The sequence below is a fragment of the Jaculus jaculus genome, chromosome 19 (genome assembly GCF_020740685.1).
Source record: "Jaculus jaculus isolate mJacJac1 chromosome 19, mJacJac1.mat.Y.cur, whole genome shotgun sequence".
Lineage (NCBI taxonomy): Eukaryota > Metazoa > Chordata > Mammalia > Rodentia > Dipodidae > Jaculus > Jaculus jaculus.
The window spans coordinates 43,326,740-43,397,788 of NC_059120.1; the positions used below are offsets into that span (position 1 = coordinate 43,326,740).

General features: G+C 48.4%; 1 protein-coding gene and 1 long non-coding RNA gene across 3 annotated transcripts; one reads left to right on the top strand and one right to left on the bottom strand.

Annotated features, from left to right (window-relative positions):
- Positions 1–28,467: 28,467 nt before the first annotated feature.
- On the bottom strand, positions 28,468–48,177 carry Csf1 (colony stimulating factor 1). 2 transcript variants are annotated; one of them, XM_045138127.1, is made up of 9 exons: positions 48,112–48,177; positions 44,988–45,110; positions 43,866–43,928; positions 42,214–42,384; positions 37,208–37,355; positions 35,044–35,174; positions 34,551–34,603; positions 34,159–34,217; positions 28,468–30,569 (listed from the first exon to the last, which is right to left on the bottom strand). In XM_045138127.1, exons 1-8 carry the CDS (start codon positions 48,148–48,150, stop codon positions 34,172–34,174), a joined length of 774 nt encoding a protein of 257 aa, XP_044994062.1. In that variant the 5' UTR covers positions 48,151–48,177; the 3' UTR covers positions 28,468–30,569; positions 34,159–34,171. The 2 variants fall into 2 exon arrangements, with proteins under 2 accessions (XP_044994062.1, XP_044994061.1); XM_045138126.1 differs by having other exon boundaries at positions 35,044–36,068.
- A 9,502-nt stretch (positions 48,178–57,679) lies between these two features.
- LOC123456003 lies at positions 57,680–70,705 on the top strand. The gene is made up of 3 exons (XR_006634267.1): positions 57,680–57,892; positions 64,135–64,279; positions 70,315–70,705. It is a non-coding gene; the product is annotated as an uncharacterized LOC123456003 (long non-coding RNA).
- Positions 70,706–71,049: the final 344 nt, after the last annotated feature.

The window sequence follows — 71,049 nt, forward strand, 5'->3', positions numbered from 1 at the left end:
ACAGCTATCCTGTTTTACAAACTGACCTTCCCATGCATGTACAAATACACACACACACACACACACACACACACACACACACACACACAATAGATAAAAAAATAAGATAGCAGGAAAGAAGTTAATACCTTAGAGTCATACATCATATAGTTTTTAATATACGTTTTTAATATACTTCATAAGAGCTCAGACACACTCAGGGTGTTTAGTCAAAGATTAATAATACACTTCAGATGGATCACAGAAAACCTATGCAACTATTTTTTAAAATAGAAAAAAACATAATATGAAAATCACGTATTTCAAGGGTTCATAAATGCCTGAATTTGTGTGTGTGTGTGTGTGTGTGTGTGTGTGTGTGTGTGTGTGTGTGTAGGGGTGTGGTATGGTGTGTGTTGTTATGCACAAGTATGTGCCCATGTGGTACCCTGTGTGCTCACTGCTGTGGGGCACACTCTCCTGTGTTGGCTGGAGGGGAGCATCAGGCATCATTCCCCACCACTCTTCTGCCAGTTTTCACTTCAGCTGGAGTCTCTTACTGATCTGGAGCTTGCCAGTTTTTTGTGAGCCCCGGCAACTTGCTGGTCTCTGCTCCTCAAAGGACTGGGGTTATAGATGTGTGTGGCTACACGGTACTGTTTATGAGGAACCTGGGGATCAGTCTTGAGACAGTCTCTCAGGTCGCCTCAGGCCCTCATGCTTACACAGGAAGTGCTCTTAACTGCCAAGCCATCTCTCCAGCCCTATGTCTGAATATTTTAAACATAAACATTATTTTTTTTAATTTTTATTTATTTATTTGAGAGAGAGAGAGAAAGAACTAGATAGATAGGAAGAGAGAGAGAGAGAGAAAGGGTGCTCCAGGGCTGCCAGCCAATGTAAATGAACTCCAGATGCATGCACCACTTTGTGCATCTGGCTTATGTGGGTTCTAAGGAATCGAATCTGGGTCCTTTGGTTTTGCAGGCACATGCCTTAACCACTAAGCCATTCCTCCAGCCCCCACAATGAACAATATTATTAAAGACCAAATAGAGAATATGGATATACATATAATGAAAAACATAGTATAAGTTTCTATATTAAACACAAAGCTATAGAAATATAAATATATGAAATATATAACTACTAAAAGTTTATCTAAAATAGGAAGGATCTGATACTAGTTGCCACAGGAAGTAAAAGATAACCCTAAATAAAAGGAAGAACAGTCAGACGTGGTGGCGCACGCCTCTAATCCCAGCACTTGGGAGGCAGAGGTAGGAGGATCACCGTGAGTTCAAGAACACCCTGAGACTCCATAGTGAATTCCAGGTCAGCCTGGGCTAGAGTGACACCCTACCTCAAAAAAGGAAGGAAGGAAGGAAGGAAGGAAGGAAGGAAGGAAGGAAGGAAGGAAGGAAGGAAGGAAGGAAGAAAGAAAGAAAAGGAAGAACAGTAATTACATAGAAAAGTAAGGCAGCCAGGTGTGATGGTGTACACCTTTAGTACCAACACTTTAGAGGCTGGAGTAGGAGGATTGCTGTGAATTTGATGCTAGCCTGGAGCTACAGAGTGAGTTTCAGGTCAGCCTGAGCTAGAGTGAAACCAAGCAACACACACACACACACACACACACACACACACACACACACGCATCCACACATGATTCTAGCTTAAATGTAAGCAAGAGAAGGCACTTGCCTGCAAAGCCTAAGGACCTGGGTTCAACTCCTCAGTACCCACGTAAAGCTACATGCACATGTTGGCACATGCATCTGGAGTTTGTTTGCAGTGGCTAGAGGACCTGGCATGCCCATTCTCTCTCTCTCAAACAAATAAATAAAAATATTTTTTTAAAGTTAAAAAGAGAAGCATAGCTGGGCATGGTGGCTCACACCTTTAATCCCAGCACTCGGGAGGCAGAGGTAGGAGGATCATCATGAGTTCGAGTCCATCCTGCAACTACATAGTGAATTCCAGGGCAGCCTGAGCTAGAGTGAGACCCTACCTTGAAACCCCCCCACCTGCAAAAAAAAAAAAAAAAGAAAAGAAAAGAAAAGAGAGAGAGAGAGAGAGAGGCATATTAAGACACATTTAAGGGTTGGAGAGATGGCTTAGCCATTAAGGCACTTGCCTGCAAAGCCTAAGAACTCATGTTCAACTCTCCAGGTCCACATATGCCAGATGCACAATGTGATGCAAGTGTGCAAAGGTCACACATGCACTCAAGGTGGCACACATGTCTGGAGTTTGCTTATAGTGGCTGGAGGCCCCGGTGTGCCAATTCTCTCTCTTTCGGTCGCTCACTCTGATTAAAAAAATAAAATAAAAAAGACAGCTTTAAAAAGTATTATGCTAGCACTATGCAACTAGTAAAAAGCAAATAACAATAAAACACTTGTTAACAGAAATGTGGGGAAATGGACTTGTAAGTCACTGGTGACAGCATGAATTTGTGCAATGTCTTAAACAAACAAAGAAATGATATATATCAGAATTGTAAGGATAGAATGCTCTTATCTTCTGGACTATTTATTCCTTGTAAGAAACTTACCTACAAGGAAGTAAATAAACCAGTCATCAATCTGTTTTATACTGTGTAGAAAGTGGAAAATTGGAAATGACCCAAGTGCCAAATAGTAGAGGAAGTTTTAAGTAAAATCCCTTTTAATAACATGTTGGGCTATTAAAAATGACAATGTGGGGACTTTTTTAACCTGAGGGAATGTGACTGTCAGCACAGCAGAGCCACTGAGAAAGCCACACCATCTGAGATGTTGAGCTTGAAATGTGATCTTCCTGTAACAAAGCCAGGAGAGGTCATCCTTGGGATAAGACTTCTAATCTTTGGGACATTACACTGTCCAGAACTTATTACACAAGATCAAAAAGCACCTTACATGGGGTCATACCATTATGAAATATCTAAGAAAATCCCTAGTGAGGTTTGAAGCTTTGAAATTAGGGTTTAATTTAGGCTCAAGAATGTGATTAACCTTGCCTCACGGGTTCCTTTGTTCTGGAGGAATGAAAAGGAAGGCAGATGTCTGGGTAGGCAGGACACAAAGGCCAGAGAATGAACATCCTGATCAGAGCCTGGACATCCACTGAGGAGGAGGTAATAAACTATCGCAGAGGCCCCAGGATCCTGGCTACTAGAGAACCAGGGCGCACTGAGCCAGGCAAGTGCTCTGAGAGGCCACAGAAGTGGCAGGCATTGGAAGTGGATGCATGCTAGTGTAAGGGCACCGTGCTGGGACATATGCCTGCAGACCCTGGTTAGAACACACCATGAGGTGGACAGCAGCCATGATTTGTGTATTCCACTTAATGCCCCGCGCCCCCCCCCCCCCCCGTAATGGGAAGATGAGATGTCTTGCCTATGCATGTGCCGTCTGCCTGGATTTGTTCTGAAAATACGGATTATTGGCTGTGTGACCTTAGGCAAGTCAACTAGCCTTGCTATGACTTAGGCCCCCCCTGGGGACAATGTGGGACAGCACTTCTTCAAAGTGTTGCTGGAAGTGTCAGAAGCAACAAAGCAGGGAAGGCGCCTACGTTGGGTCGCACCAACTGTGAGCTCTCGGCATTCTTACACACTCATGAAGCGCCCAGGAGCACAGCTTGCAAATTCAGAAAGGGCAGAGTGTCAGGAATTTGTAGCTAAGAGTTTCTGAGCTGGTGAGATTTTATAAGTTTAATTTGGGAGCAGATAAAAGGAAGGCCTTCAAGTCATTCACACTGGTGATGCTGGCCTGGATGGGAAAGTTAGATGGCTTAGGCCTTCAAGTCTCAGATAGGCTGCCAGGCAGGTGCCTCTTCTTGCCAGCAACCTTGGGACCCTGGCTGGCAGTGGGTCCCAAGTTTCTCCTGAATTGCTTCTTAATGAGGCAGGGCTGGTCTCAGGTGGAGTCATGCCACTAGACCACAGGTGCCTCACAGACCCCACTGTGTGGGAGGCAGGTCTAGGAATACCCAAGAATTTAGGAAGTGGCTGGTGCTTTTTATTTTTCCTTCCTAGTGATAGTCTGACCATTGGCTGGGGGTGGATGATGTCAAAATTAAATCCTGATGTGCTTGTATTTTCCCTGGGAATAATTATAAGCTAGGCTGTCTGGGTGGTGGATGGGCAGGCAAACAGAGCGACCAGAGGCCTGGACGAGAGTGAGAAGTGTCTCCAGGGCATTTTTAAGAAGCTCTGCTATATAATGGTCTGTGTAACTTCCTCTTCTGTGTTCCCAAGAGAATTTCATTAAAGACTGGCATTTACTTTTAAGACCTTTTTTGGAAGTCAGATTTAGATTTCTTTGGAATGTTATACTTCATGGAATGTTGATCCTTAAGGCAGAAGCCATAGGAGTCCACAGATAAAGAATTGTTTATCCCTATGACAAACGCCTCCTGAAATGTGAGGAGGAGTCGTGCTGGGAGATGGGCATGTTGAGGCCCTCACCTCACGTTGCTGCCAGCGCACTGGCCAGACTGGCAAACGTACACATGAAGGGGAATTCCAGGTGCAGACATCGCTGTGGCAGACCAACTGCTGCCAAAGATACCTATGTCCTAATCCATGGAGCCCGTGAATCCTAACTGGGATTGCAGGAGGGAGGCAGAGGGAGGCTTGACCAGAGAAGAGAAGGGGATGTGACCACAGAAGCAGTGACAGGAGTGGTGCACTTTCAAGAAGGAGGAAGGGGCCGCATAACGAGAGTTGCGGGAGGCCTCTGGAAGTGGGAAAAATGCATTATCCCCACAGTGTCTCTAGAGTGAGCAGCTCTGTGTGTGTATGCTTTTACTTTAGCCTAGTGAACCTGAGTAAGACTTCTGGCCCTCAGAACTATGAGAGAATAAGTCTATGTTTTTTTATTTTTATGTTTATTTTTATTTATTTATTTATTTGAGAGCAACAGACACAGAGAGAAAGACAGATAGAGGGAGAGAGAGAATGGGCGCACCAGGGCTTCTAGCCTCTGCAAACGAACTCCAGACGCGTGCGCCCCCTTGTGCATCTGGCTAACGTGGGACCTGGGGAACTGAGCCTCGAACCGGGGTCCTTAGGCTTCACAGGCAAGCGCTTAACCGCTACGCCATCTCTCCAGCCCTAGTCTATGTTGTTTTAAGCCACTGAATTTGTGGTATTTTGTGACAGCAGCAGTAGAAAACTAATAAGGGAGTGTTTAGTGAAATACAGAGCATAGAATGGAATGGATGCCCTGACAACTGCCTGACACAAAGTAGCAAGACATGTGTCGGAATGGAATTCAGACCGGTCATGCCATTGACTCTTTCAATGAAGGAAGTTGGGAAGGACCACTGAGGCTTTCTTACCTAGTTCTTTGGTGAGAGAGATGAAGGCATTGAGCAGGAATGGCACACTGAGCAGACATGTGACCATCTGTCATAAACCAAGCCCTGCACTGGCATTACTGTGTGTGGCAGTTTGAATGGATGTCCCCCAATAGATCCAGTAGTTTTATTCAAGCTGTAACTTGGATATTCAGCTGCCTGGCTGGAGGAGGGGTCACTGTGGGTAGATCCTAGGGTCCAGCCCTAAGGTGTGTTTAACTGCGGATCTGAATTCTAGCCAAAGATATGCAGAGTGCTGGAGCTCTGCCTGGGGTTCCCGCTGTGTGCTCGCCTATGGTGCTGCTGGTGGTATTTCTCTCTGCGTGGACCTGTGAAAGGGGGCCAGCTTCTTCTGCCACTATGGAACTTCTCCTGGATCTGTAAGCTTCAATAGATGCATTCCACCCATAACTTGTGCCTAGATTATAACTTCATTCCAGCCACATGAAGCTGACTGAGACACTGTGATAAGCAGACAGTGAAGGCATTATTCTTGTTCCCAAGAAAGCCGGGAGTCCAGAGGGGAGACTTGTCATAACAGCACCGGCTTTTTGTCATATTGGACAAGTTATTTAAACGCTTTGGTTTTAGGCTCTGCTATGTCAATTATGAAAAGAGCTAGTTCACCAGATGTGAGGATTGAGTGATAAGATAAATGCAAAATTGCTTCTAAAACTCTCTTTTGTGTGTCGGTGCATGCATGCTATGGTGTGCAAGCAGAGGTCAGAGGACAACTTCAAATGCTGGTCCTTGCCTTCTACTTTGAGGCATTCTCTCTCTCTGTACCTTTGTCCCCCTCCCCGCCTTCCTTCTCTTTACTCTTTCTCTCTCTCTCTTTTGGTTTTTGGTTTACTACTGCATATGCCAAGCAAGGCAACCCACTAGTTTTTTTGGTCTCTGCCTCCCATCTTTCTGTAGGAGGGCTGGGATTACTGATACTTGTTACTGAATCCAGCTTTTTTTTAAAAAAAACTTTTTATTGACAACTTCCATAAATATAGACAATATACTATGATCATAATCCCCCCCCCCACAACTCTCCACTGTGAGGTCATGAATACCTTGGCTACTTTGTATCTGGAAGACAGTATTGCAAGCACTCTTCCCCTTTTTTCTGGCTCTTACATTCTTTCTATTACCTCTTCTGCAATGGTTGCTAAGCCTTGGAGGGTGAGAGAGAGATGTCTCAGTGCTGAACATTACAGTGTCACTTCTCAGCACTTCAGTGAGTTTTGAGTCACCCCAGTGGTCACCACATCTGAAAGGAGAAGCTTCTCCGACCAAAACTGAGAGTCGCATTAATACATGAGCATAAACATCAGTATTTAGAAGGCAGTTTGGTGGGCATAATAGATTCATTTAGCCAGACAACAGTAATAGTTTCTCCCCTAGGGCTTATGATCTCCCCAGGTATAGGTTTTGGTTAGATTTTCAGTACCAGGCATGAATTCCCTCCTGTGAAGAGGGCCTCAAGTTCAGAGGGCAGTTAGCCTCCCCTATTAACAGACAAGCCACCATTGCACCAGTTGGTACATTTGGCCTGGTTGGCCCATCTTAAGGCTTTCAGGGTCCACTGCTGGTTAAGATTATTGATGACTTTTGTCCCCACAACAGGCTGCATAGCTCTTTTAGTATCCTGACAGCTAGTCAACAGGGAGGAGGCTTCCAGCTTTTTTTTTTTCTTTCTTTTTTTAATGTGGGTTCTTGGAGTCTTAACCTTGGTTGTCATGTTTGTACAACAACTGTTTTTATTCACTGAGCCATCTCCACAGCCTGCAATGTTACTTTATAACTTATAAAGCATTATAGAAGTGATAGGTATTATGGAGGCTGGAGAGAGGGCTTAACAGTTAAGGTACTTACCTGCAAAGCCTAAGGACCCAGGTTTGACTCTGCAAGACTCAAGCCAGAGGCACATGGTAGCACATGCATCTGGAGTTTGTCTGTAGCAGCTACAGGCCCTAGCAACCCAATCTCTCTCTCGGTCTCAGAAAATAAATAAATAATTAAAAAATAAGTAAAAATTTATTTGCAAAATGTATTATGGTATAAAACTATAACATGTATCAAGACAGTTTCAGGGCACATGAGAAAGAGAAAAAAGGAGACTTCCAGTTAAGATGGTTGTGTAGGTACCACGCCAAAGCAGCCTGGGGGGGGAGGGGGCGGAGAAGACCAAAAACACTCAGCAAAATTCACACTTTTACTAAAAAACGAGGTCTATAGGAAATTGAAATGGCAGCAGAGAAGTAGGAGAGATCCAGAGCATCCAGAGCCTGCACAGGCTGGCAAAAGTGGCCCCGGCAGGTCCGCTGACTGCAGCGGTGGCTTGGCTTCAGCCTCAGGAAAAGCCAGGTGAGGGGAGCTTCCACTCACTCTGGAGCTCTCTGCAAAATCTAGGAACGTGAAGGGAGAGCAGCAGTGAACAACGGAGGAGCAGATCACAAGCTAGAACAACACGTGGAACAGCGAGAGAACTAGAGCAGCATCGGCTCCCTCCCCTCCCCCACTGCCTGTGCCCAGCTCCAGTGAACAGAGCAGCGGTCCTGGGACCCGGCCATGCCAACTTGAGCCAACAGCGGGACTCAAGCAGGGCAGGGTCAGGCAGCAACATCAGCAGCTCTGGCACCAGCAACAGTGGCCCCAATAGCGTCAGGTTCAGTGGCAGCAGCGGCGGTTCCAACAGCGGCAGCTTCAGAGGCAGCAGTGGCAGATCCAGCAGTGGCAGCTACAGCAGCAGCGGTGACGGATCCAGCAGCGGCAGCTTCAGCAGCAGCAGTAGCGTTTCCAACAGCGGGGATGCTGATCTGCAGGACCACAGTTACCAGGCTTGGTTTGCCCCACAGGAAAAGCCAGTGCCCAGCTCCAAAAATCAGAACAGTGGTCCAGCGACCCAGCCAGCAACTTGACTGAGACCAAAATCATTCAAAAAGTAACTGGGATTGCACCAGGGAAGGGCCCACTTTGTCACAAGCTGACTTGGATCCTTCAACAGACCAGAAATCTTAACCTCATTGTTGATAGAGGATCTGGTTGTTATAATACCCACTTTTACATACATACTCAGTGCTGTTTTTGATTGAATGTGTATAGTGTTTAGTTAAACTTTAGAATCTACCTGTATTTTGTTCCACTCAGCCTACTTAAATACTCCCATAGCAGGCAAACCCAACCCCTAGGAACACCTTTGTAGATACTCTGAGAGTCTTAAGAGCCACACCTAACAGCTTAAGCTCCTACCCTGAAGATATATAACATCAGATCAATTGATACAGCTAAGAATACCCAGCTAGCTAGAAAATCCAAGCATTAACTTAATCCAAGAAGCAAAAATATATACATTATAACACAAGAAACAGCAAAAAGCAAGACGATATAAATCCACCTAAAGGTGTTAATGCATCAGAAATGACCTCCAGTGAGAATGAGTTAGAGGAAATGCCTGAGAAAGATTTCAAAAGAATGATTGTAAATATGTTCAAAGAAGTCAAAGAACAAATCAAAGGAGTCAATGAGGACATCAAAGGAATCAAAGAAGATGCAGGACACCAATTTAATGAAATAAAGAAGGCAATACAAGACATAAATAAGGAAATAGAAATAATAAAGAAAAACCAGTCAGAATTACTAGCAATAAAGAACACAGTTAATGCCCTGGCCCGCCCATTCTCTCTCTCTATCTCTGCCTCTTTCTCTCTGTCTGTCACTCTAAAATAAATAAAATAACAACAACAACAACAACAAAAGAAATTAGAAAGGTCATAAGAGTAAATGACCTAATGCTTCACCTTAAAGCCTTGGAAAAAGAAGAATAAGGAAAACTGAAAATCAGTAGATGGGAAGAAATGATAAAGATTAGGGCAGAAATTAATGAAATAGAAACAACAACAACAAAAAAAATCCAAAAATTAATGAAACAAAGAATTGGTTCTTTGAAAGGATAAACAAGATTGATAAACCATTAGCAAATCTGACGAAAAGAAAGAAAGAAGAGACACAAATTAATAAAATTAGAGATGAAAATGGTAACATCACAACAGATTTCAGAGAAATTCAAAAAATCATAGGGACATACTATAAAAGCATACATTCCACAAAGTATGAAAATCTGAAAGAAATGGATGATTTCCTTGATTTATATGACCTATCTAAATTAAATCAAGATGAGATTAATCACTTAAATAGACCTATAACAAGCATGGAGATCCGAAGTGCTATCAATGATCTCCCAACTAAAAAGAGCCCAGGCCCAGATGGATTCACTGCTGAATTTTACCAGACCTTCAAGGAAGAGCTAACACCATTGCTTTTAAGCTTTTCCAGGAAATAGAAAAAGAAGGAATTCTACCAAACTCCTTATGTGAAGCCAGCATCACCCTAATACCAAAACCAGGCAAAGATAGAACAAAAAAAGAAAATTACAGACCAATCTCCCTCATGAACATAGATGCAAAAATTCTCAACAAAATATTGGCAAACAGAATACAAGAATATATCAGAAAGATCATTCGCCCTGACCAAGTAGGCTTTATCCCAGAGATGCAGGGATGGTTCAATATATGCAAATCTATAAATGTATACATTATATAAATGGGTTGAAGGACAAAAATCACATGATCATCTCATTAGACGCAGAGGAAGTGTTTGACAAAATCCAACATCCCTTCATGATAAAAGTCCTACAGAGACTGGGAATAGAAGGAACATACCTCAATATAATAAAGCTATTTATGACAAGCCTACAGCCAACACATTATGAAATGGGGAAAAACTGGAAGCTTTTCCAATAAAATCAGGAACAAGACAAGGGTGTCTACTGTCCCAACTTTTATTTAATATAGTTCTGGAAGTCTTAGCCATAGCAATAAGGCAAGAGACACACATAAAAGGGATACAAATTGGAAAGGAAGAGATCAAGTTATCATTATTTGCAGATGACATGATTCTATACATAAAGGACCCTAAAGACTCTACTAGCAAACTGTTAGAGCTGATCAAAACCTACAGCCATGTAGCAGGATACAAAATAAATACACAGAATCAGTAGCCTTCATATATGCTAACAACAAACACACATGGAGGATGAAATCAGAGAATCAATCCCATTCACAATTGCATCAAAAAAAATAAAGTACCTTGGAATAAACCTAACCAAGGAAGTAAAGAATCTCTACAATGAGAACTTTAAAACTCTCAAGTGAGAATTACAGAAGACACTAGAAAGTGGAGAAACATCCCTTTTTCCTGGATTGGAAGAATCAATATTGTGAAAATTGAAATCTTACCAAAAGCAATCTACACATTTAATACAATCCCTATCAAAATTCCAAAAACATTCTTCATGGAAATAGAAAAAACAATCCAAAAATTCATCTGGAATCACAAAAAACCTCGAATATCTAAAATAATACTGAGCAACAAAAATAAGGCTGGTGGTATCACCATACCTGATTTTAACCTATACTACAGAGCCATAGTAACAAAAACAGCATGGTACTGGCACAAAAACAGACATGTAGATCAGTGGAACAGAATAGAGGACCCAGAGGTAAGTCCAGGTATATATAGCCACCGGATATTCAATAAAAATGCCAAAAACACTCATTGGCGAAAAGACAGCCTCTTCAGCAAATGGTGTTGGAAAAACTGGATATATATTTGTAGAAGGATGAAAATAGATTTTTCTCTCTCTCCATGCACAAGAATTAAGTCCAAATGGATTAAAGACCTTAACATCAGACCTGAAACTCTGAAACTGCTAGAGGAAAAAGTAGGGGAAACCCTTCAACATATTGGTCTTGGCAAAGACTTTCTGAATACAACTCCAGTTGCTCAGGCAATTAAACCACAGATTAATCACTGGGACCTCATGAAATTACAAAGATTTTGCACTGCAAAGGACACAGTGAATAAAACAAAGAGGCAACCTACAGAGTGGCAAAAAATCTTCGCCAGCTATATATCTGATAGAAGATTAATATCTAGGATATACAAAGAACTCAAAAAGTTAAATAATAAGGAATAAAACAAGCCAATCAAAAAATGGGCTATGGAGCTAAATAGAGCATTCTCAAAGGAAGAAATACGAATGACATATAAGCATCTAAAAAAATGTTCTATGTCACTAGTCATCAGGGAAATGTAGATTAAAACTACTTTGAGATTCCATCGCACTCCTGTCAGATTGGCCACCATCATGAAAACAAATGATCATAAATGTTGGCAGGGATGTGGAAAAACAGGAACCCTTTTACACTGTTGGTGGGAATGCAATCTGGTCCAGCCATTGTGGAAATCAGTGTGGAGGTTCCTAAAACAGCTAAAGATTGATCTACCATATGACCCAGATATAGAACTCCTAGGCATATATCCTAAGGACTCATCTCATTTCCTTAGAAGTATGTGCTCAACCATGTTTATTGCTGCTCAATTTATAATAGCTGGGAAATGGAACCAGCCTAGATGTTCCTCAACTGATGAGTGGATAATGAAGATGTGGAGTTCTACTCAGTAGCAAAGAAAAATGAAGTTATGAAATTTGCAGAAAAATGGATGGATCTGGAAAGGATTATACTAAGGGAGGTAACCCAGGCCCAGAAAGCCAGGTGCCACATGTTCTCCCTCATATGTGGATCCTAGCTACAGATGACTGGGCCTCTGTGTGAGAAGGAAATTACTTAGTAGCAGAGGCCAGTAAGTTAAAAAGGAGATATAAAGGGAAGAGAAAGGAAGGGAGGAGGGTACTTATAGGTTGGTATTGTATATATGTAAGTAGAATGATTGAGATGGGGAGGTAATATGATGGAGAATAGAATTTCAAAGGGGAAAGTATGAGGGGGAGGGTATTACCATGGGATTTTTTTATAATCATGGAAAATGTTAGTAAAAATTGTGAAAAGATAAAAAATAAAATAAAATATTAAAAAAAGAAAACAAAAAGTAGGCTTTATTGGGCTGGAGAGATGGCTTAGTGATTAAGGCACTTGCCTGCAAGGTCAAAGGACCTATGTTCTATTCCCCAGGACTCACGTAAGCCAGATGCACAAGGTGGGCCATTGGTCTGGAGTTTGTTTGCTGTGGCTAGAGGCCCTGGAACACCCATTCTCTCACCCTCCATCTGCCTCTTTCTCTCCCTCCCCCTTCAAATAAATAAACGATTCTTTAAAATTAAAACAACAACAACAAAAAAAAGCAAACAAAGGCTTATGAGATTCATAGGAGTAACAGAAGTGACAGGTGGGATCAACTTTCTGCCAGGGGTATCCAAAAAGCTTCCTAGAGAAACAATTTATTAGGCTGTGGGCAGTGCTAAACTGACATGTCAAGTGGAAAGAGCCTGAGGAAGGGCAAGGAGGAGGAGCATCCCAAGATGTGGACACCAGTGTCTGGAAATGAGGTCTGATGGGAGGATGGACCCAAATGTGAAAGGCTCACCTGCAGCCTTTTTAGGTATCCTTGAGCCATTAGGAGGTGAGGCATCCTCATAGGGCTGAACATGGCCTTTCTATAGATCTTCTTCATCCTCAGATTTTTCCTTAGTTTCCTCACTTTCTACCCTTTCCATTCCAAGAATGGCTCCCCAGTTCCTTATTGCAGTACCCAAGGGTAACCTGGACCTTGAAACTCTAATCAGTGGTTTGCTTCCACACCAGACTGGAGTTGGGAGCTGGACTTAGTCTCTTCCCCTCTTATTCTTCTCTTTAAAACATGCTGTTTAAGTTAAGACAGTAGTTTTTGTTTTATTTCTAATGAGAAAATTGTTCATTACCAAACCATGTAAAGGATGAGGAGAAGTCTCTGGGAGAGTTGGGCCATCATTTTGAGTCAAAAAGTCAAGTGCTGTTTAAACTGTGTTCTATTTGACCTTGCTAATATTGCCATATCATGTTACAGTGTGCTGAAAAGCTGAGGGGGAATGTTTGTACTGGAACAAAAAGCTCTGTTCAGAGTTTGGTTCTTGGTTTAAAAACATAAGGAGGAGAATAATTGGTCTGAAAATTGTATTCTTCTTCTCCCTCGGGTCCAGGGAGGTCACTCAACACCTTTGGTGGGCCTTTGGTTGCTGTTGCAGGGCAGGCCTTGGGCACAGAGTGCAGTCTGGAGGGGGTGGGGAGGTGTCAGGTGAAGGTCTTCCAGCTCAGTATTTGAACTTGGAAATCAAAGTGTGTGTGTGTGTGTGTGTGTGTGTGTGTGTGTGTGTGTGTGTGTGTCTGTGTGTGTCTGTGTGTGTCTGTTGTACATACCTGTGTATATCCATGTTCGCTTGTGTGTGGCACACATGCATGTAGAGGCCAGGGGTGATGTCAGTTGCCTTCCTTGATTGCTTTCCACTTTGCATATTGAGACAGGATCTCTCAATGGGCCCAGAGCTCCTTGCTCTAGTGGGTCTTGCTAGTCAGCTTGTAGGGGATTCCTTGTCTTTGCCTCCTGAGAACTCAGATTACAGGCAGACTTGCCATACATGCTGGGCACTGAAGTGGGTACTGGGGATCTGAACCTAGGTCTTCACACTTTCATAACAATCTCTTTACCATTTGAGCCATCTCTCCATCCCTAGGAATAATGATTTGTAAGGGAGATTTTAAAGCTCATTTGAAATATCTCCTTGGTGCATTTTCCCCAATCATTAGTTAGAAGATTCTCTTTCTGTGTTTCTTTCCCTTCCTCCTGCCCTCCCCTAGTTAGGGGTGATCTTTTATTCTATATCTCTGAGGACAATTCAAATTTCAAATATTTGCAATGTAATAGAAATGTAAGTATTTTGATGTACAAGTAATAGCTTCTGAAATACTTCTGTATTCTCCAGATAGTAAAATTAGCAACCACTTGCATAGTGTCATCCATCCCCATTTAGATGTGAATAAATTGAAGTGTGTTTGGCTCAAAAAATGTTTTCTCCAGAATCATCCATCATCTCTCTCCTACTCAGCCATACATGGCTTATCTCCTGCCTGGCCATGTCTGTCTTTCACACTCTGTGCATAGTCATTTGCCATTGAACGCTTTGTTGTGCCCTTCTCATATATAGTGAAGGCCAGTATATATGATTGTGATTGGTTCATTAGCTTTTAAAGCTAAAGAATAAAAATGTAAGAAACTGTAATGATATGGGAAAGTGCTCATAATTATAACAAGTAAAAATTCAACATAAAACTACATATATTATGAGATCAACTATGTAAAATATAAACTCACTATTAAAACACTTCAAGGAAATACAATAGTTCACAGTTGTTGCAGTCAGGTTCACATTGCTGGCAGAAATCACCCAACTAAGAGCAGCTTGTGGGAAAAGGGGGCTTATTTCAGCTTACAGAGTTGAGAGGGAAGCTCCATAATGGCAAGGGAAAATGATGGCATGAGCAGAGGGTAGACATCACCTCCTGGCCAATATAAGGTAGATAACAAAAATACCAATAATCCAAGATCTTTTAACTGAGCCATAATACCAAAAAATCCCCCCCCAAACCCATAATGGCACAGAATATACCTTCATACTGCAAAAGCTGGCATTGGGCATAGCAAAGAAATATTCAACCAATACAAGATTTAAAACAACCAGGGAAACATTAAACTGTAAGTCCAAGTCCAACAATTCTAGTCAATAACAAATCTCCAAGTCTGATCATTCTAACCAGCAAAAGTCTCTGAAGTTACAAATTCCTCCCTTCCATCTAGGCTACCAACAGTTCTGGAAAGCTTCACCCAGGACTGGTAGCTCTCCTCAGCAGCCCTCTCGTGGTCCTGGCATCTCCACTGGGTCTCCATTGCAACCTATGGTCCATCCTCATGGCTCCATTGGGGTCTCCATGCAGGCATCCAGAAAACCTGCTTCACACTGCCCATGGCCATTTCCAAAACAAAAGATCATGCTGCAAATTCAATGACCCTCTCTTTTCTTCCTTTCTTATAATTCATAATACTAGATGTGGTGCCAATTTGTTAATCCAGGGGGGAATAAAGCAGACTTTGAAGAATAGAACACTTCAGCACTCAGGCCCCTCCAAAGGACTGCATTCTTTCTGTTGTCCTGATGCAGGTCAGCTGGCCTAATCTCAATGGTTGTAATCTCTCAATTGCAGCTGAACAGGAAGCAGTTTTGGATCAAAAATTCCATTTTTTTCTGTACCATATCCCTCTGCTCACATCAGTCTGCTTCTATGCAAATCAACCCTGCACAAGTTATCAGGACATGGACATAACAGCAAGCCTCTCACACAAACTGCTTCTAGCCCAGTCCAGGCACAGCTCTTTCTCACCCTCACAAGCCAAACCTCACAGTTCTTACTGCATTCAGGTCTTTCATCTATGACCAGAATAGTCCATCAAGGTATACTTATAGCACTGCAAGGTATTTCTTAGGCCAATGTTTCAAATCCTTCCACATTCCTCTTGACAATCAGCTCCAAAACCAAAGCCACACAGTCACGTGTATAGCAGCAATCCCACTCCTCTGGCACCGACTTTACTGTTGCAGTCAGGCTCGCATTGCTGGCAGAAATCACCCAACTAAGAGCAGCTTGTGGGAAAAAAAAGGGGTTTATTTTGGCTTACAGGCTCAAGGGAAAGCTCCATGATGGCCGGGGAAAATGATGGCATGAGCAGAGGGTGGACATCACCTCCTGGCCAACATAAAGTGGACAATAGCAACAGGAGAGTGTGGTGCCAAACACTGGCAAGGAAAAACTGACTATAAGCCAGCCCCCAACAATACACTGCCTCCAGGAGGTGTTAATTTCCAAATCTCCATCAGCTGGGAACCTGGCATTCAGAACACCTAAGTTTATGAGGGACACCTGAATCAAGCCACCACAGCAGTGGTTATCTCTGAATGGTGAAGTTAAGAGTTTAGGTCCTGGGCTGGGGAAATATCTTAGCTTGACTAGCATATGTAAGGCTCCAGGCTCTATTTCCAACAAAAATACATCTTAAAAAGACTTTAGTTGTCTTATTGGTATCTTTTTATAGTTTCTGATGTATCTATAATCAGCTTGTGGTAATATAGACAGAAAAATAAGTTTTAAAAATAAATCATCCACTTGTAGGAATATCCAAAGCAGAGACTGGTTGCCTGCTTAAGAATTAATACTAGTCATTTGAATTCCCCCAGAGGTGAGCTGCTTGAGGGGAGCTTGTGTGACATTATTGATGGATGGTATGCATAAGTGGGGCCATAAATTTAAAGGATTATTTATGAGTAAGGAACAAAAGTCTCTTCCCTGAATACAGTATCAGTAACCTTTGGACTTTGCAGGACAATGCTCTGCGGAAAGATTAGGGTATCACCCTAAAATCAAATATTTTCCTACAGATCAATACCTAATAGCTACTGTGCTCAAGCATTGATTTAGGTTATCAGGAGGGAGAAAAATGTTGATATGTGAAATGGAAAGTTTCCTTCCTTCTTTGTCCAGGTTAGGAACCTCTAGGGTGTTGCTTCACTCCCCACCTCTCTGTCCTGGCAAGAGCGACCCTGAACATATTCTGCTTCACTGGGCCAGCCCTGCTGGCAGAAGTCCTAAAAGTGCCCTAGTGTCCTTGTTGCTGGGGAGATGACCTGGGGTGTGTGTGTGTGTGTGTGTGTGTGTGTGTGTGTGTCCCATGGAGTTATTCGGAGGAGACCTAAGATAGCAAGACTGAGCTTTCTGAGGACTCAAGTCCTGAGGCCAGACCCTTGAGCCAATATATCTTCTCTCTTGGCCTTTCTGGTGAATTCTCTCCTCTCTTGGTAGGCCTCTGTGATCAGTAGGCTTTTTTTTTTTGTGACCAAAATGACCAGTTAGAGGCATCAAACAGCCAGTGACCAACCAACATCTGACTACCAATTTGTTCTATGGTCACACTGCTTATGTGTTTAAATCTTGTCTCTAGATAACATTCTGTGGTTGTGTAGATGACTTCAGAAAAAAAAAAACAATATTACTTCACAAACAGAAGTTTTAAAAATATTTTTGCTGATTATAAAACTAATATAACTACATTATTAAAAATTAGAAAACAGGGCTGGGGAGCTAGCTCAGCAGTTAAAGGTACTTGCTTTGCAAAGCCTCTTGGCATTCAATTCCTCACCTAGACGGGCATTCAGTTTCAATGGCAAGACTGTTAGACACTGTCCTGACCCCACAGTGGTTACTTATACTTCACAAGACCTCACAGTTCTGAGCCCATCAACATTTTGACACAAGACATCAGACAGCAAACCAGGAAGGGATACCTTGAAAGAGAAAGGGCCTTGGGGGTGGGGGAGAGGGGACAAATGAGGAAATATGACAGATATAGAACTACACAACTAAATCACAGTATGTTCAATTAAAGTTTTCAATTAAAAATTAGAAACTAGGAAGAGTAAAGAGAAAATTAACCCATAATTCTAATCCTTAGTAATTGTTTCTGTTAACACAATTGTTTTCCTTGTAGCTAGCAGTTCTTTCTAATCTTTCCTCTGTATGTAAAAAAAAAAAAAAAAATTAACTGAGGAAGGGTCTCATTCTGTAGCCATGGCTGATTTGAACTCACTATGTAGCCCAGGGTGACCTTGAACTCATGTCACTCTTCCTACCTGAACCTCCCAAGGAGTAGCATTATGGGTATGAGCCACCACACCCAGCTTCATTGTTTAAATGTATGACATACTATGTATTTTTGATTCCTGCTTTTTCCTTAGCATTCTATGATAAGTATTTCCCCATGTCACTCAATAAACTCTGATCATGATTGCTAAATAAATAAAATAACAGTACATTGTAGTGATGAACCATCCTTGTGTAATGATTCTTTCCATACCAGACATTTAATCCATTTCCAAGTTACAATAATTAAAATATCTCTGGGGGAAAAGAGGCAACCAGTCCTAAACAGCTCCTAATCAGAGGACACAACAGCACCTATGAAATGTTCTTGTAAAACAACAACAACAACAAAAAGAATCTAGCCAGGCATGGTGGCTCACACCTGTCATCTCAGCTAGCGAGGCTGGAGTATGAGATCATCATGATCAGGCCAGCCTGGGCTACAGAGTGTGTTCCAGGACAGCCTGAGCTATGTAAGACTGCCTCAGAAACACAACAAAGCAAAGCAAAACAAAAACAAACAAAAAAAAATGGAGGAGGATAAAGAGGAGGAGAGGGGAGGAATCATGACACAATGGGGCTGCAGATTCTGGGACATTCTACAGAGCAAATGAGCCATTGTTTTTTGTTTTTGTTTTTTGCTATAAACTATTGGGAGGAAAGACATGCATGAAACCTATGGATGAAAAGAGGGTTAAGAAGTATTAACCAGTTGCAATAGATAAATAGTATCTGGGTTTACACATAAGCTCTAAAAATATTCAAGACCAGTAGAGAAATTGAAATACATAGGCATTTGATTATATTTCTGAGTGCTGATTTCTTCAGAAGTGATGAGTTATGATTTTTTAAAAATGAATCTATATCTTTTAAAGACATACACTAAAATTTTTACACTTGAAAAAGCATACCCAGGATTTGCTTCCAAATAGTTAGGGAGGTAAATAATAAGGTGTGAGTGGGATGGGGGAAGGATGTACACCCCCAGCCCCTCCAGCAGTTAAGGCTGCCCAGCACCCACAGACCGACAGAGAGTGGAGCTTTCACTGAAATGCTCTACCAACATGGCTAACATGTAAGGGCAGTGGCTGGATCAAGACTGACCACTATTGTTGAAGCCAAGTAACGGGTCCGTGGAAGAGGATTATTTACCATTGTTTTACTTTGGTACAGATTTGATGTTTTTCCAGAATTGAAAGTTAGGAAAAAGACCAAAGGCCACATTAGTCAGCATCTCTGGAGGCCAGCTGAGCTGTGGAGGAAAGATCGCTGAATAAGAGCTCATTTTGGTCCCAGTGCTCATAGTTGCCAGTGAACATATGCTGCTCAGAGTCCGCACTTCTAGCATTATGTTACAAACCCTGACTCCTGGGGCTGTTGTGAGGAGGAAACATGATTCTGTTTGGAAAAGTGCTTGGAAAACAGAAGAGCCCTGGGTACTTTATCTTAAGGAGTGGACAGAGTGAGGGAAGGAAGTGAATCTCTATCTCCTCTGGATTTTACAGTCCTTTCAGATTTCCAGGGAGTAGGAATTTCATAGAAAAAAAAATACTCCGTGGTACCATTTTAATTCCTCAGTCATTTCTTTCATTACATATTTTGAGTTGTTTTCCTAGTGGTTACCATGGAGATTACTACTAGCATCTTAAGTTATAACAACCTAACTCAAATTCATACCAACTTAATTTTGCTCCCACATAGCTCTGTTTTTCCACTGCCCACTTGTTTATTCATTTATTTTTTTATTTTTTTTTTTTGGTGGTGATGGGGATTGAACCCAAGGCCTATGAAGTTTTTTCATATGGTTCCAATTTACTATTTAATATATTTTACTTGAGCCTGAAAGACTCCCTTGGTATTTCTTATAGGTCAGATCTACTTAGTGATAAACTCTCAGTTTTTGCTTAACTAAGAATGTCTTTTTAAAATATTTTTAATTTACTTATTTATTTGAGAGAGAGAGATAAAGGCAGATAGAGAGAATGGACATGCCAGGGCCTCTAGCTACTGCAAACAAACTCCAGATGCATGTGCCCCTTTGTGCATCTGGCTTTACGTGAGTATTAGAGAGTTGAACACAGGTCCTTAGGCTTTGCAAGCAAGGGCCTTAATTGCTGAACCATCTCTCCAGTCCTGTGAATGTCTTAACTTACTCATTTTTGAAGGCTAGTTTGACTGGGTCTAGAGTTCTTGGTTGACAGTTTTTTTTTTTTGTTTTGTTTTTTTAATTTCCTTCTGTCACTTTGAATATGCTATGGTACTGACTTCTGGCTGTATGGTTTCTTATGAAAGTCAGTTGCTAATCTTATGGAGGATCCTTAGTACTGGATGAACCCCTTTTCTTTTGTTCCTTTCAGGGGTCTGTCCTTCCAAAGTTTGATTATGATGTTACTAGATGTGGACCTCCGAGTCTATCCTACTTGGAGTATGCTTAGTTTCTCGTATGTGTAGATTAATATCTTTGTTCAAATCTAGGAAGTTTTCAAACATTGTAAAATATGCTTTTCATTCCTTTCTTTTCTCTCCTTCTTGGAGTCTCTTGACACAGGTCATGGAATATTTATGTGATAGTTAAGGTGTTGTCAACTTGATCTGTTTAGTAATCCACAGGTTGCTTCTAGGAAGGATCAACTAAAGGAGGAAGTCTTTCCCCAAGGGTGAGCTCTGCCCCCAGAGTGGGCGGCTCTGCTCAGAGGGGGACTTGATATAAGGAAGCTCTGGGTAAAAGAGTTCCCTTTGCCCTCCTTCCTTCCTTCCTTCCTTCCTTCCTTCCTTCCTTCCTTCCTTCCTTCCTTCCTTCCTTCCTTCCTTCCTTCCTTTCTTCCTTCCACTTGGCTGCCGGAGTTGCCCGCTACCTTCCAGCGTGGATTGAAGACCAGTGCGGACTAAAGACCAGCATCAACTGAAGACCGTGGATGGAACCCAGTGGCTCCTCAGGAAGCCATCTGCACCTTCTGGCACCATCTGCAGGGCCGGGTCGGGACTGCTGAGGCATCTATCTGGTCACCAGGACTGATCAGCTACCAGGTTCGGTGATTCTCAGGCCTGCAATTGCTATTGGACTACTGTAAGCTGATCCAATAAATCCCCTTTTTAAAATAATTCATTCTAGCAGTTCTGTTCCTCTAGAGAACCCCAACTAATACATTTATCATATCCCATCGGTCTCTGTGGCTTTGTTCATTGTTTCCTTCGTTATTTGTGTTTTCCACGTCTAGTGATTTTTCCTTCTGGCCATCCATCTGCTGCTGAGTCCTGCTGGTGGCGTTCTCATTTCGGCTGTTGTGCTTTTTCAGTTGCGTAGTTTCTACCTGGTTCTCCTTGTAAGAACTTCTCATCCTTATTGATATTTATTATTTAGAGAGTGAGACGTTATGCTCATGTTCTCCTTTTGTTCTTAAGACATGTTTTCCTCCTGTTTTTGAACATATTTTAAATGTAGGATTTAAAGTCTTTGTCTAGTGAACTCCAGATGCATGCACCACTTTGTGCACCTGGCTTTACATGGGTATGGGGAAATCAAACCCAGGTCAGTGGCACATGCATCTGGAATTTTTTTTTTTTCCAGTGGCAAGAGGCCCTGGCACACCCATATTCATATTGTCTCTCTCTTTCTCCCAAGTACATAAATAAAAATATCTTAAGAAATAAAATAATATAATGCAGAGAAATCAGAATTTCTTGCTGCTATATAAGAATGTTCTGAGCATAGCACAGAACTTCAGCCAAATGACCTTCACTTCTGATGCCTTCTTTCCAGCAGGAAGCATCTCTTTTCTTGGGGAAGGTAGTCAGTGGAGAGGACTTCCTGCATGTGGAGTAGAGCTTATTTCAGGAAAACCAACACGCGTTAACACCCACTGTGTACTCTGGAAATGATGCTCCTTTGAGGGTCCTCAAATACCAAGACTCTCCAACCCCCAGCTTCTGGATTGCCCCCTCAGGATTGCTATAGCATGTTGAACCTGCAGATGTCACATCCAAGGATCGTGATGCTTGATCATTCCTAGCCCAAGCTGGGAAACCCTCTTCTAAAGATCTGATTGGGTGAGGAGAAGCAAATGTTTAGCCTTCTTATCCAAGAAGGTCATAATCAGGCAAAATTAGAATGATGCCAAAGCCTGATGCCAGCCACAGTCATCAGTGACCAGATGTTTCTTGGGCACTAATTAACCAGGAGCTTTGGTGGTGATAGAGAAAGCACATGATTCACAAAGGATCCGAGCCACGGGAAGCCAGCGGCAGAGCTGACTATCAGGAAAGATCAAGACCTCATCACTGAAGCAGACCTAAAATGAACCCAATACAACTCATGGAAATTCACGGAAGAGGGGGTAGGAAAGATTGCTTGGACCACATGTTGGGACATTATGCACAGAGACATTGCCTCTTCCCCATAACTGAAGGCTAACCCCACAATGCTCGACCCACAATCCCCAACAAGGAGGGTCCCTACAGAGGGAGGAGGACAGGGAGAAAGCTAACAATGGTACCAACATGGTTGTACATAACTGTGTACATAACTAATAAAAAGACTAATAAAATCATAAGAAGAAATTACATTTATATATATATATATATATATATGTGTGGTCTTTAGCTCTGAATGTGTATCTGATCTAAGACTTCCCATCAAGTTTTAATCTGAAAATAAATGTTTGAATTTAAAAAAAGAAAAGAAAAGAAAGCTCTTTCCCAGAAGCGGGCGTGCTACCTGGGCATGATTCTCTTCTGTTCCTGGTGAATTTAGGTTTAACGGGAGTGCAAAGGACAGGAGTCTGTTATAAACACCTCCTGCCAGTTCCAGACTGTTCAATCCTTACAAGGGGGAAAGAGACAAAGAAAAGGAAAAGACGAAAATAAGGAAACAAAGGCCCTGGGGACCCTCCAGCCCACCAGGCTGGCCCAAGCTGTCCCTCTGTGCAATGCCTGCTGGAGCCTAGGGTGACACGAGAGTGGAGTCTGCGTACTCCAGACCGGGCTGCAAATCCAGGCTTTGCCACTTAAGCCCAGTGGTGATCTTGGCTGAGTGATAAAGGCTCTCACAGCCTTAGTGTCTATATTTGTCCAAAAGGATATTAGCACTTGGATTGTAGGGCTTAAGTAAAGGCAATGAGACTGCATTTTAATAGAGTGCCTCACATACACAATATAATTAGTAAACAGTTTCCCATTCCATCTTGTTGGCGTTCTTAGAAAAGAAGGATTTTCACTTTCCTGTGGCCTAGGCTGCCTTCCTGAAGGCCTGGCTCAGGGTCTCCATTTTGTTTTTACGTGTGTGTGTGTGTGTGTGTGCGTGTGTGTGTGTGTGTATCAGGTGTGAATGTGTACATGTGTGTTTGTATGCATATTGGGCACACATGTGTGCATGTGCCTATAGAGGCCAGAGGTTGATATTGGATGTCTTTTTCAAGTGCTGTCCATTTTATTTTTGAAACAGAATCTTTTCCTGAACTTGGGATTCACTAATTCATTTAGACTAGCTAGCTAGTAAGCAGGTGAAGGCTTCTGAGTCAAGAGTGGTTGGAGTCCAACTTAGAGTTCTCACCAAGGATTTATCTAACAACTCCCCTGAGTCAGCTTTCTTCACCACTTCAATGACCTCTCTTTCTTAAATTAAAAATTAGTTGTCAAACTTCCAGATTGGTGACTGGATGTAGTAGACCCTGAGAGGACAGGGATGCCCTGAGCCTCACCCTCCCCATAAGTCATCCGGGGCATCTCTCCCATCCATTTAATGATGAGTCGTACCCTTCATAGTGAACTGGTCAAGTAAAAAAAAAGGTATCTATTCAGACCCCACTCAATCTCTCAACAAAGAAAACTGCTGTACTTTTTCAATTGAAGATTGGTGTTTATTAACAGAACAACACTAATTTCCTCTAATTACCAGAGACAACTAAAGATAAACTACCATGCCTGTATGTAGCAACTTTGTGTGGCTTACCAACAAGAGCCTGCTCTGAATTTCCATGCTACTTTACAATCCCCCTCCTGTACCAGGAAAAGACAGTGGTTCCTCGAAATTCCCATCAGGACAAAGCTATCTAAAGACGCATTTGGGCTGGGTGTTGCAGCTCACGCCTGTGATCCCGATACTTGGAGGCGGAGGCAGGAAGATTTCTTAGAGTGAGAACCCAGCCTGAGCTACAAAGTAAGTTCCAGGTGAGGCTGAGCTACAGAATAAGATTCTGTCACAAAACAAACAAACAAAAAACACCATAAGAGGTAAAATAAAAATCATATATACATTAGGTAACACATTGACTACACGAAAGACACTGCATCATTTTAAAATTGATCTTAGCCTTACATTTAATTTTTTTCTTTAAAAGGAACACGTAGTATACATGTAGGTTAAATGTTTTCTAGATAAGAGAAAACTGTGCTAGAAGCAACTTGTTCATTATTCTCCTCTTCTCTGTCACCTCACCTTCCCCTCTTCCTGCTTTTTGCTTGCTGTTTTCAGCCTTGAGGACTCCTTAGCTTGCTGCCGCAGCCTTCCTTTAGCTCAGTCTGCAGCAACACCCCTTCTGTGATTCCCCTTCAGCCCAGCAGCCTTCCGTTTAGAGCTGCTTGTCACCCGGAGCAGTGTTCTCCGCATCCCTCTGTCGCTTTGCAACATCACCGATAGACAGGCTAGAACGTCCCCTTTGATTTGGGAGCTCTTAGAACAGGGGAGCTTGGGGGTGTACTGGGATCCTGGGAATGTTTGTGGGCTGGCTGGTTGGGTTTCAGGGCTGGAGAGCAAACCCAGAGCCTGTGCACGGGCGCAGGGCAGGGGGGGCATCTCCATCTCCACCCATCCCTGAGCGTTCTCCCTCTCATTCTTTCTTGACAGACTCTACAGTTTACTAATGTAGCCCAGGTTAGCCTTGGACTTTTCATTCTGCTTCAGCCTCCTGAGTGTAGGGATTCCTGGTGAGCGTCACCATGCTTAGATTCAAATTTTCAGGTCTCTGGCCTTTGTTTCACAGACATGATCTTCTATCTCTCCAAGCACTTAGAAAACACCAGGACGTGTGTGTGTGTGTGTGTGTGTGTGTGTGCGTGTGTGTACAGTGTGCATGCACGCATGCTTATGGGTGCGTGTGTTACGTGGGTGTGCATGTATGTAGAGGCCAGAGTTGATGCCGGGTATCTAACTTAGCTGCTTTCCACTTTCTTTACTGAGGTAGGATCTCTCCCTTGAACCCAGAGCTCGCTGTTTAAGCTAGTCAGCTAGTCTAGTCTGGAGATCCCGTCTCTATCTCTGGAGCACGGAGATGACAGGTGGGCCGCCACACTCACCCAGCATTTATGTGGGTGCTGGGGATGCAGGCTCTGGACTTCACACTTGTGTGGTAAGCCCTTTTCCCAGGAGCCATCTCCCAGCCCAACGTTAGGAAGTTGACAGAAGCATCTAGGTACCTCTTTTCATGCTCCTCCGGGCAAGCTTGCACAAAGACGGCCTCTTGCCCTTGCTCTGTAGGCTCTTTGCCTGGGTTTAGTTGTTTTTCCTCAACAAGGTCTCTACAGAACTCCGTGTACTGCAGTGGCATCCATCTGTAATCTCTTCTCATTCCCAGCCACCGATCATGGAGCCGAGACCGTGTGGGTTCTTGGCAGGCCTGTGGGGGGCTAGCCTCTGGGCTCTTCCTGTGGTCTCCAGGCCCCAGTGGTCAAACCGTCCACAGTTGGGGACAGTGCCAGCCTCTGTTCAGCGGCTTTGCCATGGGACTTTCCAGGCTGGCGTGGGCCACTCGGCTCCCTCAGCAGTCCCAGCATGCAAGACAGCAGAGCCCTGTCACTCCCTCCTCTGAGAAACTGAGAAGGAAAACCGAGGTCCAAAAGTGCTGCATCGGCAGAGGGGCCCTCGGAGGGCCCACTTCAGTGCCTTCAGGCCTTCTTCAAGGGGTCACGATGTACCCACTAGGCTCCACGGAGACCCAAGTGCGCCCTCCAAGCCCTTCCCTGCGCCGGCCCACAGTCTGCACGAGGTTAACCTCAGCCTTCTTCCTGGTTGCTGCTGATTCACTTTCCTGCCTCTGGCCGGATAGGGGTTTAGAGGTTTGGCTGGGCCTCTCTACTTGCATCTCCAGGCAAGAGTTCCTGACCCTGCTTGTTAACCAGCGTGGGCCACAACCTAGGGCCTCTCACCCTCCAGCCAGAAATCCTTAACTACCCCATATGAGAATCCTCATCCCACAGGAAGAAGAATCCAGCTCTGTGGCCTTCCTCGGAGAACAGCCAGGTCCTGATGCCCTGGTGTGCGTTCAGAGACGGGCTTGGCCTGGGTCCCGGAGGATCAACCGGCAGGCGCAGCATCGGAGCATATTAAACTTAGGAGCAGCTCTTTCAAGCCCACAGGTGCTTTGGGGTTTACCACTTCATCTGAACCTCAGTTCAGATGTACTTGGTTCGTAGAGATAGACTTAGTTCCACAAATGAGGAGAAACAAGAGATTGAGAGGGGTTAAAAGTGTATGCAAGGTCACACAGCTAGGCAGCAAGACTTTACAAGCCAAGATTTAGTAACCCCAACTGAATCCAAACCCAAGAGGGTTCTCTATAAATCTGATTCTTCCAGGCAGGCCCTGTAGCAGATGAAACTCAGTAAAAGGCCTGCTGAGAGGCTATGGCTTCTGCAGAGGCGGGTAAGGGACAGCTTTGTTTGTTTTCTTTTAACTTTTAACTGACAGCTTCCATAAGTATAGACAATAAGCCACAGTAATTCCCACTCACCATCCCCATTCTCCGCCCCCCCCATCCACGCTCCATTGAATCCCTCTTTCCAATTAGAAGGGACAGGTGTTTTGCCTTGTTTTGTCGTTTCTTCCTCCTGCTTCTTAGCATTTGTGTTACCATGCCTTTATGACTTTACTTATATGTTCAGTATTAGTCTCTTGCTCTGCCTTTTTTGAGCACCTATTGTGTGACAGCTTCTTCAAGGGCCTCAGGGTTTCAGGAACCTGAGTCAGGCTGGGGAGGGGAGACTTTTTTTAATTGGGCCTTGAAGTACAAGATGTGATTTTTTTTTTTTTTTTCAAAAACTGCTGCTTAAAAATAGTTCTTTAGGGCTGGAGAGATGGCTTAGCGGTTAAGCGCTTGCCTGTGAAGCCTAACTCAGTTCCCCAGGTCCCACGTTAGCCAGATGCACAAGGGGGCGCACGCATCTGGAGTTCGTTTGCAGAGGCTGGAAGCCCCGGCACGCCCATTCCCTCTCTCTCCCTCTATCTGTCTTTCTCTCTGTGTCTGTCGCTCTCAAATAAATAAATTAAAAATAATTTTTAAAAAAAGTTCTTTAAAAAGTTTATTTGCATGTATTTATGTGTGTGTGTGTGTAAACCAGATACTTCCACCATTTTTGCACCTGGTTTTACACAGGGGGCTGAGGAATTGAACCTGGGCTTTGCAAACCAGTGCCCTTAACCACTGAGCAATCTCCTCAGTCCCTCAAAACCTTTTCTGAGGAGCTCTGGATAGAGGGAAGAGCTGGCTTCACGGGGAGAGAAATGGGGGAGGGGAGCCCACAGAAAGGGTGAGACACTGGACCACTCCGTTCCTGGCTGTTTGATCAGTGCCAGTCCTCGTCCCCTGAGTCTACCAGACCTCAGGGCTGTTTTAAAAGAATTTGAGTAGCCATGCAAATGTGGGATTTCGGTGCTGTCAAACAAAACAGTCACATGTGGCTACTGAGACCCTGACAAGAAATGTGACTAGTATAGCTCAGGAGATGCTTGCTTCGATTTCATCCTATTGAACTTACACAGTGGCCATGTGTGACGGGGTGGCTCTGGATACTTCTCACTCGGGGTCACACTTGGCTTACCTGAGGTGTCTTACAAATTTTGGTGCCCGTGTCTCATCCCTAAGATCTTGACTTTGTTGACCTCGGGTGGAGATTGGGCATCGGTAGTTTGGAAACAACCCAGAAGATTCTGCAGTCAGCCAGGGTTGAAAACCTCTGACTCAAAACTTTGCCCATCACGCAGTCGGCGGCAGGAGGCCCCTGGCCTTAGCCTTTGGTGGGTGTGGGTTTGCGCCCCGCAGAGCCTTCACTTGGTCCAGCCTGCTCTGATTGGACAGTATCTTCCCAAGGAAGACCTCACCTCATCTCTGGTCTGGTAGGAAGATCAGGCCCTGTCTCACACTCATACCCCAGACTCCCTTCCCTGCTATCCTTGCCTGCTTACCACCCTGGAGACAGCACCTACCTCTGCACCCTGCTGGACCTGTCCAGCAGGGTTTGTCTCAAATAGCCTCCTCCTTGTAGGCCCCTGGGGGCCCTTGGACAGAGCCCAACCAGCCACTTTCCCAGGCTGGGCCGGGCTGGGCTGGGCTGGGGGGCAGTGGCCCGGCCTGAGGTTTGGCTGCCCACAGGCCCCCTTCCTACTAAGCAGATATGCAGATGAATGTGTTTGGGACAGCCACTAAAATGTTTAGTAACACCACCAAAGCTTAGAGAACCACCCCCACCTTATAGCTTGGAAACATCTGAGTGGGAAACTCACCCCGCAGCTTCTGTCCTCTCACCTGATGTCACCACCCACATCCCCAAAGCAACTTTTCCCCCCGAGTCACACATGGCAGCTTGTGCACTTCTTTTATTATTAAATATATAAGCAGCTTCCTATTTTTAAATAGACATTTAAATGACCTTATATAAAATAATTCACCACTTCCAAGTATAAAAACGCAGTCTCACAGTTGGTGAGTCAATGTTCCCTCTGGGTTTTCTCAGAGCCAAGAGGGACTCTGTGCAGGGGGGCACCGGGCGGTGGGTCTGCAGTCCCACCTCCTCTGATGCCACCAGGCACCCACAAAGAGCTTCTGCAATGGGTCGGATTTTCTTTTCTGACTTTAATACTATATGTTTCTGGTGGAGGGGTGGGGAAAGAATGCCTTTTTTTTTTTTCCCTCTGTGTTTTTCCTTCTATTTTTAAATATGTGTTTGCTAACGTGGAACACAGTCTGTGACTAGAATGATGAGCCCCACAAAAAACGTCTCCACTGCCCTTCCCCTAAGCTGTCAGTCTCAGGACAGGGTTGACAGGGCCCGCAGACCCTCACTGTCTCTGGCCAAGAAGGGAGGTTTATGTACCCAGCAGTCAGGGATGGCTGATCTTTCAGTGGCAAGGAGGGTCACAGCAGCATAAAGAGACCGAGATACAAGTGACATCCTGTTGCCCATTCCGAGGTCTCAGAGCCACAGCCGGGGGCTGACCCAGAAAACAGAGGCTCTTAAAGCACAGTTGGAAGCAGATGACTGATCTCCTGGTTTCTCTCCAGCCCTGGCTTGCTGGGGCCAGAGATGGCAGGGTGGGATGGGTGAGAAATGGGAGGGTATCTGCTTTATTGGGGTTGGGTGTGAAGAAGGGCAGACAAGGGTAGAACCCCAGTCCACAAAGCTCAGCCCCAGGCTGCAGGCAGCAGGGAAAGGAGAGTGGGCTGAGGTGTTGGTTTACAGACATCAACCTCAAACTTGGGGTACACCCATCAACCTCAACTTGGGGGAACACCCATATTTCTAACATCCATTTCCAGTCAGGGTTCTCCCTGTGGCCTCCCTGCCTCTGCCTTTTCCCTTTTTCTCCCTCCAACTAGTTGCTTCCCTCCTGGGAATGTCAAAGTGCAAGATGCAGAAACCTGGGTGAACACCACAGCCTAAAGACCAGCTCTGGCTAATGGCCCAGGCAGTTCTCCCCCAGCTCCACCCTGGGGAGTCAAAGACCTGGCAGGGGAAGGTCAGGGCTTAGGGGCTCCCTCAGTCGACAGATGAGGCCAGCTCAGTACAGGAAGCTGGGGAGAGGCTGGAGGGGCGGGAAGACATTCAGATGGATGGATGGCTGCTCATGGACGTGGATGGGGTGGGCTGTTCAGCAGGCAGGTTCAGTATTCACAGTGCAATGGCTTCCTTCATGAGGGGTTCCTCTGCCGGGCGTCCCGGAGGAGCTCTGGCAGGGCTGGAGGGGAGGAGGAGCCCAGGCCAGAGCTTAGTCCTCCTCTTGGCAACATGAGCCAGGTTGGATAGGTCCTGAGGGCAGAGTTGAACTCCCCTTGCTGTCTGGCTACCAGCAGAGGGCATTTAGGCGAGTCAAGGGTGTAGACTGCTTCAAGCCGTCAGCACAAACAGCCCGAGGCCTCCGCTTCCCGTCTTTTGGGCTGCATGACTTTGCCTTTGCAAGAAATCAGGCTGACAGTGTCCCACCCTGCGAATCTCAGGCTCTCCTCTCTTGAGACAGGCCCCTGCCTGTCCATGTAGGTATTCCTTGGCGCCAGATGGGTCCTGTAAGCACAGGGCTCCTCTGCTCCTTAGTGCCCCGCTCTGGTGTCCCATAGGCCACACAGGCTGATGGGTTCTTGGCCTGGGTGCTGGTTTGGAGGGAAATAAGAGAAGGGTCCAAGCCCTGAGGGAGAGGGTCCTGAGCTGTGCTGGACAGCCTTCCTTGAGCGTAGGGAGCCTCCAGGGCCCACAATAAATAGTGGCAGCATAGAGGGCATTCGGGCCCTCACTCATTGGAGAGTCTAAGGGTCAAGGTGGAAGGAGCCCAGCAGGACTGCTCTGCTCCATTCCTGGCAGGCCACGTCTCTGGTAGTAGCAGGCCACACTCCCAGGAAGACGGCTGAGAAGGGTGGCAGTGGACGGTCCGAAAACATCTCCTTCCCTGGAGAGATAGTCCTGTGCGCCCAGCTGTAGGGGAGACATGGGAAGAAGGTGGGTTAGCACGTGGAAGTGTGGGGAAGGTTGCTGAGGATACGGCTGGGGAGGTGAGGCATTCCGGCGGGCTACTGGCTGTCTCCAGGCAGTACGTCTTCCCAGGTCTTCTCTGTCCCACCCAGCCAACCCAGATACCACAGAGGGATCAGGTGGCTTTGCCTGGCAGCAGCCCCCAAGCCTGTTGCCGTACTGGCCTCACATTCTACCTCTCCTCCTGGGGTGACAGAGCCCACAGAGCTAGGTAACGGGACAGGAGGAGGTCTGGGCCAGAAAGCAGATGGACCTGACAGGGAGCCAGGGAGGGCACTCGTGAATATCCTTAGACTCCTCCTCAGGCAAGGCTGCCTGATGAACGAAGGGTGATTCCTGCTAATTCTAGCAAATAATTTTTTTTTCAAGGTAGGGTCTCACTCTAGCCCAAGCTGACCTGGAATTCACTATGGAGTCTCAGGGTGGCCTAGAACTCACAGCGAGCCTCCCACCTCTGCCCCGCAAGTGCTGGGAATAAAGGTGTGCGCCACCACGGCTGGCACAAATAATTTTTCATTTTAACCTCCACACCATTCATCAGAGAGGGTCCTCACGGGTGATATTGGGGCAAAGGCAACTGAAGAGGAAGGACTTGGTGTGAAGGGCAGAGGCTAGAAGCAGGACAAGGGAACTCCCACCCTGCCATTAGGTATTCTCATCCTTGAGTCGCCCAGACAGGCCCAGGGACTTGACGGATTTTGTCCATGGGAACCAGGGCCCTGTCCTCTCCCTAGTCCACCCCCATCCTTTGTCCCCTTGCCCAGCATCTTCAGAACACTTTGTTCCACAGCAGAAATCCCCTGGACTACATCCAACAGTCTGACTCTAGACCCAGTGTGGTGTCACCCCCTGATATCCATGACCCCACTGGCCACGCTTGTGATGGCTACAGAGGGAAGATGGGACCCATAGCCTCTGGCTTCCAGCCTATTCCCATGTTCTGGAGGGGAAGCAAGGCAAAACTGTGAACTGGATATGAGCCATGTTGGTACAGCGAGGCCAAAGGCTATGCCAGGACCCAGCAGGCAAGAAGGACCCAGAGGGCATACTCCAGCCCGCTGCCCTATCTCCTAGCTCTCTGGGGCTGAGTGCCTGCATTTTCTTCCACCCTGTATCCCTCTCTCAGCTCCTACTACGTGTCCCGCTCTCATCTCCTCATAGGAGCAGCAGTCTGCATGCAGGCGCTCACTCCCCAGAGGCTCCCCATATCTGCCATGGGGACCACCTTATGGCTGGACCTGCTGGGCAAAATTTTGAAATCCTGAGGGAAGGAGCTAGAAAACTTGAGCAGGCCTGAGAGTTGGGAGGCAGGGAAAGGAGACCGGGGATGCGGATGGTTCTGGGCAGAAGGCAAGACCATGGTGATCACAAGGAAAATGGAAAACTGGTGGCCCACTGGTGAGCTGGCGCAGCACCGAGCCACAAAGTCCCAAGGACCCCCGGCCTCTGTTGGCCAGTTCTTAGGTGCTCTGGGTCTTTCTCACAACTCTGCTGATGCCCCAGCTTATTCATTCACCCATCTCAGCCCACCGTACTGCATGAGGAACCCCAGGACTCCAGTATACTGTTATTGCTTGATCTTTTTCAAAAGAGATCCCCTGGTTCTGAGCATCTGCCGGACACCCGCTCTCTGTAGGAAGGCTACAGTCCCGTCAACTTACACATGAGATAGCTTGCTTACATGTGACAACAGGCATGACTAGAAATATGAATGGGTCACCCAGCCATTCTGCCAGCCAACTACAAATCAGCCAAGCACTCTGCCAGCTAGTTAGCCAGTAATCTCACCAATCAACAGTTAGTCATTTAAGCAGCTACCAGTTGGTTGGTTGTGTATTCAGCCAACCCACTAGCCAGACAGAGTTCACTGGTCAGCTAAAAGGTCATTTAGGGAAAGCTGGCAGGGTCATTTGGTAAGTCAGTTCCAAAGCCAGCCAGTCAACACACACTGAATTTGTAGCAAATATGGAGTGGCCCTGTCTATGCTAGAACCCAGCAGGGGAAAAGAAATGCAAAAAAAGAAAAAAAATTAAGATAGTTCCTGCCCTCTGGGGGCTTACAATCTTCTGAGGGTGCATAATGTACATTTACACCCAAAATAAAATTTTAAGCTATGTAAAACAACATCCAAATAGGTGCAAATCAATGTAGTATTAACCAGATACAAAAGAGCAGAAGGGGTGTGAATTAAAAGAACAAGCAGACAGTGTGGAGATTTGAGGAAAGGAAGGCTTCCTGATAGTCTGGGTATGGGCTGTGATCAGAGAGGAAAAATACAGGTCACATCTTTCTCAACAATGTGAGTCAAAGACAACAGAAGGCACTTATCAATGGGCAGGGGACACACTGGGCAGCTATGAAGTGACAGAATTAGGAGTCAAAACACTTTCAGTAGGCTTGGGGTATGGACAGCAACCAACAAGTGGTTTTAACAAGGGTGAGTAAAAACACTCGTGCTTTAGTTACAAAAGTTAAGTTAGCCAAGTAGGGGATGGCGAAGGTCTCCTGGATAGAGGCTCACATGAGTACCACTAGGGGTTTTTATAGACCACAAGCTCAACCTATGACAACAGCAGGATGCAGCTGTTAAAGCTAATGCAATCTTAATCTGCAGGAGTAGAAGAGTGCTGTCCAGACCCAGGAAGGCAACAGCCCCACTGTACTCTGAGCTGGTCAGACAGCATCTGGAGCACTGTGTCCAGGGATGGGCGCCATATTTTCAGAGGGACATTGACAAACGAGTGTGTCCAGGATGGTGAGGGGTCTGAAAATCATATCATATAAGGAATGTTTGAGAGATTTGGCCGCACTTAGCATAGAAAACTCTTAACAGGTAGATATGGATGGATAAGTACAAATATGCGAAGGTCTCGTGAGATGATGAGGGAGGACTAATGAGGAAGGGCAGGGAGAGCAGCGTTGGCTTGGTTCATCCTAGTGTTACGTGAAGGTGGAATTAAATCTGGCAGGCGGAGAGAGCTTGCCTTGGACTGGGATTATGACAGAAAGGAGTCCAGCTTCCTATTGAGGTTGCAGAGTTGCCCCTTTGGCATGAGACACTGGGCCCTCCTAGCACTTTTCATGGCACCGTGATTCTAAAGCACAGAGGTGGCAATGACTTTGGCTGTGGAGCAGGACCAGGTGGGGTGAAGTCTGGCTCCTGATGGTGCTTTGGAAGGCTTAGAAGCCAGGTTGGAAATGCCTGTGCTTCAAGGGGCTGGCCCTCATGCAGAGCACTGAGCAGAAGCCACATTGGAGAAGGAGGGTTTGCTTTAGGATTGACAGTGGTAGCAGGACTAGAAACCTCTGCAGAAGTGGCAGTGTCTGATCTTGTGTCAGGGAGGGGACACAGGGACAAGGGTAGACCATCGATGCCTGGGAGGGAGGGGCTTGTCTGGACCTGGTGATGAATGAAAGGAAAAGGGAGGAGGATGAGGGAGTGAAGTGTGTGGACCTCTGGGAGGTGGTGGGATTGACAACACAGGAGGGTGACTGGAGAAGGGGCAGAGAGAGATGCAAATCAGAACCTTACCTTAGAGTTCTCTCTACACGGTGAGTTCCACTTGTCTGTCTTCATCCTGGGTCAGTGGGCTGCAGGTAGAGCACAAGGCTGGCATGAGGCTTCAGCAGGAACAAGGCATCAAGGGGCACTCTAGGCTGATTCGTGCCCACCCCCCAGACTGTACATGGGTTCCAGCTCTGTGAGATTTAAAAGCCCCAGAACTGCCCAAACTCTCAGAAGAAATCAGGGAAAATCTCAGCTATCCAGGAAAGAAAGGAGCGCCTTCCTCCTCTGCCTCCTTCCCTTGTTCCGAAGCTGCATTTTCTTAGGGCAAGAGAGAGAAGCCCTCCCTGCCATCTAGGCGGGAAGTAGATCCCAAGCTGAGCCCCAGTGCCTCCCAGGGCCCCACTCCCATCACTCACCCGCCCTCTGGCCGCCTCATGGGAGAATCCAATGTCTGAGGTACTCGATGGCTCTGGGAACAGAAAGGTGGGCTCACTGAGGTGCTGGGCTGCCCCAGACATTAGTGAGTGCTGTGAGTCTTTCCAGAAGAGGTCAGGGGAGCTTCCTGAGCCTCTTTCCTAAGGATAGACAGATGCCCCTTTCCTGTCCTGCCATGCCATCTCCTACAGGTCCTCACAGCCCTGGTCTGCAGAGCCCCCAGGACAGCATTCCTCTTCCTCCTCCTCCTGCCTGGGCATGGTGCTGCTATCAGCCTAGGAGATTCTTTCCCCCTCTCTTCTGCTCTGGTCCTTTCCCAGCAATCTCCAGGTTGGAACCTTCCTGATATTTAAAGCAACACTATTGCACCTACCACCCTGTCTACTAGCATCTAGGGACCCTTGGTAGAACCCCAGGTTCCTCCAAACCTGTACCCCACCCAGCCTCTGCCCTGCCCGTAAGGGGTCTCCTTACCCTCCGCCTCCTCCTGTAGAACAGAAGGCCACCGACGGCCAGCAAGACCAGGATGATGCTGGGCACCAGCAGGCGGAAGACAAACCCAGGGAGTTGGGGGTCCAAGGATCCTGAGTGCTGCCACTCATGGCCTGTGTCAGTCAAAGGAATTGAGTTAAAACGGACCAGAGGCCTGGCCGCCCCCTCACTTGTTGGTCCTCCTTCCAGCTCTGTGGGGCTCCTCCGATCCCTGGTGCTCCTTTTGCCCTCCACCTCCCTGAGAGGCAGCACAATGCCCCACGAGTGGCTTCTGGGAAGCAGTGGCTGAGCAGACAGGGTGGCATGATTGCTGAGGCCTTGGGGACCCATTGACTCAGGGTGGGGAGAGTTTGGTTCCTGGTGGTCTCCAGACAGAGTAGGTGAAGGGTCTGTCCTCCCAGGTGTGTGATTCTGGGACTGGCCATTGAGTTTCCTGGGGTCCATCTCTGGTAATGGGGCGCCTGTTACACCGGCCGGCTGTTGGTCCTCTGCTGATGCAGGGAGTGCAGCAGAAGCTGGGAGGAGGGCGTGGGGTCTAGCAGTTTCTGTCTGGATGCTGCCCCCTGTTGGCTTGGAGGGGAAGAGTTCTGCCTCCTGGGGCATAGAAATCTCACTGGCGTCTCCAGAGGCTTCTTCTAGGGCCCAGTTAGTGTCCAATGCAGAGTCAAGACTGTTCTCCATCCTAGGGATGGGTGTTTGGGCAGAAGAATGAGGCTGTGGTGACTCTTCGGTGAGGCTGTCATGGAGGCTTGGGGTCTCTGGAGACTCGAGGCTCTGGCAGGTGCTCCTGGGTGATCGCTGCTTGGCACTACTTGGGTCCTCTGTGCGAAGGGGCTGCTCACTGGGCAAGAGGGAGCTGCCCTCTGTCCCCTGAGAATCATCCCAGGCCAAGTCAGCCAAAGGAACCATGGAGGGGGCGTGGGGCTGGTGAGGGGAGGCAGAGGCCAGGTCACTGCTAGGGGTGGCTTTAGGGTACAGGCAGTTGCAATCAGGCTTGGTCACCACATCTGAAAGAACCACAGAGAGGGGGAGAAAGAGAGATGGGGAGGAGATAGAGTCACTAGCCTCTAGCACAGCTCCCCCAAAGGGGTCAGGAGGGGGATAGGAGCTGGGGGATCCCTCTTCTCAGCTCTGGGGCTGCAGAGGAGGCAGGACTGGGGCAGATGCTTAGGCAGGGAGGGGCCATGTGCAGGGTGTCATGGGCAAAGCGAAAGGCAGGGAATGGCTGCACAGACAGGGGATCGGGATCAGGGAGATCACAGGACACTATATGAGGGCTCTAGCTGGCCAGATGTGAGCAGCTGCCAGGCCAGGAGCAGTGGCCTTTTGGATTAACACAAAACACTCAGAAGCCCCCAAGACCCTGGTTGCATGCACAGCGGGAGCCAAACCACCACGGCCACAGGCCCAGACCCAGGCACGAACAGGCCGGGGCTGGAAAACGGCCAAAGCTTGGGGCCTGGAGATTGAAGCAACAAGGCTGGACTTGGCCATTGGTGGGTTGCAGGGCCCGAGCCCCTGCTCTGGGGAGCAAGGTTGAACGTAGGGCACACGTGGTGTGGGATACAGAGATGAGGACACGCGAGGTGCTCAGGCGTGCAGCTGAGCCAACAGTGGGAGAATGTGAACGATGTTCAGACTTCAAATCCAGCTTTGTCCCTTGAGGGGACACCCAAGGCATCCTGGGGACATCTGGAGCCAGGGGATCCTGGTGTTTTGCAGGAAGGCTTCTGGAGCCAGGGCCCTGACCCCCAGGCGGAGCATCTGCTCTCTCCACGGAACCCCGTTTGTTCAGCCAGTGTGCGGAGGTGAAGGGGGAAAGCCGCCATGCCTATAAGGCTTTCTGACAGGTGTCCCCTTCCTTACTCCCTGACGTCGCAGCCACCAGCACGGGCCTCCTTGATGCCTCCACATCACGTGAGACAGTGAGGCAGCGCATGCAGGCATGTGGTAGTGTGCATGCATACACATGTCAGAAGACATGTGCCCAGGAGCCCCGAGGTACATGAAGCCACATATATATACACAAACAAGTACACTGACACACGCAGAGACACATGTAGCAGCCGGGCTGCCTCCAGGATCCTTCCAGCCCCACATCTCACCTTGCATACGCCCTCCCCTCCCTGGCCTCGTTTATGCTTACCTTGGCTGGAGCACTTAGCATAGCTGTTGTTACAGTTTTGGCTAAAAATGTTCCAGTCCTTTTCAAGGAGATTCTTTGTTTCATTAAAGACGTTCTTGATCTTCTCCAGCAACTCCAGGGGGGTCTCGTGGAAAGTTCGGACACAGGCCTAGGAGGACAGTGGGACCCCTTGTGAACACGACCACGAGCGTCCAGTCGGCCTCCTTGGTCAAGTTTCCCCGGACTTCTCACATCAGTCCTGTTCCCCACATTCCTCTCTCCCTCCCTTCTCCTCTCCTGCCCTTCCCTGCCCTCCTCTTGGATTTGTAGCATCCTCAGTCCTGCAGCTGACAACAATGCCACTTACTCCATCCAGCACCAATGGAAGTGCCAGTCATGTAGTTACCTGAGATCATGTAATGAACAAGAGAGAAGTGGTTCCTAGCCAGGCTACCACTGAGTCCCTCGGGGGCTATCACTGAGCACGCCGTCACAAGCGCACTGAGTCCCTCAGAGACTAGCACTGAGCACGCCGTCACAAGCGCACTGAGTCCTTCATAGACTAGCACTGAGCACACCGTCACAAGCGCACTGAGTCCTTCATAGACTAGCACTGAGCACGCCGTCACAAGCGCACTGAGTCCTTCATAGACTAGCACTGAGCACGCCGTCACAAGCGCACTGAGTCCCTCGGAGACTAGCACTGAGCACGCCGTCACAAGCGCACTGAGTCCTTCATAGACTAGCACTGAGCACGCCGTCACAAGCGCACTGAGTCCCTCGGAGACTAGCACTGAGCACGCCGTCACAAGCGCACTGAGTCCTTCATAGACTAGCACTGAGCACGCCGTCACAAGCGCACTGAGTCCTTCATAGACTAGCACTGAGCACGCCGTCACAAGTGCACTGAGTCCCTCGGAGACTAGCACTGAGCACACCGTCACAAGTGCACTGAGTCCCTCGGAGACTAGCACTGAGCATGCCGTCACAAGCGCACTGAGTCCTTCATAGACTAGCACTGAGCACGCCGTCACAAGTGCACTGAGTCCTTCATAGACTAGCACTGAGCACGCCGTCACAAGTGCACTGAGTCCCTTGGAGACTAGCACTGAGCACACCGTCACAAGTGCACTGAGTCCTTCATAGACTAGCACTGAGCACGCCGTCACAAGTGCACTGAGTCCCTTGGAGACTAGCACTGAGCACACCGTCACAAGTGCACTGAGTCCTTCATAGACTAGCACTGAGCACGCTGTCACAAGCGCACTGAGTCCTTCATAGACTAGCACTGAGTACGCCGTCACAAGCGCACTGAGTCCCTCAGAGACTAGCACTGAGCACACCGTCACAAGTGCACTGAGTCCCTCGGAGACTAGCACTGAGCACGCCGTCACAAGTGCACTGAGTCCTTGAGAATCGCTGAGCCAGCTGAAGAGAACCAAGTGAGGGTTCAGAGAGCACCTCCCCAAAGAAGCAAGGAAAGTCAGCCAGGTTGGTGAGAACCTCCAAGGTGGTAAGAACAGTACGAATCTGCAAAGGTCCTGAGGCAGGAAAACATCAAATGCCAAATGAGTGACAGAAAGCTGGAGTGGCTGCAGTATTGCCATTTAGGAGGAACGTGGCAAGAGATGCAACTGGTGGAAAGAAGAAGGGACTTGAAGGAGGAGGGGGAAAGGAAGGTGCTGGGAAGGGATTAGTATCATGGTATAGTGTGTATATGTATGGAGGTTGGTTGTCAAGAAAAAGTTTAAAAAAGAGACACACCTGGAGTGAGCTCTGCCACGGTCTATGTCTTGCTGGCTATGGCAGGAACTTTAAATTTTATCCAGAGAGCAAGAGGAAAAACCTGGAAGGTTGTTGAGGAAGTAGGTGGTGATGCACCAAGACTTCAATTTTAGAAGCATCACCTTGCTCTTGTGTGGAAAATAGAATTGGGAAGGTTAGCTGAGATGAGGGTCTTTTTCTGGTTCTGGCAGGGCTCAAAGGGAGGGCTCAGGAGCCTTCAGTCCTGCCCCGTGAGTTGTTCTCAAGGCTCAGGCTCCCACACTTGCCACGGCCCTGAGAAGCCTCGTTCCGAGGTTCCTCCCACCTCACAAGCCGCTCTTTGATGCCCTGTACCAGACTCCTGACTGCTTCTGCATGCTTCTGCACACTGCAGGGCTCTGTCCTGGGCCTACTCCCTTCCCTTTCATCCTGTGCCGTACCATGTATCATGACAGCATCCTCTGTGGCTGACTTCCAGAAGGCAATTTTGAATTATGGAGGGAAGAATTGTGGGCTTTCCACGGTTACTATGAAGTCCTTGAGGGCATCACTGTGTCCCCCTGGCCTGGTCACAGCAGGCCCGTAATAAACATTTATGAGACACACAAATAATGAAACTTGGCTCAGCTCTATCAGTCACCAGCTCTGTGGGAAAAGCCAAATGGATTGTCCCCTTTAGATGCAGGTGAAGTCTGAACAGTAATGCCACCAAGCCTCTCCCAGGAGCTGTTAAGCAAGCTAGCTGGTTATTTCTTGCTTTTCTCTTCACAAAACCATCACCCTAACACTTCACTTCATACGTCATAAAGAAACCCAGTATCCTCGTTTAGAACCTTGATGCTCAAGTTGCCTCACAGAGGATGTGTCTGGTCAGGGTCTCAACTCCCTCTCTGACTCCCTGGAAGCCTCTAGCTGGGTCTGTCTCCTTTGGCTTGTCCTGTTCCTCTATCCTGAGATACTCCTCAGCATGCACTGGGGGAACAGACATCTACCCAAGGGAGTCTGAGGACTGGTCTGTCTTAATCGTGGGTGGGACAGCATCAAATGCATATTCTCAGGCCCACACATGGACTCTTGGCAGCAGAGTCTCTGAAGGTTCATGCTGGGACTCTGCTTCCCTGCCCCACCCCAGGGTCCAGGGTCTCGCTCTAGCCCAGGCTGACCTGGAATTCGCTCTGTAGTCTCAGGATGGCCTTGAACTCACAGCGATCCTCCTACTTCAGCCTCCTAAGTGCTGGGATCAAAGGTGTGCGCCACCATGCCCAGTTGTATTATTATTTTTTTGGAGGCAGAGTCTCAGTTTACCCCAGCCCGACCTGGAACTCATTGCATAGCCTCAGGGTGGCCAGGAACTCATGACAATCCTCCTGCCTCAGCCTCCCAAATGCTGGGATTAAAGGTGTGCACCTCCATGGCCGGCCTGGGACTCTGCATTTTAAACAAGCTCCCTGAGTGATTCTTGGGACCTTCACTGTTGGAAATGCACAGATTTATTAGCTCTCATCAAAGAACTGTTCCTCAACCACACACCCTCTCCAGCTCCATCTGGTTTCCTGCTCCCTTTACAGCCAAGTTCCTTCACACCATGGCCTCCACTTCCTCTCTTTCTTTTCTCCCTGATCTGCCTCCAACAGTAACCTCCATGGTTGCCAAACCCAATGGGCCAACAAATGCTTTTCAGCCCTTATCTTGTTTGGCTCTTCTCAAGCCTACTTGATAAAGCTGACCCTGAGGTATGGTCCTTCCCTGTTCTGCTCCCGCCTCTCAGGCTGCTCCTCACCAGGAGGAGCACATGCTGGGATGCCGGGCCCAGTCCCTTCTCACAGGGGATGCTGTACACAGTCCTGCAGCTTCATAGACAGCACCTGTGTGTTGCCAGTCACACTCAAGATCCCAGCCCGTAGCTGCCTGCCCAGTGTTCCACCTAATGTGTCTTACACTGAATCCAGGCCTTCTCCCAAACCTGCTCTGCCCACTCTCATCCTCATTTTGGCATTACTGAAATATCCAGGCACTCGAGACAAAACCCTCCTGACTCGTCCTCCCTCTCAGTCCTTTCCATCCCCAGCGAGCATCAACTCCCATCTGCCCAAGCCTGCTGGAACGTGCCCTCTCGTGTCCACCTTCCCTGCACCGTCCTGTCCTGGACATGGCCCTCCAGCTCATCTCCCGGCTTCCCTTCCTGCCCCCCATGGTGCACTGGGCCCACAGTAACCAAGGCATCAGAAGGAAATGGATCACTTGCCACCTTTTTCTCACACACACATAAAACAAAAGTCCACATCTTTGAAACCGCAAGTGATAATGTATGCCTCCTGCCTTTTCTGCTTCCTCCCCTCTACCTCCCACACCTTGATCATCTGCCTCCATCCGGGTCCCTGAACGCCGATCTTCCTGGTCACCTGTGCATAGCATTTCCTCTTCTGTAATGTTTTACCTAACTGCTCCTTCTCATTTGGAGCATCAGTGAAAACCTTCTTACTCAGGGTCTGTCTTTGCTGCTCCTCTGCATCCCCATTTAAGTTACTGTTCTCTGCTGGGCTCTCAGTGGCCCAGGCTTTTGTCCCGGGCTCACTCGTGTACTTCAGATCTCCTCTGCCCACCCTTCTCCAGCATGGTGAGCGCCAGCCTCCCTCCACACGCTTGTTTATCTCACCACCCCCCACCCGGCCCCATCTCATCTCCATGACTGTGGGGATTTTTGTCTGTTTTGATCAAGCTGTTTCCTGGTGTCTAGAATAGCACTTGGTACACTACGGGTGCCAATAATTAATTGTTGAATGATTGAATAGTCCTGGTTTGTAATTACATTCACCCGTGCCATTGTTTAACTGTCCCTTGACCATAAACTCCACAAGAGTAGAGACCAGGGATTTCTTTTTCTTTTTTCTTTTCTTTTTTCTTTTTTTTTTTTTTCTCAAGGTAGGGTCTCACTCTAGCCCAGGCTGACCTGGAATTCACTATGGAGTCTCAGGGTGGCCTCGAACTCTCAGCGATCCTCCTACCTCTGCCTCCCGAGTGCAGGGATTAAAGGCATGCGCCACCACGCCCAGCTGAGGCCAGGGATTTCTTGATCTGGGGACACCGCCGAGGCCTAGCGCTCCTGTACCTCTTGTCTACTGAGTGTTTGGCGAAGCTGTGTGCAGTGAAGAGATGAATGAGCGAGTGAGTGGGTGATGGCAGAGACAGGGTGAGCACGTGAGGGCAGAGCAGCGCTCCCGTAGCAGCCCTCAGCAGGTGCTCCAGTCCTGAGACCTTCCTACCTTGTTGTGCTCTTCATAATCCTTGGTGAAGCAGCGCTTCAGCCTCAGAGAGAGTTCCTGGAGCCGCACAATGGCATAGGCATTGGGGGTGTTATCTTTGAAGCGCATCGTGTCCTCCATTATGTCTTGCACCAGGTGAAAAGCCTTCTTAAGGTAGCATACAGGATCATCCTGGAATATAGGAACGACACGCTTTAGGGCCTGGCTGAGGTGGCATGAGACCCCAGGTTTCGTACGAGATGTCTGCCACTCCAGACAGATCCATGGAGGGCTGTAGCCCGCTGCCTGGCACTCCTGACGAGAGGACACACTGTGCTGGTGATAAGGAGAATGGTGCCCTTGGCCTGTCTCTCACTTTCTCTTTTGGATCTAACACAACTGGTTGAGCAAGAGTGAAGGAAGGGTGGATTCTGGATTTCTGGAAGGCAAGGCTTTAACCAGGATCATGTACCTAGGCAGGGTGGGCATCCAGGACCCCTTTACCCTTTCCCTTTATCTCCCCTGCAGCTTGCTATCACAACTGCCACATGGCCCTTCCCAGTCTTCTAGGATATGGAGATACTAAACACTTCACTGTTTTTAGGAATAGTTTCAGCTTTTGTCTCCCTGAGGAGACAGTTCTTGGTTCTTCCACAGAAATGACTTTAACTCTGTGCGTCTAGCACACAGTCCAGTGGGGTCCTAGTAAGTGTGTGTCGTCGCCCGAGTGAGGAGTGAGTGGATGGAATGCTGAGTCTGTTCTTTAGACCGTGAAGTGCTTTGTCATCTTCCACGGAGGAGCACGGCTCTGGTGTATGGATGCTACGTGGAAGCTCAGAGACAGAGATAACTTCTGGGCAGCAAGGCGGTTCTGTGTGAGGCGCAACGATGGACAGGTGTGGCACAGAGGGAGGGGAGGACACTTGGAAAGGTGTGACAGACATCGGGAAGAGCCAGTGCAAAGGCTGGGAGGCAGGGAAGGGGGTTGGGAATGGAGCTGTGCACTGGAGACACCAAGCAAGACAGCCCCGGCTTTTTCTCAAGGCCTTGGGGTCCCGGACAGATTTGGGGAAGGAAATAAAGGCAGGGGTTGGGGTTTCAAAGAGCTCCCTCTAGTGGTGGGATGAGGGGAGCCCTGGAATCAGGATGTCGCTGAAAATGTCAGGAGACTGACTGGAGGTGGAGGGGCTGAGCCCTGAGGTGTGGAGGGCAGTACCAGCGGCACTTGGTGGCTGGTTGGGTGTGGGGTAGGAAATGGGGCTGGACTGCCTCCTTGGCTTTTGGCTGGTGGACAGAGGTGACATGCTCTTCTAAAACACACACTGTGATAACATGGCCTGGTTCAAATCAGGCCTCTACCACTTGCTAGCTATGACCTTATGCGTCCAGGTGAGTAATAAGCACGATCAGTGGACTTCAGAGTGGCACCAGTCGAACTCATTTGGAAAAGTGCCTGGAATTCAGTTAGTACCTGATATGTGCCAGGTCAGAGGAATGGAACAGCAAAGGACTTGAGCTCTGGACCATGCCCGCCCTGGCTGCTGGCACCCAGGGATCCTCATATATTCATCCTGTCCAGCTCTATGGATCCTGCTGCCTTCATGCCTCCCCATGCTCCATCACGGGGGAGCGCACAGGCAGGCACAGGGGCCTTACAAACAGCTGCCACTCACCAACTGTTCCTGGTCTACAAAGTCATAGGCAATCTGGCATTTGGTCTCCATTTGACTATCGATCTGTAAGAGAGAAGACCCGTGATTACACAGTACCCACAGCTCAACTCAGACGGCCCAAGAATTGGGATCCTAGCTTCTGGGCGAATTGAGTTCTGAACTTTATCCATCTTCCCCCAAGTACATCTTGAAGTCAGAGCCACAGCTAATGGGAGATCTGTGTGTTCCACATGCCCAGAGAAGGACTATGAGAAGCAAAATCTCTTCCTTTTACTTCAACCCATGAAATTACAGATTCATTCTGTTACAATGAAGAATTATCTTTAAGAGAATAAAGGTTATAGTCTTCCATGGGTGATAGTGGGCACCCTGTCATGGCAAGAATTCAAGCACAGGCTGGCTACACTCTAGGGAGACCACATCTGTAGAGATTTGGGCGAGATGCCCTTAAAACCCCCATTACCCTCTGGGCATGGTTTTAGTCACTAGTGCCCCACCCTGCCTGGTAGATAAGAAAGGTGATAAACTCCCTACTAAAGAGACAGGAGCCATGACAACATACCCAACCCAGACATTAAGAGTTACTGATGATTCTGTCGACCTATTAGAATGTGACATGGGCTCCTTCATGGCCCAGGTGAGCAGGCCACCTCCATTTCAGGGCCAAGGGCCAAGGAAGTCAAGGTGGAGGGCTTGCAGTTAAGCAGTAGCCTCCCCTCCAAATGTGGGTGGGGCCCTGGTGCCAGGCTGGCAGATGATCTGGGAGCCCAGGAGCTGGACACACCGTCTAGACCTAGCAGGAAGCCTGGGCTGGCTTCCTGGAGGAGGTGTTCCCCGAGCCGGAGCAGAACCAAGGAGCGTTTTAGAATCTACGGTGGACATTCTTGGGCTACTATTAACCCAGGCAACCAGTTGCCTACAGGGGCGTCAGAAAAGGCTTCAGGGTGGTGGGGACGGGAAGAAGGACACTTAAATCTCGACCTGAGAAGGTCTGTGAGAGGAGTGCTGGGGCAGCCGTGGCCCAGACAGCTCCATTTTCCACAACCCCTCTCTCTGACTCTGCTCTCTGCGTGTGGTTGCCTCGGTTTCCCCAGTGGGGAGAAGGCGTTGCCTCGCACTCACCAGCTGCTGCAGGAACTGCAGGTGTCCATTCCCAATCATGTGACTACAGTGCTCCGACACTTCCTTGGCAATACTCCTGCTCACCAGGAGACAGACCAGCAGCAGCTGGGGGCCCAGCCATGTCTGTGACAGAAAAGGGAGTCATTTTCCTCCAGTGCTCACTTTCCCGACCTTCCTCCAGCTACTCTCATGCCTCACTTAACAACGCATTTCTATAACATTGCATTCTATAACATTGCAGGCCCTGCCTTACATCTCAGGATGCAGCCACAACACAACTTTGCTTTCTCGTGATAAAACCCAAATGCCATGTTCTCTAAGAAGCCTTCCCACGTTAACCCGGACCAGCCCTGCTACACACAGAACGTGTAAGGATGACCTCTGTAGCATGCCTACCAGTCCAGATTCCAGTGGCCTAGGAAGTTCCCAGGGGCGGGGCTGGTGTCTACTCTTTATTCTGTCCTTGCAACATCAACACTGAGACAGACACCTTGTAAGCCGCTATCAAGTTCATGTTCAACAACCACTTTCCAGATTGCAAGCCAGAGAACCTACCCTCCCTCCCGCCTGGCTCGCCTAGTGAAAGAGCCTGGACCGCGGAGAGTTCATCCCAGGCAGGAGACGTCTGGATCCCTGGCATGCGTTTCAAGAGCAACCCAGCTGATTAACTGGAAGCAATAATACCAGTTTGGGGGCCATCCCTGCTGGCAGCTGCTTATGGAAGACTTAGCTGGATATGCATCCAGTCAGCAGGTTCCGGCCACCAGCAAAGAAGTCTTTTCCCAGCACCTACTTGGACTGGTAATGCTGCTCAGCTCCAGAGTGACGGGACTGGCTTGTGACATCTGACTTGACTCTTTCTTCCCTCTCCCTTTTCCTCGCCAAGGTCCCTTGGTCCCTATAGACTTTTATAGGGCATCCCAAGGGACACCAGCCAGAGGCAGAGGGGCTTCTGGGAGTTCTAGCCTAGCTCAAGGTTGCCTCTCCTGGGAGCTCCTGAGCCTTCTGGCAGCTTATGCCCCCCAATACAGAAAAAAATGCTGGTAGGGTGGGGCGAGAGCTGGCACTCTCCTGACTCTGGGCTGTGCCCCAGTAATGTAGATAATGAGACAAATGCTGCAAATAGTAGCACACTGGAAAAACACAGGGAGGCTATGAAGAGAGCCCACAACAACACTCTGATTTACATCTACAAGCCCAAAGCCTTGCAAGTTCTGACCAGCAAGGGGAGGCAGTTCTGACTGGGCAGTGAACAGGCAGCAGAAAGGAGAGGCTGGTGACTTAAAAGTGCCTTAAAAGATGGATGGCAGAAGTTGATGGAGGTGGAGGGAAGAAGGCACGGGGTGGCTCCATGCCATTCAGCACAGAGCCTGTGAGGGTGCCAGCCTGACCTAAAAGAAGGGATGCACAACCATGGTGTGGGGGTACCTCAGGCACTGTTGAGTAGTTGGTAAAACAGTCCTAGGAAGGGATGGGTACCCAGGTCCACCGGAACCTCAGGTTCAAGACCTAGCAGAGGAAATATCAGTGCAGAAGGGGACTCTGTCCTAGACGGGCTGCCACTGAGGTCCAGAGTCCCTGGTGTGCATGGTAGAGAAGAACGGATCTTGGGGACAGGTGTTCCCGAGGACCTCACGGGAGGCACTTCAGGACACTGACGTTGGAAGACAGCAAGGTGAGGGCATTGCTTAAGCTGTGGATGGTGCAGGGGGAGAGGTGAGGGCATGCAGCCACCAACTAGGCAGCCGACTTTGAAGATGGCCAAAGTGAGCCACTCCTAGGACACAAGCCCTGGCTCTGGCACCAAGGAGAGGATCCCTATGGGTGCCCCAAGGGTTAACACTCTAGCTTGCATCTGGCAAGGCAGGCTCTTCCTGGCTTCCTTCTCTCTCCCACCCACCACCTCACTCTCTGCGTGGGGAGCAGCCCTGGAAGGAAGCTGCAGTAGGCTCACAGGGATGCAGGGACACCACAGGGCAGCTGTCCATTCTGTAGGTCTCCGCAGAGACCTGGAGTGACCGAACCCTCCGACTGCCCTTGTCTAAATCCTGGCTCCCTTTTTGCCCCCTGATCTCCTCTCCAGCCCTTATGCTTTTGCCTGGTGCCTAAGGTACAACTCTCTTCTCCCTTCCCCTCCCAATCCCACCATCTCCTGTCTCTCAGCTGGGCACTCGCTCGCAGCTCAGCCAGTCTTCAGGCTCGCTCTCACGTACAGCTCTACAGCTCTCTCTTCTCATCAAATATTTTTCTGCTCCTTTCCCCCAGGGTTTCCCCTTTCATCATCTTCTAGGGCTCTTCAGAAGCAATCCCCATGCCAGCTCATGCTGTTTATTGCAAGTGCCACCGGTACACTTTCTAGGAGTGGCAGCAGCATCTGTACACGCTCCTGGGGGCACTTATGAGCAGCCATGGCTCTACAGCTCCCAACCCTCCTTCCACATTCCTCAATCAACAGGATAGTCCCCACTCACTGAACCAGATTCTGCAAGAAAAAGCGATTGGACCCGGGCTAACCCCATGCAACCCTGGGACTCAGTGCCTTCTCCCCCAAAGCCACCCAAGTCACCTGAAAGCTCTGGCTTATGTGTAGGCTGGAACAAAAAGTAGCCTACCATGTCCTTTCTCTAGCGCTCATCCTGGCATTCTAAATATGGATGACCCCTGAACTTTTCCCATCCAGAAATGCCCACTCCCCAGCAGGCCACGGAAGCATGTGCGCGTAGCCCAAGGAAGATGCCCGCTGGGAAGGATAGCACATTCCATGTCGTGGCCACTGCGCGCCGGGAGACCCGCTGCAAAGCCCTCCCTCCTGCTTGTGGGTGTGCTCAGTGTTCCCCTCAGTGCAATGGGGCGAGCAGCCATCCTTTTCTCAAAAAAACAGAATGCAGCTGCAGAAGCAGCCGCAGGAGTCACCCTCTTCCACCCGAGCGCCCCCACCCCGCGCCCGGGGGACAGTCGGGGGCGCAGAGGCCGTTAGGCTTCCCGAGCCCGGGGCCACGCGGGAATGCGGGAGCAGCCGGCGGCTCTCCCCCGCGGTCCGCTGCAAGGGACCGTGCCAGGCGGCCGGCTACCCAACCCCGGCCCGAGCCGGGCCTCTCCGAGCCCCGCGCGGCGCCCCGCTTACCGTGGGAGGGCAGCGCCCCGCGGCGCCCCGCGCGGTCATACGGGCAACTGGGTCCCGGCCCCGAGCGTCGGCCGCCCCGGTTCGCTCGCGGGTTGCTGGGGAGCCCGCGCGCCGCGCCGCCCAGGGCCGCGGCGCGGTCGGTCCCGGGATGCGGAGGGCGGCGGCGGCGGCGCGGAGAGCACCGAGGCAAACTTTCACTTTCCCCGGCCGGCCGAGCTCCTCCGGCCAGCTCTCGGCACAGCCTTTTAAGCGGGCGGGCTCCCCGGGCATGTGGTTTATGGGAAATCACCCTGGCCGGCCGCCAGGCACACACGCGCGCGCGCACACACACCCACATACACGCGCGCACACACGCACTGACACACACACACACACTCTGCCCCCCTCCCCCGGGGCCCACTGAGCCGCCTCTCCGCAGCCTCCCTTCCCCCAGCGCGCGGGCTGCGCGTCCCGGCTCGCCGTCTCCCCGCGCTGCTCTCTCCGCAGCCTGCAGCAGCAGAAGCGCGCGCGCTCCGCCGCCCTCCCCACCCCGGCCTTCCCTGCTCCCTCCACACCGGACACGGCCTTCCCTTCCGTGTCCTCCAAACCGCCGATCCGGTGTGATTACCCCCTTTTTCATAATTGGTCCCAAGGGACTTTCCCTGTAGGCCTGAACAGGACCAAACCTCGAGCAGGAAATGCACAGTACCGGCGGCGCAGGCACCGAGAAGAGCCTGGATGAGGGTGAGTAAGCCCACCGCGCACTGGGGCCTCCTCCATGCAGCACGCTGAAAGCCCTCTTGGCGCCCCAAGGTAAGTCTGCTCAGTCCTACGCAGCCCCCTAGGAATCGGCCACTCCCCCACCCCCCGTTTCCAGGAGAGGATGGGGCGTACAGTGGGCTCAGCAATCCACCTGGCCAGGAGAGGAGGGACCTAGTGCTGTGACAGCTAGCCGGGTGGTTTTTCCCCTTGTGCCAGGAGACACTTGAGGCACTTGACCCACGGATGATGCATGCACATGCTGGCTTGTACCCGGGCTTCCTGGGCTGCCAAACCCAGCTCAGATGGAAAAAGTTCTGCACCCGGGCCCTTAGGAAATGCCCTTACTGAGATAATTAATCGCATTTTGCCTCTCCATGAGAATGAATCTCGTTAAATCGATTAGGATGAGCCTATTAATTATAATGGCAACAGCAGAAGCTTTTTCTCTCTGTGATTCATTATGCGTCAACTTGTTTCAATCCCTCCATAAGGCTGCTCACGCTGCACCCCGTTAGGTAGCCTGATCTTGAAGAGGCTTACTTTGTCACTTGCCCACATATACCTTTCTGTAGCCACAAGCAATACTTTTATATCCCCACACATCTTTGGTCAGGTTGGCTGTAAGGCATCTTTCCCCCTGTGAGTCTTGAAGTGAGCCCCACCTACTCCTTTAAGGTTAAAATCACCTCCTCCCACAAAGCCTTCTGGGATTCCCCAGGCTGATGGATGGTCCCTCTTTCCTGTGTTCCCACTGGACGCTCTCCATTCGGATCCCCAGGTTGTTTTGTCATCCATTATTTTAAGCAGTGACCTTGGTGGTGGCTCTCCACCCACACCCTGGACCAGGACTTCCTCTAGGTGACACGGCTTAGCCTTGCCGCTGAATCCACAGTCCCAGCACATAAGAGACGCAGTTAGCTCTGGAAGAGGAGAACAGCCCATCGGCTTGGCAAACGTGCACTAAGCGCCCACTGTGGGCACTGTGCGGGGCTGGACCCTGGAGATGGGATGAGGACCAGGACAGTCTGGACCCTACTTTCCTGAGCTTGTGAGCAGTGGGAAACTGAGAAGCTGGGGCACTGGTGGTTCTCAGAGCCTCTGAAGGAGAAGGCAGAGAAAGCTCAGACACAGGAAGGAGGGTCAAGGCTTACTTCCCTCCTTGGGGGAATGTTCTTTCAAGTGCTCCCAAACCATCAGGACTTAAGATAACATGTTGACACCACAGTTCTTAAGGCTGATAAGAGGCTAGAGGAAGTCCTGTGAGAAAGATAAGCCTCCTTCTCCAACTCAGCTCTGAGTCAAGCTGAGAATGAAGAGGGCTGCCTTTCTGCAAAGACGAGTGATGCAAAGCATGGGGTCCTCATTCCCCCTCTACCGAGACCCCCGCATTCTGGCCTTTGAACGCGACCTCACCACTTACAAGATATTTGCCCTTGACAGCTCTGCCCAGTCGTTTGCTGCGTGACTTTGGATGCTCTTCTCCTGGCCTCACTGTCTACTCAACAGCTTGTTGACTTTTCTTTCTCACCAAGATGTAATTGAAGACCAAGTGAGATCATGTCTGTGAAGAATTTAACGCAGGAGACTTGGGAATGCCACAGTTTCCTCCCACCTCTACCATTCACTTGCTGTTTGACCTTAAACAAGTTATCCCCCCCTTCCCGAGACTCTCCTCATTTTCCAAAGGTAATGGCGATAATAAGATCGTCCCACAAATGGCTTTGTGATCAAAGAGGCTGATGTACGGGCATCTGCAGTGCTGTGATCAGCTCCATTATGAAAGACATATTTAGAAAGTGCCGGGTTCTGGGAATCTGCCTATGTGGACTTGCAGAGGGATGAGCAAGGCCCTCGAACTGAACCTCCACCATGGGACTAGTAGGTGCCTCATGGATTACCTTAGGAGACATTTAGATTTCTGATGACCAAACAAGCTACCTTCAGGCACAGGGAAATTACCACGGGAAGAGCTGGTGGATGCACTTTTGAAGTACTGCTCCAAGCAGTGTCTCCCCTGCTTACTCTGATGCCACAGGAGCAGACTCTATCCGCCCCCCCCCCCCCAGTCTCTGCCTGGCTGGCTGGGGACCTTGAGTGAGCCAATCTTGGCTGGGTCTCAGGATCAAGCCCATGGGAATCTATCCCTCTCTGCATGTAGATCTTACGGAAGCCTGCATGAGCTCATCTACGAGTGGGGAGTGATGGAGCCACAGAACTAAAGCCATGTACACCCTATGCTACTTTAGCAGAAATGGAGACCCAGGCAGGCTAAGCTACCCTGGCCAGAGTCACACAGGAGTTGGCAGAGTGCCGGGCGGAGACCACAGGAGCTAGGCATGGAATGAGAAGACTCTGGACCTCCTGCGGTTGCTCGGATCAGATCCGCTGCTGTCCTCCTTGTTGACGACTGGTGGAGTCATGTCCGGAGCCAGGTCCTAGGGGAGGCAGAGAGGAATTTGGCAGTATCCGAGATTCATAGTTCCAGTAATTTCCTAATGGAGCACCATCAAGGAGGCCGCACTCAGCTGACTTTGGGGGAGGGCAGAGGGAGCGAGAGACCCTGCTTGCCAGAGGAGTGAACCAAGAGAAGGAGGAGCAATTGAAAAGAGAGAAGTGGAGGTGGATTGATGGAGACGTGGGAGGCAAACCTCATCTGCTGGTTGTTCTGGAATGATTTAACAGGGCACTTCCTCTGGAGGACTTTTCTAGTGACATCTATCACACAGAGTCCTTTCCTCTTTCATTGTTCATCTCTTTCTCTTCTTTCCTTTCTCTCCTTTTTAAAAAATATTTTTTTATTTATTTGAGAGAGATTGAGAGAGAGAGAGAGAGAGAGGAAGAGAGATAAAAAACAGGCAGATGAGAAAGAGAAAAGAGGTGTGCTGGGGCCTCTAGCCACTGCAAACTCCAGATACATGTGCCACATTGTGCATCTAGTTTACATGGGTACTGGGGAATCAAACCTGGGTCCTTTGGCTTTGCAAGCAAGCACCTTAACCTCTAAGCCATCTCTCCAGCCCCTCTTTGTTTTGTTTTTATAAAAATATTTTATTTATTTGAGAGAAATAGAAACAGGCAGATGAGAGCGCATAGGCTCTCTTCTTTTCTCCTTCCTCCCTATCACCCTTCCTTATGTCTCTCTTCCACCAAAGTGGCTCCATGGCTCTTTTAGGAAGCTGACCAGCTTAGGCATCGGTTGTCTGGAAGATGGAGCTATGGCATGCAGTCCCACTGTCCTTGGCAAGGTGCTACAGAAGAGTCATGGTGTGATAAAACCATCTGTGGTGGTTTGATTCAGGTGTCCCCCATAAACTTAGGTGTTCTGAATGTTAGGTCCCCAGCTGATGACAATTTGGGAATTAAAGCCTCCTGGAGGCTGTGTGTTGTGGGGGGCTGGCTTATGAGTGTTATAACCAGCTTCCTCCTGCCAGTGTTTGACACACTCTTCTGTTGCTATTGTCCACCTGATGTTGGTTAGGAGGTGGTGTCTACCCTTTGCTCATACCATCGTTTTCCCTTGTCATCACGGAGCTTCTCCTCGAATCTGTAAGCTAAAATAAACCTTCCCCCCCCCCCCAAGCTGCTCTTGGTTGGGTGTTTTCTGCCAGCGATGCAAACCTGACTGCAACACCCTCCCCCACAATTAACCCGATTAGAGAACTGGGGCCTGATCCTACACACCCCATCTCCTAGGGTGCCCCATCTTTGGTGCTACAGGCTGCAATCTTTTGTGCGTCTTTTTCTTTTAAAATAGGGGAGGTTAGCTGGAAAGATAGAGTAGCCAAAATAGAAGGACCCATGAGCTGAATTTCTCCATCACATAGATGGGAAGGGAAGCTTTCAACCTGCTGGCTCTTAGTGCTGCTGTGAAGACCGTGGGTTCAGAAAGCACCACGTGCCAGTAGTTGGTAACTTAGGGAAGACGACTGACTGGTGCTTGCTGAGCTCACCTCTTCCCTGGAGGACAACCAGCTATTTTCCTTGTCCCCATCACTGCAGGAACTTCAGCACTCATGTGGCAGAAGGCTTGCCCCTGGAAGGTGGGTACTACTGAGAGGGCTATCTGTTCACCAGCACTCCCCTGCTTCCCCTGGCCCCAGCTTAGACAGGCTCCTTGCCCCCAAAGCCTTAAAGATGATAAATCTAACCCTAGAAATTAAGAAACAGTGAATTTTGCCTTACAAAGTAATTCTCTATCCCCTAAGGTCACCAACTTCTAGAATGAAAGTTTCTAATCTTCTCGTGAAGGGACTGGCCACTGTCCAAACTATGCACCTAGCTGGCTTCTGTCCTTAGCCTTGGATGGCTCCAGAGCAAACAAAGCAGAGAATTACCTGGAAACAGGATGTGAGAAAGTCATCTACTAATGCAATAAACATTTCTGGGTGCCTGCTGAGTACCTGGTCTGTGCTTGCCCACAGTCAGTTGGATCATGTGTCGTCTTTGCTCACAAGCTAGAAGGGATAGACAAGTCAAGGGACAATTTAACAAAAGGGAGTGATGGTGGGTACAGAACTGTCCTGGTTTCCAGAGTGACTTAGCTTCCCAAGTCATTCAGTAGAACCCCAAAACCTGCCACAGAGAACTGTCCAGGAGGTGGAAGAGCTCAAGTCCAGAGACAGCAAGGGAACAGACTATTCTGTCCACCTCATGCGACTTCCTTGCCTTGGTTCTCTGTTGGTTTGCCCGGTTCCACCTGGGAGGCCCAGGAAGAGACCCCCTCGTGTGAGGCCCGGCTGAGTAGGTCTGGGAGAAGCCCAGAACATGAGCAAGGGGGCGGAGGAGGATTTCCCAAGGTTGTCCTTTGAGAGGGAATGAGAGAGGGGTCTGGGGACCTCACTCCAGCCTACTCATCTCTGTGATTGCGCTGGTCCCAGCTCTGGGTCCCTGACATCTCCGAGCCATCCAGCCAGCTGACAAGTCTCCTTTCAGTTGGCTGTTATTGGGCATTTCTCCCCAGGAAGAAGGAGATGTCACAACATTCCTCATAGGTGGAACAACACACCGGAGACCATTAGATCTGTGGCCCACATGCCTGGATTAACTTCTCAGGTATACTTACTACCTGCTACTTGATCCTAAATGGGCAGACTCTTTTTCTGTTTCAGTTTCCCACTCAACAAAGAAGCATACCGATCACAAGTTCTTCCTGAGGTTGCTATGAGGTGCTGTCGAATTAGGTGCACATGCTCACAGCATCATCCTGACTACTACAGGGGCTGCATGCAGTAGAGCTGTCACTGCTCACCTGGACGACCGTGGGTGCTGCATGCAGTAGTAGAGCTATCAGTACTCAAAGAAGAAGTAAAGTCAAAAGGACACTGCATCTGCTGTCCAGGCAATGGGACAGGGCTCCAGAATAACTTCACCAAGACCTTCTCAGTCAGGGAACATTGGGAGTCAAGTTGGCATATGGCCAAGACTGATCGCACTATGGAAACACTTTTTGCACACAATGTGGGGACAGCTCCTGCCTTGTGGGTCAGGGGCCTGGAAACTGGCCTTACTCCTGCAGCAAAGAAGAGTGGGCAAGGCTTCTTCGTCTAGAACTTTTGGAGAAGCTGATAGGAGTCTGAATGGTGCATTCCTTACTACCATGTGTCCATAAAATCTGCAAATGCAACTTGGTCCATTCATGAGAAAGCCTCTTAGGGTCCAGGAAGATGGTTCAGTAGGTAAAGTGTTTTCCACACAAGTCTGAGGACCTGAGTTCAGATCCCAGCACTCACATAAAGCTAGGTATAGTGACATGTACTTTCAGTACTGGCAAGAAGGAGATAAGAAGATCCCCATGGCTTGCTGACTAGCTGGTCTAGCTGAATTGATGAGCTCCAGGTTCAATAAGAGACCCAGCCTTAAAAAATAAGGTAGATATATGACCCAGCTATAGCACTCCTAGACATAGATCCGAAGGATTCATCTCATTTCCTTAGAAGTACGTGCTCAACCATGTTTATTGCTGCTCAATTTATAATAGCTGGGAAATGGAACCAGCCTAGATGTCCCTCAACTGATGAGTGGATAATGAAGATATGGCACATTTATACAATGGAGTTCTACTCAGTGGTAAAGAAAAATGAAGTTATGAAATTTGCAGAAAAATGGATGGATCTGGAAAGGATTATACTAAGTGAGGTAACCCAGGCCCAGAAAGCCAAGCGCCACATGTTCTCCCTCATATGTGGATCCTAGCTACAGATGATTGGGCTTCTGCATGAGAAGGAAAAAACTCAGTAGCAGAGGCCAGTAAGTTAAAAAGGAGATATAAAGGGAAGAGAAAGGAAGGGAGGAGGGTACTTAATAGGTCGGTATTGTATATATGTAAGTAGAATGATTGAGATGGGGAGGGGATATGATGGAGAATGGAATTTCAAAGGGGAAAGGGGGGGAGGGAGGGTATTACCATGGGATATTTTTATAATCATGGAAAATGTTAATAAAAATTGAGAAAAATAAATAAATAAAATCAGGTAGAGAGCTGGAGAGATGACTTAGCTGTTAAGGTGCTTTCCTGCAAAGCCTACGGACCCAGGTTTGATTCCCCAATACTCATATAAAGCCAGATGTACAAGGTGGCATATGCATCTGGGGTTTGTTTGTAGTGGCTGGAGGCCCTGGTGCACCCATTCTGTCTATATATCTATCTGTCTGTCTGTCTCTGTCTCTCAAATAAATAAATAAAAACATTTTAAAAATAAATAAGGTAGGGAGATGTTGAGAAAGACACTTGACATCAGCCTGTGGCCGCCACATGCACTTGCACATATGTGAGCAAACAGTCATGTGAACACACATGCACACCACATACAATACACATAGAAGGAAAAATTGATTCATACCAGAAAGCCATCTAGCTGCTGGAGCCCAAACACAGCTCTCAGCACTTCTCCTTCCAGGCTGGCTCCCAGTGCTGGGCTTCTGGCCACGGAACAGCAGGCTGTTCAGCCTCCTCTTCTGTCCTCCAGGGTCAGGAGCTTGGGACAAAGTCCAGGCAGGGTCACTGCATGGTCTGTGGGCTTTTGGAGTTGTTAGGAGAGAACCGTGTTCTCAGAATTAAATTCCTTCTATCACACACCATAAAAGTCAGTGCTAGAAGGATATGTAGGGCCTAAGCTAGAAGACCCAAACCTTGTCACCATGTAGCAACAGGAATTTAGGATTTGGATTCAGCTGAACTCTTAGCTTTAACACTTGCTCCCAGGGACATTTGACAAGTTGGCACAGTCTTCTCACCTATAAAATGAGAATCATAATTGGAATGATTAGTGATAAAAAACAAATTAGAAATTTACCAGAACGTGCTTAGGAACCTCAGACGACACGTGTCAGTGTTATCTGTCATAGTTAGCAAAGCACCATGGGTTTGAAATCAGAGCTTGTCTATATTCAGATTCCAGATCCGCTGTTGCCTAGCTGTGAGGACTGGGGTAACACCCAAAGCCCCTGAGAGCCTCCGTTTCCTCAGCTGTCAAGTGGAAATCATACAAGTCACCTCAGAGCATGGTATAAAGTCAGTCCAGTTTATAGCCAGACCCTTCTTGCAGAGTTGGGGGTCCCCAGACTGCTAGTTCCAGGTCCTCCCTGAAGTCTTAGTGATAGCAGGAGCCAAAAGTACCACACAAAGCAAACGAGGGGCACACGTCTTGTATGCACACAGCTGTAGCTCTTCATGCTGTAATCAGTTAGGAAGTGTTTACTGACTGATTGGAGATGATCGATCCAGACCTCTGGTGCCAGCTTCCTTGAAACGCCGAAACCCCAGTTTTTCCCCGCACCTTCCCAGGGGCAGGACCTTGTTGGAGCCTTGCTCTCTCTTCCTTTCACCCTGGCTTAAGTCAGGCATGTTTCTCTTAAAGATTATAAAGTGCTATTTCATTAAATTGCATTTTCTCTTTTGCAAGAAGAATTTCAGGCCAAAACTAGCTTATTGTGAAGAAAGGAGAAAATCAGAAAGTGTATTTTTAGAATGTAACAATCAAAATCATATTCCAAATTCTTGGAAATTTAAAAACAAAACCATGGATTGAATGCCTAATGGTAAAAGCCAACTTAAAAGAGAGGTCTTCTCAGACCTGATTTGGGGAGGGAGGGAAGCTCTTAGACTTTGGACTCCTGACATGTTGGGTATGCTGTGTCCCCAAGGAGCTCCCCCCATTTTTGTGGGTGGGGACCAAGATTTAAAAGGAAAAACTGGACATGAGCGTCTGCACTCATTAGCAATCCCCATGTTTATTTACTTCATTCACTTAACAAATATTTATTGAGTGATAAGCCATTACAAGGCCCTAGGCACTAGAGGTAAAATCCTGACCCAGGGAATTCGCAGTCTCCTGGAGGAGGTCACTTTGTTACACACTGTTCTCATAGCAAGCAGTGCTTGGGTGGGAAGAGAGCTAGGAAGGCTTCCTGGAAGAGGAGACCTTGGAGGTACATGAACAGTAGTATATGGACATATGGTATAGAAGTAGAAAGAGAACATTCCAGAGAGGCTGTGGTATGCACAGACAGGAGAGGCACGGGGCTGGGGGGAGGGGAGGGCGGGCAGTGTGGTGGGTTCTGAGTGCTGTGAACATTCCAGAGTGATGGGAGCCAGGAAGGCAGGCCTCAAGGAAGAGGGTGAGAGGCCAGACCACTGCCGTTCATTGCACACGTGCAGGTCACCTTTGTGACCTTTGACTTTACCTTGGGGACTGCTGGGAAGCCGATCAGACTCATGTATTCATCCAATGCTTCTGAGGATGGGCACAGCCCCGGGAGTGTGCAGGGAGCGTGAAGAAGATCACGGGGAGCCAGCATGGGCTCTTGTCCTCTGTTTACTTAGGCAGTGAGGGGACCCGGGAAGTGCCAAGCTTCAGCATGCTTATCAGCTGAGGGACCGACACTTCGGGAGGACGAGGCTGCTGGAGGAGCAGAGGTCCAGGGACTGTTGGGGATCAAGTCTTGGATGCAAGGAGAGAGTTTTCAGGATCAGGAAAAAAAGACATTCACCTCTGCGTGGAAGGAAAGCGGCTCAAGAGGCCAGTTGCTATTGGAAATTCAGGTAATCAGTAGAGGTCCAGGCAGAGGGAGGAGTGGGCAGGCTGGGAGAACCTCACTGCCTCATTTGAAAAGATGAATCATCATTGTGCACTGCAGTGTCCCTACAGCCTGGCTTGCTGCTCCTTCCCATCTCTCCCGTGTGTTCTTGTTGGAATCCACTCTCTTGGAGCGGATCTTACAGCAGCTTCTCATTGGCAAGGCCCTCCCATGGCTCTTAGGAGGAATATTTCCCCCATCCCCTGTCCCCATGGTGATTTGGTTTCAGTATTTTCTCTCTCACAGAACTCATACATACTGGCTATTCAGTTTGTTGAGAGGAAGAATGAGGGAATGGAGGTATGAATGGATCTCGGGAGCCCAAGTCATTGCAAATGCTGGAGATGACCTTCTCGCCTCTTCTGTTTCTAAGCCTATCTCCTCCTGTCCATCCCACTGTCCTAGACTGGCTGCAAAGTCACATGCTTGTCACAGGCCCTCTGCCATTTGGATAAAGTCACAAATTCTGGAAGGATGTTATATCTGTGGGCCAGAGCTCACACTGCATGTGACCCCAGGTTTAAGCAGAAGTAGGGAGTGGGACTTGACCAGACACCCCAAGCATTCTAGACACCCGTGTGCGTGTGTACCAGAATGCTATGGCAACTGACAGCCTTCCTCTCTCTTTCAGTTTCTCCTTGTTCCAAGCTAGCCTTTATGTGGTATAGTTGCCCTGTGAGTGGGCACTGCCAGCTACACCATGGCCTTGCACAGTGCTGCCAGAGCTCCATGTACCCACATGCCAATGCTAATACCTTTAGCTTGGTCTCAACCTTCTTCCACCACTCTCATCGTGCACCCCATATCCTTAGACCCCCACATAAACTGGATACTTGTCCACTGGCTGAATGTTTACTGAATAGTTACTGTGTCCTGGCTCAAGTTTACTCAAGGTTAATTGCTGGAATCTCCCAAATAAAAGATAGTCTACTCTCAAGAAGGTCACAGTCCAATGGGACTGTTGCAGACAATCAGGCAACTAAACAAACAATTACTGTACCCCATCATTGGGGGAGGGAGGGTAAAAGACAGCTTGTAATGGAAGCTTCTAGTGCTGGGTGAGCCAAGGAAAAGAAGGAGAGTGGAGAAGGGGTGGGGTGTCCTAGGAAGAGAGCAGCAAGAAGTGACAGTAACAGTGACAAGCAGGTTGGTGTGGCCGGTGTAAGGCAGAGGTTTGGAGGGGAAGAAGGTAGAAAGGTGGGCAGAAGCTGGCCATGAAGGTGTAACCACGCCTTACCTGTGGAAATAACTCCTCTAAAGCCCTCTTGCTTGCCACCTCCTCCAGGAAGATCTCATTTCCCTAGTCCATCTGGCCTTGTCCTCCTCAGAGCCCCAAGGACTTGCTGTACCCTCTCCCAGCCCTCTCCAGGGTCCAGGTCATTTAAGGCTCAGGTCTGTTCTTGCTTTGCCACCTTCGTCAGCCTGGGAACACATCTAGAGCAAGGACGTGGCTTTCACTTCCCTGCACAAGTATTTGCTGGTGATCGACTCTGGGCCAGGTTTTCGGCACCAAGGAGACAGCAGAAAATGAGATAAATAAATTGTACTGAATTAAAAGTTTTCCCCCATGTCCCTGGGTTAGGCTCACCCGACAGTTCTCAGAGGTTGCTCCAATGGATCAAAGAATCTGTCCAAAGGGAAAGTAGTCAGCAATCTAATGTCCTTAACTGTGTGATTTTAGCCAAGTTGTATAACCTCTGTGATGGGCCTTGTCATGAGGAAATGTTTCAATGAATGTGAAAGAGCTTGGTAAACCTCAAAGCAGCTTTCCAAAAGCCAGAAGCTCAGACAGGTGCTTTCCCTCTGCTTCCTGCTCCAGTGAACCTTCCAGAACATGTTCTGTCAGACCTGGCCTCTCTACTTGGAGAGCCAGCCCCAAACTAAGCTCCTCCTCTAGCTTAGCCCCTCCACCTCAGCCCTTCTTCCTTGCATTTCTTGTTGGAAAGAAGCTTCCAGCACTTCTTGGAGGCCATCTGTGTGGAGCTGTGATTTCAAAGCTGGCATTTATCCACCGGTTCTCTAATTCTTGGTTTCTTTAACCTCGGAGTTAAACTGCACACACATTTCAACATCATGGGAAAGAGGCTTCGTCAAACATGTTCAAACAGTGGATCTCCTCGAAGCCAGGGCTTTTTTTTTTCTTTTGGTGGAACTACACAAACATTAAAAAAAATGTAGTCTGTCCAACCTCACATTAGCTTTACCATTACTAAATCAGAGACCACTATAACCTTGATTCTCATGGAAACAAGCCAGACCTAGGGTCAAAGGTGTAAGAAAAATGGTGTCCTAGCCCTAAATGGGAAATACTTGGTGCTCCACCTTCAGATAGAAGGAAGGGGAATGTTTCTATTTATGTTTAGAGGGAGGATTTCTGCTCCAGGAAACCACATTTGAGAGGTGCGGGTCTCAGAGTATGGTCAAGCCTCAAAAACCAATGGCCCAAAGTCAAGTGTGGTGGTACACACCCATCATCCCTGCATTTGGGAGCTGGAGGCAGGATGATTGAGAGTTTGAGGCCAGCCTGGGCTTCATAGCATGGTCCTGTCTAAAAAACAAGCAAATAAGCCCAAAACAATAACAGCAAACCTTAAACTATTATCATCAACAATAAAAAGTTCTAGTCTCAGGGCCATATTGCCATGGGTTTCTTTATGTTCTGTTTTCCTTTCCTTTTTATGTGCTAACCATGACCTCTCAGCTCCCTTCCCTCTCCTTCCTTTTTCTTTGTGTGTGTGTGTGTGTGTGTGTGTGTGTGTGTGTGGTATGTGTACATTTGCATGCAGACACATGTGTGCATGGACACACACTCAGGCAGAGGCCAGAGGAGGATGTCAGATGTCCTCTATATTTTTCAAAAAAAATATTTATTTTGGGCTGGAGAGATTGATTAGTGGGTAAGACGTTTGCCTGCAAAGCCAAAACGATCCCAGTTCAATTCTGCAGGACCCACGTAAGCCAGATGCCCAAGGAAGCGCATGCATCTGGAGTTCGTTTGCAATGGCTAGAGGCCCTGGTCTGCCTATTCTCTCCCTCTTACTTCCTCTGCCTCTTTCTATCTCTCAAATAAAATAAATAAAATATACTGAAAAAAATTATTTTATTTATTTATTTATTTGATGGAGAAAGGAGAGGGAGAGAGAGAGAAAGAATGGCCAGGGTCTCTAGCTACTGCAAACGAATTCCAGATGCATGTGCCCTCTTGTGCATCTGGCTAACGTGGGTCCTGGGGAATCAAACCTGGGCCCTTTGGCTTTACAGGCAAACACCTTAACCACAAATCATCCCTCCAACCCTAAAAATATTTTTATTTGTAAGGAGAGAGAGAGAGAGGGGGAGGAAATGGGTGCACCAGGACCTCCTGCCACCGTGAATAAACTCCAGAGGCATTTGCCACTTTGTGCACCTGGCTTTACATGGGTACTGGGGAATCAAACCCAGGTTTTCAGGTTTTGCAAGCAAGCACCTTTAACCACCAAGCTGCCTCTCCAGCCCAGGTGTGCACCTCTGTCATTCTTCTGCCTTCCTTCTTGAGACTGAGTGTCTCACTGAAACTGGAGCCCACTGTTTTCAGCTAGACGGATTGGCCATCAATCGTCCTGCCTCTGCCTGCCTCAGGGCTGGGGTTATGGGTAGGCACAACCACGCACAGCCTTTTATGCAGGTGCTGGGGATTGAAGTCAGGTCCTCGTGCTTGAACAGCGAGTGCTCTTACTCACTGAGCCATCTCTCCAGCCCCTGTCCCATTTTTCATCCCTAGGAAAGTTCTGAAACAGTAGCTAGCTAGGACCACAGGTCAAGATTATCTGGGTTCAAACCCAGCTTCTGTTCTTATTCACTGTGGAACCCAGGTCCAAGCTCTCTGTGCCTTGGCTGCCTTATTGATAAAATGGTGTCAGCAGCTAGGCATGGTGGCGCACGCCTTTAATCCCAGCACTCGGGAGGCAGAGGTAGGAGGATCACTGTGAGTTCAAGGCCACCCTGAGACTACATAGTGAATTCCAGGTCAGCCTGGGCTAGAGTGAGACCCTACCTTGAAAAAAAAAAAAAAAAAAAAGGTGTTAACAATAGCAGTGGCCTCGGGGTCCTGGAGGGGATTCCGTGAGTTAGTAGCAGGGGCAGCAGGTCTTTTCGGTAATGGGCCAGACAGCAAGTATTTTTAGTTTCCTCTTCATGCTATCCTTGTCACATCTACTCAACTGTGCCGTCATATCACGGAAGCAGTTGTAGACAGCATATGTGAATGACTGTGTTCTAATAAGATTATTCACAAAAACTGCCAGAGGGCAAAACTGCCTTGAAACCCAGTGTTCTGACCCTCAAATTCATATGTGAAAAAAAAAAAAAGTGATTGCCAATGCAGTGAGAACTCAAGAAATACTAGTATAGTTATTTAGACAAGCAAGGTCTGCTCTCAAGGAGTGTCTGTCCTTCCTGCAGGAGGAGACAGGGAAACAAACCAACTAGCAAAGAAACGAACAGAGGAAATACCAACTTAGCAGGAAGGGCTGCCTCAGAGTAAAATAGGGGCCACAAGGTGGGCTGCATCAAAGGGGAGGCCAGGGAAGGCTTGCGCTGTGTCTATTGCTGTCTTTCTCGGCAGCAGCTGTGACCACCCATGAGCCTCTCCAGATTTGGCTTGTTTTCCATGGAAGGAGAAGGGTAGGAGGGTCACCAGAACCTCACCTAGGTCCCACACACCCTCTGTCCCAGTCGTATGTGGCGAGAAAAAGCATATCGAAGGGGCTGGGCACTCCATCTGTGTCGTCATGGTGACATCGTCATCTGTGCTGGGGTGAGACTTTTCTTTGCTAGTTTGCACTGAGGTCATACGGGCTTCTAGAAGTAACCCAAGTCCTGTAAGGAAGCCCAGTAAACTCATCTGTTTGCCAGAAGGAACTTTGGTGGAATCGTGCTTTCGTCTGTTGATGGTGCCCTACTTGAGGGCAGCAAGTGCTCGTTGGCATCACCTCAGAGAAAGCTGCGTGCAACAGTTTCTTAGAGGGTGTGACACGTAAGCTAAGACCAGTATGACAAGAAGATGCCAGCTCTGGGGTAACTGCCAGAAGAGGAGGGTTTTAGGCAGAGAACAAACCAGTTCTCGCCCTCACATCTGCCTTAGCCTCAGCCCTGTGCCAATGGCAGAGTCTGTGGTGCTGGTAGACCAGGAGAAAGAAAGGGAGGAGAATGAGGAGGAAGAGCAAGGATGAGGCAGGAAGGGAAACTCAGTTTCTCCAAATCTCATACCTCAGGGCGCCAAGGTGGCTCAGCAAGGGACTGCCTCTTCCTTCCACTTGACCCCCCCCCCCCCCGGGATAGCTCTCTTTCCCCAGTGTTCTACCCCTTGGCCCAGACATGGCTTCATTTCTGCTCCTCACAAATGTCTCCAGCTATCCCCCACCTTAAGCAGGACGCATTGCTTACAGCCTCCAACAGGGGAGAAGAGCCCGGGCCTGCTGCCTCCCGCACAGGAGGTGTTGAAGTCCGCACGGGGGGAAGGGTGGCCTTCACTGGAGCGAAGTCCCGATACAAACAGAGTCACAAGTTCACTTCTGTGGTCCTTTGTTTCAGTGGTTTCCAATCTCTCTGTGGATGACAAGAGGGTTAGTGTGCATGTGTGAGTGTGTCTATGTGTGCATGTATGTGTGTGCATGTATGTATAGTGCATGTGCATGTGTATGTATGTGTGTATGCATGTGTTCCAGTCAGGTTCGCATTGCTGGTAGAAATCACCGAACTAAGAGCAGCTTCCGGGAAAAACAGATTTATTTTGGCATACAGGCTCTAGGGGAAGCTCCACAATGGCAGGGGGAAATGATGACATGAGCAGAGGATGGACATCACCCCCTGGCCAACATAAGGTGGCAAATAGCAACAGGAGAGTGTGTCAAACCCTGGCAAGGGGAGACTGGCTATAATACCCTTAAGCCCGCCCCCAACAATACACTCCCTCTAGGAGGCATTAATTCCCAAATATCCATCAGCTGGGAACTAACATTCGGAGCACCTAAGTTTATGGGGGACACCTGAATCAAACCACCACCGAATGTATATGTGTGTGTATGTGTATGCATGTATGTGTGTGTATATGTATGTGTGTATATGCATGTGTATGTGTGTGCTTATGTGTGTATGCATGTATGTGTGTGTTGATTCTGGACCCTGCAGATGCTCCAAGCACCTTCTTTTCCCTGCCCCACCGCCCAGATCCAGGCCTTCTCTCGATGCATGAACATCCTGCCTCACACTGTGGGATGAGTTATCCCAAGAAGGCTACCATGTGACATTGCTCTTCTACAGAGGACAAATTCTAAACGCTGCTGACATTCAGTGCTGGAGCCAGACTGTCGAGGTAACTCTTAGAACTCCCACATCAGAGTGAGAGCTCTCTTCACCCAGGCCTGGGCTGTAGGCCTCCTGGGGTATGTGACCCTTTTCCTTTCCTTCTTCAGAAGCTGCACCAGACGTTGGCCCCCAGTTCTGCTGCCCTTACTGGTTCTCACACTTCTGAAAGGGCCTCAGACCCAGCACTGGTTGGGGTGTCCTCCTTACTCCCCTCTCCTGGGAATAGGAGCTACAGAGACTCTGCCCTTCTCCTTCATGTCTCTCGCATGATGGCCCTTGAGAGGGTTTCAAGGACTGTCTGACTCACCAACAACTGGCGTTGTCAGGCTGGCTGACATGTGACTTCACATCTCTGAGTGTGTAGGTGGGTGGCATGGGTTGGGGTGGGCTCTCTTCACTCTTTGTTGTCTTGTGTTGCTGTCTTGGTGCCCAGAAAGCTGATTGGGGAAGGGAAAGTATGACCCTACTTCCTGTCAACAGTGATGCTCTGCTGGGAGCTGACCCCTCCAGGGTGAGTCACCAGCAGGGCAGTCCGCCTCTGCCCAGTGGAGGAGCAAGCACTGGCGTGGGCAGCTTGGCTTCCCTGCACCACTACCATGGTCAGGACTGCACAGCTGTCTGGGGGTCTCCTGGCTGACGGAAGGCCTCAGAACAGCCTCCCCGATGGCCCTCAGCACAGGGGTGCTCGCCAAGCTCCTGCCCTCACCCCTCACAGTCCAGCCTTTAGGTCTCTTCATGATGATGTCCTTAAACACAGGCCTGTCTGGGTCACGCCTGGGCTGTAATCCTCTGTAATGCCTCTCTGATCAAGTTCAGACGCCTCCGCTTGGCTCCAACCTCCTTTCTGACCTCACTGCCCTTCACTCCATTGTGCCCTCTGTGCGAATCAGCTGACGGCCCGTGCTCGGAATATGACATGTGCGCATGACTATCTCCACACCAGTGCCTTTTCCAGGCCTTTGCTCTTTGCTTCCTACCCTGGGATGGTAGGAATGCATCTTTCCACATGCATCTAGGCTTCAAACCCCTTCTCCATGCTCACATCAGCCTTCTATCTATCTGAAAAGGTTATTAGTGGAACTGGAGAGATGCCTTAGTGGCTAAGGCGCTTGCTTGTGAAGCCTAAGGACCCAGGTTTAATTGTCCAGTATCCACGTAAGCCAGATGCACAAGGTAGCACATGGGTTTGGAGTTCATTCACAGAGGCTAGAGGCCCTAGCACACCCATATTCTGTTGCTCTCTCTCTCAAATAAATAAACAAATAAAAAAGAAAAAGTTACTAGCTAGGCATGGTGACGCATGCCTGTCATCTAAGCACCAGGGAGGCTGAGGCAGGAGGATCACAGATTGAAGGTCAACCTGGGTCTCAGCAAGACCCTGTCTCGGGATGGTGGGGGAGCAACTGAGCATGTTGTGTGTACCAGCCCAACTTCATGTGCTGAAGTTCCTGCTCACTGCAAACTAGACAAGCGCTTACATCCCTGCCAGGCCCGAGGAGGTTAAGACATACACACTTACTTGCAACATAGACTCAGGGTGCTGTTGTGGGAGGAATACCTCATCCAGCCTGGAGAAGATCAAGGAAGGTTGATAGCAGAAGTAACACCTCTGCCGACTTCTCCAGGCATGAACAGAAGTTGGATAGAAGGTAAGGGAACCAAGGTAGAAAGGAGGCAGCCAGGGTGTTGACAAGAGGAAATCGACATAGCACATCCTAGCAACTGAAAGTTGACTAATGCTGGAGGACAGAGTGTGAACTGGTTGGCAAGAGACTGGGTTTTCTAGGATCTCTGTATAGTTGGAACTTTATCCCAAAGTCATGAGAAGCCAGGGCAGGGTTGGTAGCAGAGGCTTGACATGAGTAGATTGGAACTTTGGAAAGACTGAAATGACTGAATCTAGACCGTGGACTGGAGGAGAATAAGCTTCATGCTTGAGGGTCCCTTAGGAGGCAGTTGACATGATCTGGGCAGAGGCAAGGTTGGCTTGATCCAGGCAATGTGGGGGACCTGAGGCAGGAAGGAAACATACAGAGCACTTTTCCAGGGAAGAGAGCTGGTGGTTGTTGAGGGTTAGGTATCAGAGAAGAGACAGTGTGGCTCCCTGGTTTCTGATCAAGGGGACAGTTTACTGAGAGAGCAGTCCTGGGGTAAGAGGATAGTGTGCTCAAAGTTGGACGTGTTCAGTGGAGGGTAGATGTCGGAAGATAACGAGGACCATTGAGTCAGAAAGGGCACTGGATCTCCCTCCTCCACAAAGCCTCGCCTGGCCCCTGCAGCTCACTGTGTCCAGCTATTCCTACCTACTGCTGCTGCTTTATGCTACTGGGCTTTCTACAAACCTATTAGAGGTAAGACTGTGAAGACCTGGCCATGACCCTCATGCCAAAAAAGGAGGTCCTAACCCGGAGAGAGTAAAGAAATGAAAAATACTATAAGGGACATTGGTGGGACTAGTGGCCACAGTGAGTAGAGTACCCGGCAGAGAAAGAGGAGCTGAGGCCACACACAGGGATAGTTGAGGCAGAGGACAATTAGAGAGAAGTCAGCTGAAGCCAGAGGAATGGGGAGGCCAGCATGAGCGCTGCTTCCATGGCGAACCTGACAATCAGCGCCAGCGTGAAGGAGACAGACCCTGAGGACACTCAACACCTACCAAAGTTGACATCCAGAGGGTCCTGGGAGCCCATCACTGAAGTAGACTTAAAACTCACCTAACATGGCTCAGGGAATTTTGCGGAAGAGGGGGCGGAAAGACTGTTAGAGCCACAGCCCTTTCCTTAATAACTGACTGTTGCTTCCACAATGCAGAGCCCACAATCCCCATGGGGATAACCTGCGGGGGGCGGGGGGCTAAGAAGAAGGTCCCTTTGGAAAAGGGGCAGGGATGAGGAAAAGGACGGTACCAACACATGATGTTTCCATGCTAAGTATGTCCATAACTAATGAAAAAAAAATAATAATCCAGAGATCAGTCAACAAGCTGGGAACAGAGCTCAGTGGTGGAGCACTTGCGTAGCATGCGTGGTTGGGTTAGAGCCTCGGTTCAATCCTGAACTGAAAGTAGCCGCCACCGAGTTCACAGTGACGTGTGAGGATCCACTAGCTAGAGAAGCAGAGTGAGTGAGTCACTTGGGATCTGAGGTTCGGGAGCGCCCGGAGTTGTGCTGAGTCATACGCCCCGTGCTGGCCACACTGGCCCCTTGGCAAGTTTGTTTCACCTGGGGCCTTTGGGCTTGCTCCCACCTTTGCCTGAAATACTATTTCTCAGACATTCACCTAATTTATACATTAAAGTAATTCAGGTTCCTAGTTTGAGGTGGCCCCTTCTCCCATAATTGTGCACTTTTGCTGCATTTACTTATCATTCCACAGTATCAGATCTTCAAGTTGCTGGTGTGCTTTTCTGTCACTTCGGGCACTGAGCGCTGAAGAGTGTTCATGTAGATCAAGTCTCTCGTGCCTGCCTCAGGTAGAAGGAAGGGGTAACAGCAATAGCAGGTGTCATCAAAGTGGGAAGAGAGGGCTGGAGAGATGGCTTAGTGGTTAAGCACTTGCCTGTGAAGCCTAAGAACCCCGGTTCGAGGCTTGGTTCCCCAGGTCCCACGTTAGCCAGATGCACAAGGGGGCACACGCGTCTGGAGTTCATTTGCAGAGGCTGGAAGCCCTGGCGCACCCATTCTCTCTCTCTCTCCCTCTATCTGTCTTTCTCTATGTGTCTGTCGCTCTCAAATAAATAAATAAATAAAAATTTTTTAAAAAATGGGAAGAGAAAGTGCCGGAGGCAGGACCTGACAGCCAGAGGGGAGAATGGCCAGCAGAGAGTAACCCTTGACCTCCTACCTAGAATGGGTGTTATTAGTGAGGGTTCTTTAAGAGGATCAGAACCCATAGAATGAATTGATAATAAAAAGGGAATTTAAGCCCGGTGTGGTGGTGCACGCCTTTAATCCCAGCACTCGGGCGGCAGAGGTAGGAGGATCATCATGAGTTCAAGGCTATCCTGAGACTACGTAATGAAGTCCAGGTCAGCCTGAACTAGAGTGAAACCCTACCTGGAAAAACCAAAAAAACAAAAAAGTGGGGGGCGGGGAGTTGGAATTTATTGGATTAGTTTATGGCAGTCCAGCGAATAGCTGTCTGTAGGCTTGAGAGCCAAGAAACCTGATAGCTGCACAGTTCACAAGGCTGGATGCCTCAGCAGTCCCCATGCAACACTGAAGGCCTGGAGGCTTCCTAGTCTTCAGTCCACACTGGGCTTCAGTCCACATTGGGAGGCGCGCACACACACACGCACACACACACGCACACACACACACACACACACACACACACACACACACACTTGCCAGCAAGTTGCACAGGTGGCTGTGAGGGGGAGGGGGTTGGGAGTGGGAGCGACTGTTTCTTCTCAGAGCTTCCTTATATACAGCCCACCAGGAGGACCTCACACTCTGGAGGAAGAACTTCTTCCTTCAACTAATCCTTCCTGGAAACAACCTCTGAGACCCACCCCAAAGGAATGTGTGTGGATTCCTAATGTGTTCAAGTTGACAGCAGAACTTAACCATCTCAGGGAGCTAGCATTTTGTCCTTCACAGAAGCCCCAGTAGGATGGGGTACAGCCACGGTGCCTGCAGTAGAGATTCCAAGAGGAAGAGGGGGCATCACATGCCCCAGAGCTCTCGTGTAAAAGTGCTTCCTGGGCAGCTTCCTGGAGGGTGGGGACCAAGATCAGACACCATGGGATGCAACCCTGCAAATGGATGAGAGAGCAGAGGTGGGGATGAGGGACCAGCGCTGTGGGCTAGGCTCTAGGCCGTTAGGGGCTGGAGTGATGGCTGTGGTGATGACTTATGACCGCAGCCTCCCCACTGCTCTCCTGGCTCCACTTTGGCAGGGAGTTCTTCGCACAGAGTAATCTTTCAAGAGCATAAATCAGGTTACTCCACTGCCCTGCTCAAAACCGCTACTTGGCTTTTATACTCTTTCCGCCACCTCCTTCTGTAATGGTCCCTGAGCTGTGGAGGGAATGGCAGAGATGTCTCCGTTAGTGCTGAATACTCAACGGTCACTGTTTTCAGTGCTTTGATGAATTTCAGGCTCCTAGTAGTAGTCACTGCTATCTCAAAAGGGAGAGCAGCATTCATATATGAACATACACATAAATATTTAGAAGGCATTTGGTAGGCATAAAATATGTTTCAAGATGGACGTGGTGGCGCACGCCTTTAATTCCAGCACTTGGGAGGCAGAGGTAGAAAGATTGCTGTGAGTTCAAGGCCACCCTGAGATGACATAGTGGATTCCAGGTCAGCCTGAGCTAGAATGAGACCCTACCTCGAAACCGCCCCCCAAAAAATAGATGGGGGAGCTGGGAATGGTTGTATACACCTTTAATCCAGGCGCTTGGGAGGCAGAGGTAGGAGGATTGTTGAGAGTGTTCAAGGCCAGCCTGGGACTACAGAATGATTTCCAGGTCAACATAGATGGAGACCCTACCGTGGGTGGGACAAAAAAAAATTATATGAGGGAATAGTTGGAAAGAAGGGAGGTCAGAAGAGGAGAAATTGATGTGGGGGCAAAGTAGAATGAAGGAAGAGAATTATGATCAGGGTACATTATGTATATGTATGGAAATTGTAAATAAATTTAAAAAGAAATACAATAAAAATGACACCCATGCACACACACAAAATATTACTTTAGAACAAGACTTAAACTCCCTGGAGTGATAAGGCCCTAGCAAAAGAGGAAAAGGAACAACATAGCTTTTTAAAAAAGATTTATTTTACTTTATTTATTTATTTGAGAGAAAGAGACGAAGAGAGAGGGGTGGGGAGAGAGAGAATGGGCGCACCAGGGCCTCTAGCCACTGCAAATTGAACTCCAGACTTATGCACCACCTTGTGCATCTGGCTTTATGTGGATACTGGGGAATTGGACCTGGGTCCTTAGTCTTTGCAGTCAAGTGTCTTAACTGCTGAGCCATCTCTCTAGCCCAAGCTAGTTTTTGTTGTTGTTTGTTTGTTTGTTTTATAGACAGTCAGCCAGGGTCGGAGGCCCAAAGAGAACACGGATGCCACCTTACCTGCCTTGGCAAGACCAGAACCCATCCATCTCATCCAAGATGGCTGCCTGCAGTACTGCCCTGCAGCATTTCCTGCTTCCTAGGCAGCTCAGCACAGCTGGCTGGGCTGGCCCCTGCTGGGTCGCCTGTCCTGGCTCTCCCTTGCCCACCTGGATTTGATGACAAAGCTCATCCTGATTGGATGCTTGATCCATACAAAGGAGCCTAACCATGTATATAGTCCTCTTCTTCCTCCTCCTTCTTCTCCTCCTCCTCCTCTTCTTATTCCTTTTCCCTTCCTCCTCCTCCTCTTCTTCCTCCTCCTTGATCCTCTTCATCATCTGGGTCCATCTGAACACAGGTGTGTAAGTCTCTCTTCCCCTTCCCAGCCAGGAAGGCAGGAGGATTTCCTTTTGCCTGGGTAGTTTGCTACTTTCTTTCTACCTGTAATTTGTTCCTGGATGTTTGCTTGTTCGACTATATGTGGGATTTCTTGTTACCTTACAGGTTTTTTTTTCCACTTTACTTTCCCTTAGTCTTTCTAAATTTTTTTTAATTAAGTAGCAATTTGTACGGACTCATCAAGTGTGGGTGCCATCATTTCCCTCCGCCTCTGTCTTATTCTGCCGAGGACCCTCCTCAGTGGGGTTGCTGGTGATCCCCATGGGATGTGGGTTACACACTGTGAGAGTCAATCAGTCAGTCAC

Coding starts and splice junctions, on each gene's coding strand:
- Csf1 (XM_045138126.1), bottom strand. CDS start 48,150: ATGACCGCGCGGGGCGCCGCGGGGCGCTGCCCTCCCACG. Junction 43,929..44,987: donor TGCAGTTCCTGCAGCAGCTG/GTGAGTGCGAGG, acceptor TCTCTCTTACAG/ATCGATAGTCAAATGGAGAC. Junction 34,218..34,550: donor ATGAGGCGGCCAGAGGGCGG/GTGAGTGATGGG, acceptor CTCTACCTGCAG/CCCACTGACCCAGGATGAAG.